This window comes from Chelonia mydas, chromosome 5 (assembly GCF_015237465.2).
Source record: "Chelonia mydas isolate rCheMyd1 chromosome 5, rCheMyd1.pri.v2, whole genome shotgun sequence".
In the NCBI taxonomy this organism is placed as follows: Eukaryota; Metazoa; Chordata; order Testudines; family Cheloniidae; genus Chelonia; species Chelonia mydas.
In genome coordinates this window covers 33,477,298-33,549,386 of record NC_051245.2, presented here as the reverse complement: position 1 = coordinate 33,549,386, position 72,089 = coordinate 33,477,298, and the positions used below count along the sequence as shown (strand labels likewise).

Genomic DNA, 72,089 nt, shown 5'->3' with positions numbered 1-72,089 from the left:
GACTGATCTGTAGTTCCCCGGGTTCGTTCTTCCCCTTTTAAAAAACGGGCACTATATTTGCCTTTTTCCAATCATCCGGGACCTCCCCCGATCACCATGAGTTTTCAAAGATAATGGCCAATGGCTCTGCAATCACATCTACCAGCTCCTTTAGCACTCTCGGATGCAACGCATCCGGCCCCATGGACTTGTGCTCATCCAGCTTTTCTAAATAGTCCTTAACCCGTTCTTTCTCCACTGAGGGCTGCTCACCTCCTCCCCATACTGTGTTGCACAGAACATCAGTGTGGGAGCTGACCTTGTCTGTGAAGACCGAGGCAAAAAAAGCATTAAGTACTTCAGCTTTTTCCACATCATCTGTCACTAGGTTGCCTCCTTCATTCGTTAAGGGTCCTACACTTTCCCTGACCTTTTTCTTGTTGGTAACATACCTGTAGAAACCCTTCTTTGTTACTTTTCACATCCCTTGCTAGCTGCAACTCCAGTTTTGTTTTGGCCTTCCTGATTACACCCCTGCATGCTCAAGCAATATTTTTATACTCCTCACTAGTCATCTGTCCAAGTTTCCACTTCTTGTAAACTTCTTTTTTGTGTTTAAGCTCACTGAAGATTTCACTGTTAAGCTAAGCTGGTCGCCTGCCATATTTGCTATTCTTTCTGTACATTGGCATGGTTTGTGCCTATGCCCTCAGTAAGGCTTCTTTAAAGTACAGCCAGCTATCCTGGACTCCTTTCCCCCTCATATTAGCCTCCCAGGGGACCCTGCCCATCAGTTCCCTAAGGGAGTCAAAGTCTGCTTTTCTGAAGTCCAGGGTCCGTATTTTTGGTACTCTTTTCTTCCTTTCGTCAGGATCCTGAACTCAACCATCTCATGGTCATTGCTGCCCAGGTTGCCACCCACTTCTACTTCTCCTACCAATTCTTCCCTGTTTGTAAGCAGCAGGTCAAGAGGATAACAGCCCCGGTTGGTTCCTCCAGTAGTTGCACCAAGAAGTGGTCCACAACACTCTCCAAAAACTTCCTGGATTGTCTGTGCACTGCTGCATTGCTCTCCCAGCAGATGTCAGGGTGATTGAAGTCCCCCATTTGAACCAGGGCCAGTATTCTGGAAACTTCAGTTAATTGTCTGAAGAAAGCTTCATCTATCTCATCTTCCTGGTTCAGAGTCACTGCAGGACAGCTTGACACAAATGATCCCCCATTTTATTTATTTATTTAATTTTCTTTCACAGGGAATTTAAAATTTTCCATTGTTCACTCCAATTTGGAACATAGCCACCATATTTTTAAATCTTGAAATCTTTGCAAATGGGAACTTCTGTCCTTCACACAGTTCCAGTTATATTGCCCATGTTCACCGCTTGAGATGGAAAAAGGAGGCAATCATAGATGAGATGAAAAGTTCTCTGGTGTCACAGTCAGATCCCAAATGAATTTATTTTTCTATCTTTGCAAATGTGCTGAAGCCCTCTTTTTTTTTAAAAAAAAATCAACTGCTGAGGAATTTTCTACATTCTTCTTGTTGGCAGGGAAATTCCTCTTTAAAATGCTGGAAAGAGAAGAGCAATATTGGAAACCCAATGTCTGAGTGAGAAAGATCATTGATGTCTTGCCAGCCTCATGAAATGTGGAGAAGATGTAGAATTCTTATAAAAGGCAGCCTGGCGAGACACTGCGTCTCAAGCTTTTCCTTTAGGATTACACACATTCATAATGGTTATTCCTCTATGATCTGTATATGATTTTATCTCATTCTTTCACTAAAAACGCAATAATACCTGGTTGCATTTTTCTTTACAGATGTGCTGCATTAATTTAGATGAAATATACAGGTCCAAAGAGTTAAAGGTGTTAACATGCCGATGTAACTGATCAGTGTTTAAACAGTTTTAAACATGGTTCAGGCTACAGAGATCTCAGCCTGGTTAGTATCATGACAAACACCATTAAACATTATTTTAACCTTTTATTTAAGTTATAGTAAAAAAAAAGGGGAAACAGTTTTAAAGCCTTTGAAATTAAAATATTAAGTAAGGCTTTCTTTTTAACAACATCCTTTGTTCCTTTTCCATCTAGCTATAGAGTTTTAAAAAGGAAAATCTCCCTCTTTGACAGTTTTCTAGATGGTATTAAAGCTAGTAATAACTGTACATTTGGGGGAAAAGAGAAGAATTTGGTTGGGATGGGCTGGAACTGTCATTGGTTGCTCTTGTTGTTGAAATCCAATCCCATTTCCTTACCTAGAAGACAAACCAAGACAAACACACACACTAGAAGGGAGAGAAAAGAACAGCAAAGAGAGAAAATCCAGCTTCTGTCACTGGCGTTGACTCTTACTTGCAACTTCACTGTTGGAGAAGCACAGGCCCAGCATAGGGTCTGATCATCCACGCCAAGAGAGACCTGGCAACCTTGTACCAGTATCTAAAGTCAGTGGATAACAGTGGCTTTCTGTGACACTATACTGGATGACCAAAGATGGTTCAAAGAAAGAATACACTCACACGCAAAGTGCCAAGTGAAGGCTTGTAATGTCCTAGTTAATGATAGTGTTCTATGGGAGAGTTCACTAAAAATTCCTCTGCTTTGGGCCTGATCCCTTGCTTCCTTAACTAACTTATTTCTCCTCTTTTCACTTCTTTTCTAATTTATCTTCTTAAATATTTAAAATATACCCTATAGAATAATGGACATATAAATATAAAACAATACTCATACATAGGTGTCAGGGTTCCCTCCCCACTCTGAACTCTAGGGTACAGATGCAGGGACCCACATGAAAGACCCCCTAAGCTTATTTCTACCAGCTTAGGTTAAAACTTCCCTAAGGCACAAATTCTTTGCCCTTGGACAGTACGCTGCCACCACCAAGTGATTTAACAAAGAATCAGGGAAAGGACCACTTGGAGTTCCTATTCCCCCAGAATATCCCCCCAAGCCCTTACACCCCCTTTCCTCAGGAGGCTTGAGAATACTATCCTAACCAATTGGTTACAAAGTGACCCCAGACCTAAACACCTGGGTCTTAGGACAATAGATAAATCAGTCAGATTCTTAAAAGAAGGATTTTATTTAAAAAAAAAAAAAAAGGTAAAAATCTTTTGTTACCTCTGTAAAATGAGGATGGAAAATAACTTTACAGGGTAACAAAAGATTCAAAAACACAGCAGAACTTCCTCTAGGCTTAGTTTCAAAGTTACAACAAACAAGAATAAACCTCCCTCCAGCAAAGGAAAAATTCACAGGAAGAACAAAAGATAATCTAACACGCCCTGCCTGGCTTTTATTTACAATTTTTGTAATATGAGAGACTTTTAGGATGGTTTGTAGGAGAAGGAGTTTTCTGACCTGATGCTTCTCTGCTTCCTAAGAGAACATACACACAAAGCCTTCCCCCCCACCCCCAAAAGATTTGAAAGTATCTTCTTTCCCCATTGGTCCTTTTGGTCAGGTGCCAACCAGGTTATTTGAGCTTCTTAACCCCTTACAGGTAAGGAAGAATTCTAGGCTACCCTTAGCTGTATGGTTATGACAGTAGGTAAATCAAAAATGAAAACACTTAGGAAGAACTGCTCCATAAATACTGTGGGTCAGATCCTAGGCTGCATTAGGGCAGTTGTGCATCATTCCTCCCACACAACATTGCTCTGAAGCCAGTGTAATCAGCCACTTAAGTATCCCTGCACAATATAGGGGGAAACTCCGCTACCTTACGGTTACCATACTGGCTCTTATGTCTTTCCCTCTCACTTGAGACCACAGGCAGCCATGCAATTTACATATGCTGGGCAGAATTCAAATTGTATAATTTTGATGGATAATATTGATATTTATTTTCAAGCATTTTTAGATTTTTATCAATTTAAATGTTCAAAGTTGCAGGAAACTGGGGAGAGCCAGAAAACTATTTAAAGACAATAGACATTGAGATCCAAAAAGTTAGTGTTATAAACCATTAAAACACAAATGGTCAACATCACATGTCCAAATATACAAAATAAATATCCTTAAATCAAATCTGTTTTTACCGTCCATTTGTTAACAAGACTAATTCAAAAGTCAAAAACACTAGAATTTGACTCTAATAGATTCTCAAGCAACACTTTTCTTACTTTGCCTATCTGTAAATTTTTATTATTATTGATGGAAATATTTTTTCATTGGTTTATTTGTATATGGTGAAATTTTTACCGACATTTACTGATAAAAATCTCATCTTTCCATGCCTAAATTTACAGCAACCTTGAGGATGCAAATTATGTAGAATTAACCCTCCTCACTGCTCATCTATAAATAAGATATTGTAAACTAGATAATTCCTGATATTTATGTGAATGCATTGACTGTCTGCAGTATTTATAATCATGTTACTTTCTGAAACATATCCTGCATGGAGGATAAGGAATGACCATGCCATTTTTAATATTATTTCCTGTGCATTACATAATCTCCCATAATAACTACTGTATATTTCCATTTTTTTCAGACTTTATGGACCAGGTGAAATTGGTGTAAATTGACATAGGACCAATTGAGGATCTGGCCCCAGATTTTCAAATTTCAGTGTTTGCCATCATGAACATCTGAGTGAGGGTGCCCAATTTATAAATATTAATATAGGTGCATTGATGCTAATCAGGTGGATATGAATACAAATGGCCAGATGGGTGTCCAACTGGCCCTATTTGAATGCTACATCCTAGCTGTTTACAGACATTTGGTATTTGCTTGTGTATATTAGTGTGTGCAGCTGCAGGCATGTAATTGCTCTTGTCTATGTTTGAAAATCTGGCCATATATGCTTTTCAAGTTACACACAATACCATTTTCCAGGTATTAAATTCCACACCCCATGTTCCAAAAAGCAAATGAGATAGATGTAAAAATTTTCATATTTTTATAACTTTCAGAGACAAATAAAGCATGACTAAAACAGATGCACCGCACTATTAACTCATAGCTACAGAACTCTTTGCCTGATGAGTCCCGATCAATGAAAGCTTTCCTGTGTTACTGTGAATTAGTTTATTGCAGTTGTGATGCACTGAAAGATAATAACATTAGCGCCTAACATTTCAGGAAAATAAAAAAGAATGAACTATTGCTTTTATTTCCTTGGGGTATGTAATAGAATACATAATGAGAATCTGTACTCTGTAGCTCTAACTACACTGAAAGTGAAAGGCTTCTGTTACTTAGCGGTGGATTGATTGTGAGTTGGAAAACCTTGACCTAACTTATGCAGAGGTTCTATTTCCTAGGTAGATCTTTATGTCACTGCCACAAAAATTCTTAGATAAAGAATTTTCACATGCACTTCACTTTAATTACAAACCTACCCTGAAGAAATAGTCTCAACAATTGCCTTTTTTTGTGTTTGTGACCCTAAGAGGACCCCATGCCAGATGGCTAGGGGGTCCCTCATGTGTAACAGTAAAACTCAGCTGACCTGACCAGCTCAATATACTTCACACACTGTTGTCATTATTTTTATTTAAAAGGTGTCTTGTAATGTATCATTTGAAAACTACCAACATGATGGTCATTAATATCACTCTGAAATGTATGTAACGACGCTGTATGAAAATTATGGATACTCTCTGATATTAGGTTTTGGAGTCTGTAAACAGACCAAGGAGGCAAAACAGGGTTTTACCAGGCAAAGGAGAATAGTGGACACCCCTTTGGCTCAATGGCAAATCATACCAGGTGTGGCCAAGAACAATTGGCTATTCATTTGCATCGGTGATCACAGGAAGGTCATTTGCATGGTAAAATCACAGGAGACTGCAAAAATTAACATTGCATCAGTTCCCTGTGGACACAGAGAGCTGAGCCCCAGGACTGAAAACAAAGGCTATAAGGAATTGCGGAAAGACTTATGGGTATCCATCACCCAACTGTAGGGTGACCAGATGTGGCAATTTTATAGGGACTGTCCCGATATATGGGGCTTTGTCTTATATAGGCACCTGTTACCCCCCTCCACCACCACTCCCATCCCAATTTTTCATACTTGCTCTATGGCCACCCTACATAGGGGAGCAGCACCCTCTGAGTTCATGAAAAGTGGATCTTCTTGGCCCAAGGAGCAAGAGTAGCTGGAAACTGACGATCAGTGAGAAAACCTGCTTAGATGAAGATTGTAACTTGTTGAAATTAAGTTTTAGTCACTAGAAAGCGTGATTTGTTTTGTTTTACTTGCAGCCCTATCTGTCTCTTCTATGGTTATTTATTATCACTTACAACTCTCTTCTTTGTTAATAAACTTGCTCTTGATTGGTTACAAAACCATCTCACTGCTGTGTATGAAACCAAAGAGCAAAATCCTCTGTTGAGCGAATATGTTGGTGTGTGCTCTGTCTCTTTGGAGGCAGCGAACTTGATAAAGTCCATGAGGGGTGAGTGAGAGGGACTGGACGCTGCAGGGAGATGGTTCTGAGGAGGCTCTGGACTGGAAGCGCTGTTGGTATCACTCTGCAAGGACTAACCAGGCTGGTGGAAGCCAGTGGGTTGGGAGAGGCCATTGTGCTGTGAGCAGGCTGCTGGTGTCAGAACTCTGAGACAAAGCTGCAAAGCACAGACACCCAGGCTTACAGAGCAGCTGGTGATGCAACCCCTTACTGGTCTGGGTGAACCCCCAAAGTGTCATAGTGTTGTAGATAAATTCTCAGGTTTTCTCTCTGAAAGATACTATAGGGACAGATTCTATAAATGACATAGGGCCATGAGTAAGGGACACTCAGAATAATACCCTCAGAGGGAATATGGGAAGGACTGTGTCTCGGTAAGGCACAGTTCCACCCCTGGCCTCCCAGCATGCAGGGGGTACATGCGTGCTTCTCACACCTACACCCATACACTTTGGTGCACTGTATTCCCCACTTAGCAGCCTCTGTGGGCTCATAGTCTTGTGGGGTACATGGAAAGAGCCGTGCCAGTGCTCTTCTGAACATAGAGACTGCTACTGCCCCTGGCAGTTGCATATAGCATACAAGGGGCGAAAGCCTTGCCCCTATCACTGGTGCAGTGTATCTACATTAAAGGTCCGCAGCAGTGCAGTTCCATCAGTGTAGCTGTCTTGGTGCTAAAAGCCCAGCTTACAGCCTAGCTAGCTATGGTGTTTTAGTCTAGCTGGGTTTATTTTTTCCTTAATGTTTATTTCGTTTGGACATTTCTCTTAATTTTTCAAATAAATGTCACTTTTATTTAAGCTCACTGGAAGTGACAGAATAGAAGACTGACTTGGAGCAACCACAGTATTGAAGGAGCCTGAGTTCTAAAGGAGGCAGAACAAAGTCAAAGGCATGGAGTTGGTTGTTATCCTATTGTCCTCCACCCACGAACGGTGCTATGAAGAAGCTGGCACAAGAAGAACTAAAGGACCTAAGGGGCCTGGTTACACATGACTGGATAAATGAAAGATGCACTTTTGGGCAGCAGCTCTTGCGATATCGCAGGCTGAGCTGCCCAGCTGAGAGGTGGTCAATGCAACTTCTGTCCCTCCATATCTGGCTATATGCCCTTAATAATGGTTTATCATTTTCTATTCTACAAGTTACACCTCTGCTGCTATTGTTCCCATATCTGACCTTCATATTCTGGAAAAATGTCTGATGATGAACCTGGCATTACAAGATGAATCTAATACCAAACAATAGAACAGGGTGCTCCAGAGAGAGATGTAGGTCTCTGTCTAGAATAATATATAATAATATATAAGGGAGTTCAAGCTAATTATGCAACAAGAAAACTAGTAGTGAAAGAAAGAAATTTTCCCTTGTAACACTGGGAGCTATGGTATGCCAAATACAGGACTGAAACACTGGGGGGGAATTATTACTGTATATAAGCCACTGTCTAGGAACAATGCACTACACCTGGCTGAAAGAGAGAACTCAAAGATCAAGGAAGATTCTCCTATAAATCTTTCCTCCTTTATATTCCCTCTCCTTTCCTACATTTGTGTCTTCCTTCCCTCTCTGCTCCTTCCTTTTCTGTATCCTTGTGTGTGGTAGGTGTGATGGTTTTATGTTTTGTATGTATTGTATCTTTCAATTTCTGGGAAATTTTCACATCTGCAGACTTCATTGCCTGTTTTGTTCCCAGAGTTGCTCAGTGAACATAAACCAGGGAACATACACAGACTTTGTTCTCTCATGGAGATTTTATTTTTGTTCTTTTTGTTGTTTTCATTTGTCAAAAATAAAACTCATTTGAGGTTGAAAAATGTATGCTTTGTTCTTTGTATATGGAAGCATAACATCCCCTTTTATTATAGTGGAAATAGAGTGAGATTTGAACACAAGATCCAATAGATGAAAAAATCAGTTGCATTTTGTAGCTTGTCTCAGGGTGTTTAAGCATCTGCTCTGGGTTTCATATTAAAGCAGGTTTCCATCCAGAGATCAGAGAAAAATAACTGCTACAGCCTCCAAAATCACACCGCTAGTATTTCTTGACTTTAAATCTATGCCAGGGGTTGCTCTAGCACCACATATTGTTTGTTGGGCAGCAATGTATAACAATTCAGTAAGCAGAGAAAAATGGCCCATCTGACACATCATGGACTGTTCCTCTAAACTGTGCCAGTTACGAGCACTCTTGGAAATCCATTTGACTTCAGCTTGGTGTTCTTGGACTCTTTCAAACATATTTTTAGTAGCAGTTAATGGGCCCAGGATAGTCAATTAACAAGTGCATAATCTTCATAGAACTAAACAGGCATATTTATGGTACAGACTTAAGCAATCAGATTGTAGATTGCATGCTCTTTTTCAGATCAGCTTCTTGTATGCATATCAGAGGCTTTGGTGTCCCCCACATGTCAGAGCCTTTGGTGTCCCACACTCAGAGCACCATAATCCCACCCCTCAACACAATAAATCATCCTTGAAAAGCCTGTGGGCTGGAAGGAATGCTGCTAAATGATGTGAGGCATTTCCTTTAGAGTATGTTTCTCTACAGCTTAGTTGCCATCGGTCTGCAAAGTGAGAGCTGAGGAATGACAATCAAACCTGGATCTCCACATGGCAGGGCAAAGATGTTGCATTTAGCACAATGTTTTTATTTCCATATGAAATGGCCACAAATATTTCCACACACACCAGCAAATGATTCCATCTAATGCAGTCCATAAGCTCTGTTGAAACTGTTTTGACTTAATAATATCCCCAAGTTATACACATCAAATGGTTTGGCTTGCTAATAGCAACATCAGTACCAGCAATTTTATAGAGCAAATGTCAGGCCTTAATATCCTACAATGAATGTATCTGTAAAAATTTATAAAAATTAGATCACCATAGTGATTATAATGCCAAGCTTAAATAGTAGAAGTTAGCCAAAAAGACTTACCTATGCCTTATACAGATAACGCTGACCTCAGGGAAGACAGAAGATCAAAGGTAAGCATCCCTAAGACAAGAGAAAATTAAAAGCTGACTACTATAAGGAGTCATATAAAGTTATATGTCCCATAGGAAATGATTTCTCCAGCCAACTTGATTGCTGCAAAGTGCAATTGACTGGGTGTATGTTATACTATTCTATGAAATTTATAAGTGTATTGTAAAGTGTTTGTGAACCAAACTGAGATCTGGGGCTCTGTTCAGCCCTTTAACAAGACAGGGGCTAGCTGTGAAATTTGTGTTCAAATTCTTAGCTTCCCCAAGTTCAAGGGAGTTTGGATTATTAGTTTTGGAAATCTTGCCATTAGTTTTAATAGGAGCAGATCAGCCCTTTTGATAAAAAGTGACCAGCTACCATTTAGAAGTAGAGGTGGTTGAAAATTTTCTGTTTTAACTGGGCTTTTTTTCAGTTGAAAATGATTATTCAGCATTTTTTGGTGAAAATTTTCAATTTTATAGAAATTGTTTGGCTTTTAATCAAAAAACTGAAAAATATTCACCCCTTGAAGTTTTCAATTAAAACTCAAAAAACATGAAGAAAAAATTAGTGAAAACAGAAAAACAATTTTTGTCAAAACTTTTCACAGGAAAGAACACAATTTCCCAACCAGTTCTGTAGGAATAAATGTATTCATCATGATGTTAGGATTTGGCCACACAGTGTTGCTAAGTCCCTGAATGCAATGTTGAATATTTTACCCCTAAATCTCATTATTTTCCCATCTGAAAGATGCAGCATTTCCCAGTAAAGTCTCAAGATGCTGGGTCAAATCAATAGGTATATGTTAGTGCAAGTCTTTAGAGTTTTCTCTTTATTTTGGTCCAGGAATGAGGGTACTGAAGCGGTCTGAAGTAACCACAGAAATTTCCATGAGCTTACTTTTACAATTGGTGTGATGTCTAGGATTATCATTCTGTAATGCAGCATTAACACTGCACAGCACTGAAACTGTATTTCTTGATTTGATTGCTTGCAACATTGCTAACCACTGAGCAATGTGCTAAAAAAGTGCCCATATTTTTCACATGGAAGGTTCAGTTTGGACAGTAGCCAACCCAGGAAACCAGTCAGAATGTTGTAAATAAGATTTGCTAGTCACTTCAAGATTCAGGCTTCACTAAAATGTTCTTTAGTACATTAATTGCAATACAAGAAAAATCCTTGTGTTTCTTTTTGCTTACTCATGAAAAAGACACATTTCAGTTGTCAGCATGGTTTGAACTAAAAACATCACATACCTTAAGTATTAGTAAGTTGTATCTAGTTATGCTAGAGTTCTAAGACATTTGTTCTTCTACTTACAACAATTGCATAGGTTTCTAAAAGACTTTCAATACTGAATGAAGAATAAACAAAATATAAACAACCTTTCTTGTCAGCCAAAGATTTTACATAGCAAAATATAATTGAATTTGTCTTGTGTCTTTCTTCCAATTATCTCAATATGGTTTACAGAGGTAGGTGATAGCATATTTCCATTGTGTAAATGGGGAAAGTGAGTCATGGGCAGGCAAACTGCTTTGCTTGAGGTCATATAGAGAGTCAGTCCCCTGCTGTAACCGCTAGCCTATACTTCATGTAATAACAGTAGCATATAAAGAGGTCACCTATTTCAAGAATTTAATATACTTCAGAGATAGAAGGTGTGACCCATGGCCGGAAAGGGTTAAACATCCTGCAGGATGAATGACTCAAATTTGACCCTTAAAGACATATGGGGAGATAAGGTTTGTGTTTTTGTGTATTTACATATATATATGGGTAGTGGTCAACAATGTAATCAACAGTCCCTGTCTATGCTGTATTCTGATAATTCAGAGATCAAAAGAACTTCCTAGCATTTAAATTAATTGTAAACATGGGATATCCTCTCTTTGAAATGTATAGCAAATCATCTGTGAGTGGTGGAGAAACAGGCCATTGCCTTATGTTAATCTGTGTGAATAATTAACAATCATGCTTAGTAAATGAGGGCCTATTGTTCCCCGAGGGACTCCAGCTTGTCAAAGAAGGCCTGAAATTGTATAAAAGATCCTTGGTCCCAATCCTTGATATCTCAGATCTGCTTAAGCTTCATCAGGGGAAGTTTGAGTCACAATATTGAGGTCCCTGTTCAGCGGGAAACACCCTGACTATGATATTGGACATTGGATTATAACCTATGGACTAAATTCTAAAAGAACTCTTTGCAACTACAAAGCCCACCATCTCTGCTAAGTATCTGAACCTCAAGAATTTAACTCATGTCTGTACGTATATTGATCTTTTAACTGTATTCTCTCTCTTTTTAATAAATTTTAGTTTAATTAATAAGAATTGGCTGTATGTGTATATTTGGGTAAGATCTGGAATATTCATTAACCTGGGAGATAATGTATCTGATCCTTTGGGATTGGTAGAACCTTTTCTTTTATATGATGAAATAAGATTTTCATAAATCTTCATCATATCGACTTTGGTACCTGGGTGAAGGGCTGAGGCTGGGTTACTTTAAGGGACTGTGTTGTTGGCTTCTAGGCAACCAGTAAGGTAATAAAGAAGCTGTTTTGTGCTGGCTTGGTAAATCTAAGTATTGAAAAATCCACCAGCCTGGGGATTGTCTGCCCCATTCTTTGCAGTTCACTTTAATTAAGTGACCTCAGCTGGCCCCCACTGGGATCCAGGTCACAGAAGGTTAAGTAGTTATACCCTTAGCTGTACTGTCAGAACATGTAATGAGGTAGGTGCTATGTAAATCTGGTGAAATCATTCATTGCAAATTACTATTTGCATTTTCCCATCAGCTCTAATGCTATGCTGCATCTGCAACTACTTCAGCTGAGCTAAACGGCCTCCTTAAAACAATGAGTCTGCTCTCACCTGTGTTTTACACTAATTTGACTCCCTCAGCCTCGAAATTACTCTTGATTTACTCTGAAAGTGAAAGTGAGAGCAGGCTCATGGAGCGGGAGTCAAGCTTTTCCTGCTCTGTATCAGAAAGAGGATCCAGAATGTTTTGGCCTCTACACAATCAAAAACACACTCTGCAACTGCTGACCCAGGAGTATTTGCCATCTTTAGAGAAACATCTGAATCTATGTGAGTTGTTACTGTTAAAAACTTCTTTCCTAAATGCCTGCTCATATATATTTGTTCAATATGTATCGTAATGAATTTAATTGATGTCCAATGTTAGCTCAAAGTGATGCAAACTTCGTGGCCAGTCTCCAACTGAAAACAAGGGGAAATGCTTTGGCTGTAATTAAAATACTTGTCTGTTTGTTCCATCTAGTATGGCCCGACAGTTCCAATCCTAACAGACTTACCTTGGTACTTTGCCTCCAGGAGCTGCACCAGATGTGAACTCCTTTCAAATACAATGCCTTCAGGTTCTGATGCAGAGCCCATTGAAACCAATGGAAAGATTACCATTAATTTCAGTGGACTTTGAAAGAGGTAGTCAAAGAGCAAATAGGATGAGTTATTGATCTCAGTTACACCTTTCCTCAGTTAAAATATAGTTTTCAACTCAATAGCAGTCTTATCCTCCTGTCTATATTAGGAAATCACTAATGGACTGTAGTGAGGCAGAGTAGCCTCCGTCCGCACTCAAGAGCGAGGGACCACTACACTTCCCCTGGTGGGTGGAGCCAAACCCGCCATGCCAAAAGTACCAGGGCAGGACAGGAAATATAAAAAGAGAGCCCTGGAACTCAACTGGTCCTGGACCACTGGAGGGACCAGATATCTCTTCCAGGGAGCTGAGCCCTCTGCAGGATCCTGGACTAGCCCCCAGGATCCTGGACCAGTGCTCTGTTGACTGAGGGGACCGGAGGCCCTGAGAAGGACACTGGCCAACTATGAATCAGCCCTGCTGAGCCCAGTGTCAATGGAGCAATGCCGCCTGAGTAGGTTAGAAAGTAGCCCAGGAGAACCAAACATTGATCTGGTTGTGCTGCCAGAAAGCAAGGCAGTGTGGTTTATTAGTTTCTCCCCCAACCCAGTAGCGGAATCACCTGCCACTGTGAGGGCCCTGGGCTGGGACCCAGTGAAGTAGGGTGGGACCAGATCCCCCTCCCTCTGCTGCCAGCTCCACCCCTGTGGTTGGCATCCTACGCACCCAAGGCCAGAGGTCCTTGTCATAGACTGTTTATTGTTGTCTGTCTCAGCCTAAGAGACTCTGGGCTACAGACTGTTTGTGCTCTGCTCTGACCGGAGGGCTAGAGCATCCTGTAGATTGTTAATTGCTGTTTGCCCCCTCCAGGAGGCTGCAGGTCATAGACTACTTGTTGCTCTGCCCTGGCCAGTGGCCCAGGTTTGAATACTGTTGCCCACCTCAGTGAGGTGGAGTGGCCTCCCTACTCACTCAAGAGAGAGGGACCACTACATGGACCACCCAGAAAGACAGGGGGATTTGGATTATGTTAGCAACAAGAAGAAAGTCAAGGAAAGTGTGGGCCCCTTACCAAATGAGGGAGGCAACCTAGTGACAGATGATGCGGAAAAATCTAATGTACTCAATGCTTTTTTTGCCTGTGTCTTCACGAACAAGGTCAGCTCCCAGACTACGGCACTGGGCAGCACAGCATGGGGAGGAGGTGACCAGCCCTCTGTGGAGAAAGAAGTGGTTCAAGACTATTTAGAAAAGCTGGACGAGCACAAGTCCATGGGGCCGGATGCGCTGCATCCGAGAGTGCTAAAGGAGTTGGCGGATGTGATTGCAGAGCCATTGGCCATTATCTTTGAAAACTCATGGTGATCGGGGGAGGTCCCGGACTACTGGAAAAAGGCTAATGCAGTGCCCATCTTTAAAAAAGGGAAGAAGGAGGACCTGGGGAACTACAGGCCAATCAGCCTCACCTCAGTCCCTGGAAAAATCATGGAGCAGGTCCTCAAGGAATCAATTCTGAAGCACTTGGAGGAGAGGAAGGTGATCAGGAACAGTCAGCATGGATTCACCAAGGGCAAGTCATGCCTGGCTAATCTAATTGCTTTCTATGACGAAATAACTGGCTCTGTGGATGAGGGGAAAGCAGTGGATGTGTTATTCCTTGACTTTAGCAAAGCTTTTGATACGGTCTCTCACAGTATTCTTGCAAGCAAGTTAAAGAAGTATGGGCTGGATGAATGGACGATAAGGTGGATAGAAAGCTGGCTAGATCATTGGGCTCAGTGGGTAGTGATCAATGGTTCCATGTCTAGTTGGCAGCCAGTATCAAGCAGAGTGCCCCAAAGGTCGGTCCTGGAGCCAGTTTTGTTCAATATCTTCATTAATGATCTGGAGGATGGCGTGGACTGCACCCTCAGAAAGTTTGCAGATGACACTAAACTGGCAGGAGTGGTAGACATGCTGGAAGGTAGGGAGACGATACAGAGGGACCTAGACAAATGAGAGGATTGGGCCAAAAGAAATCTGATGGGGTTCAACAGGGACAAGTGCAGAGTCCTGCACTTAGGATGGAAGAATCCCATGCACTGCTACAGACTAGGGACCAAATGGCTAGGCAGCAGTTCTGCAGAAAAGGACCTAGGGGTTACAGTGGACGAGAAGCTGGATATGAGTCAACAGTGTGCCCTTGTTGCCAGGAAGGCTAACGGCATTTTGGGCTGTATAAGTAGGGGCATTGCAAGCAGATCGAGGGACGTGATCATTCCCCTCTATTCGACATTGGTGAGGCCTTATCTGGAGTGCTGTGTCCAGTTTTGGGCCCCACACTACAAGAAGGATGTGGAAAAATTGGAAGGAGTCCAGCGGAGGGCAACAAAAATGATTAGGGGACTAGAACACATGACTTATGAGGAGGGGTTGGGGGAACTGGGATTGTTTAGTCTGCAGAAGAGTAGAATGAGGGGGGATTTGATAGCTGCTTTCAACTACGTGAAAGGGGGTTCCAAAGAGGATGGATCTCGACTGTTCTCAGTGGTAGTAGATGATAGAACAAGGAGTAATGGTCTCAAGTTGCAGTGGGGGAGGTTTAGGTTGGATATTAAGAAAAACATTTTCACTAGGAGGGTTGTGAAGCACTGGAATGCGTTACCTAAGGAGGTGGTGGAATCTCCTTCCTTTGAGGTTTTTAAGGTAAAGCTTGAGAAAGCCCTGGCTGGAATGATTTAGTTGGGGATTGGTCCTGCTTTGAGCAGGGGGTTGGACTAGATGACCTCCTGAGGTCCCTTCCAACTCTGATAGTCTATGATTCTATGACTTTTTGGATAAAGGATGAAATAAGTGTGTGTCCAGGTTGGACCCAATCCAAGAGATTTTTTATAAAAGGAATGGTGAAGAAAAATACCTCTAGATTAATCTGCTCATTTAAATACACGACAAAGATAACATGGCATTTAATATTGTATTTCTTAATCCTGGTGCACTTATCTGACATTATATCGCCTAACCATTTATTTACTATTTATTTATGTAAACCATTTATTCTTAGTTATTTATGGACTGTGATGGATTGACTTCAGATGTTCAAATCTCCTTTGCATTAAAGGGAAAAAATAGCATAACTATCTATTTTTAAAGTTACAATGAACACTGAGCTATGCAAACTTACTTAATTTCATATGCACATCCAAAATATTATCTAAATAAAGATTTATGTAAACATTACAGTTTTGGTACTTTCTCAAAATGATGTATTTTGTATCCATATATACAAATAAAATACTGTGACTAAAACTCAGAATCAAAGAGACACCAAATCAGCACAGAGTTTAAGTTGCACGCACATTTGGGACAGGTGTTCAAAAGCTTCAGTTGTGCAAAATCAACATGTTGCTGACATAGCTAGGCTAGTAAAGCCTCCATAGGGTAGATATACCTGTAGACAGCCTCTGCCTAGAATCTTCACCCATGTGGCGCCACCTCTGATATGTTCCCCACTCCCCTTAGCCATACCACCGGCTTGCCCCCTATGCCAGTTCTGGGGCTTATGTAGTAGCCCCTTTATATTGCTCTAGCTCTCTTACCCAGAGAAAATGTGGGGCCCAAATCTCATCCTTGGGGGACAGATATAGGGTCTGCAGGATTGGGGCCTTAAATTGTACTATTCCTAGAGACTCTTATGGTCCTTTCTGATGTCAGATAACTATGGCTTTAATAATCTAGGTGGTCAAACAAGATTGGACCCTTTGAAGTCTATGGATGTTTTGCCATTAACTTCAATGGGAGCAAGATAGGGTCCTTCTCATTTCAAATCTCCACATGCCTCTGATAATTTGTATTGATTTTTTCTTGTCTTGTTTTGGCTTTTTGGGGGCAAGATGACCTACTGAAGAAGGATGTATCACTGATTGCTATACTACTCTTCATCCTCTTGTTAATCAAGCCTAACATGTTGTTCCCTTCTTTGACAGCCATAGCACAGTGAGTCTTCAGTGAGCTATCTACAAAGTTGCCTCAATTTTTTCCAGAGACGTGACAATACATTCAGAACCCACTTGTGCGTAGAGTTTACTTAAATTGTTCTTTCATATCAAATGCATTGCTCAGAGCCTGTATTATATTACATAGCACTGACATTTCGAGTTGGCTCAACTTGTTCTGATATTATTCTATAGCTTGGGCTATATTATATACATGTTTCAGACAGGTAAAATTCTGCTCTTCCTTGATGAAAAGACCCATATGATCAGCAATAGGAGGAAAAAAAACCATACAAAAATATTTTAAAGTATTTTTGAAATTAATATATTAACTGAAGGTTTTTTTAACATGTCAACTGAAAAATAATAAATCTGATGGTATTCTTTTAATTCAACTCACTTATGCGTTGAAAGGATTACTGGGATGTTATAGTTACCATATGACTATTTTCTGGGGGGGAAAAGAATTCAGGGGAGCAAATATAGTTTATTACCCCACAGTAAGAGGCAATGTGATGATTCATTTCATCCAGAAGCAGCTGCTTTCTTTGTCATCTTGGAAAGCAGTATTCATTTTTCTGGCATGAACACAATTTACAAATTCATCCCATCTCTCCTGAGATTCAGATATCCTCATTAGCATATACTTTGAGATAGAAGATAATGAGCTGCAGGTACAAATGGCTGATAAACTAACTCTTCAGGCACTCTTCCAGCCTCTGTGATAGGAGACAAGATTGACACTATGAGGTCTGTCAGTCACAAACTGATTAACAGAAAGGAATAATAAAATAGGTTTGATGTGGGGTTCTGCACACATTCAGGGATATGAGTACCTAGGCAGGCAGCCAGCCTATAGGTAGAATTCTAGATAAAACAAATCTTTGCCACCTGAATCATGAGATCTATCTTTCTTTGCATTGCATCTTTTATGTTTTGTTTTGTTGCAGTGAGTTGCCAGTAACACAAATGTACTGTACATCTGTTGCCTGCTGGCAACTTGGCAATAAATATTCAGCAAGCCATAGCTGTCAGATCATGCTGTCAGCCTGAATTGGGTGTTTTCACTCTATCTGGTGCTATCGAGTGGGTATCACTCTTCTAACATATGTTGCTATATAAATGGGCAAAGGTACCAATCAAGCCTGTCCTGGCTCTCTTGTTTAATCCAGTGTTAGAATGTATATACTGTCTGTTACTGTAAGTGTCAATGCTTTTTCACAAACTGGGCTGAAGCAAGTAGCGCTGAAAGCCAAAATGAGCAGAATCACAGAGAAAAGAGAGGAACAATGCAATCCGAAAGTTTATTAGGAATTAAAGCTCTAGCATCCCAAAAGGAAAGACTCACATCCTGAAGGCGAAGGAAGGCTGGTTTTGCACAGGTGACGTTTTCACGTTTCACCTAGTCTCATTTTTGTAATGGTTGTGACGCTGGCCAATGAGACATGTAACCCTTCTAAGGATTTGCTTTCCTTGTGAATTTCCATGTCTGCTGCTAATGATTAGTAGCATCAGAAGTAAAAGCACATGAAGAACAGAATATTGACATTTTGTTTAATGTCTGTTGTTTGTCTTTAATAACAGCGACAGCTGAGCAGCGACACGGTTTTGTTGTGTAACTGTTTGGTCCAAACCGTTTGGAGCATCTATGATAATCACAGTGAGCTCAGGAGATGATCTTTATGCTTTGCATTTAAAAGAAAAAAAAGATCTTTTGCAGCGGAGACTCCCTATTGAACATACACAAGCCTGTGGCCACTGAAGTTCTTAGATATGCAGCTGGTGCTGTACTCCAAGGACGTGAGTAGTAAACTCAGTAAATGGATTAATGGATTTTAAGGCTAGAAAGGGCCATTATAATTATCTAGTCTGGCCTCCTGCTTAACAGAGGCCATAGCATTTCACCTAGCAATTCCTGTTACTTGATTTAAAAACTTCAAGTGACAAAAAAGCCTCCACTTCCCTTAGTTTTCCTCACTGTTAAAAGATTTGCTCCTTATTTCCAGTCCAAATTTATCTAGCTTCCACTTCCAGACATTGTATCTTGTTTATGCTACATTAAAAAATAAACCTTTATTGGAAATCTCTTTCCAGTGAGCTACTCAGACCATGATCAAGTCATTTTGTTTAACTTTCTCTTCGATAAGCTAAATAGATTGAGCTTTAAGTCTCTCACTCTGAGAGGTTTCCCAGATCTCAAATCATTCCTGGGGCTTTTACTGGAAAGAATCCTTTTCATTATCTTAACATCCTTTTGAAAGTGTGGACACTAAAACGAGACAGAGTACACCAGGAATGGTGTCACCATGCCACTTACAGTGGTGGAGCTAACAGCAGGGCAAAAAGGGTGAACGTTCACCCTCATGGCCTTTAGGTGTATGTGTGGCACCTTTTCAAGCATTTGACATACAGAAGCCACTCTACACATATGCAAGCTAGGCTGTTGGCTGCCTGCGGCAAGTTGCGGGTGGGTGTTAACCTCCCTGCCTTAGCCTTCCTGTCCCCCATGTCCTAGCCCATCTGCCAGCTGGGTTCTTGCCTTTTCATATAACTCCCATACCATCTGACCCTTGATGCCCCAGGGTCTGCCCCCTTCTCCAGTCCTCCTACTGCACAGGGTCTTGCCCCCCACCCTATCTGCCCCCCAATGCCAATATCCTCCTTCTCTTGAGTTCTGCCTCATCTCCCATGTCCTATCCCCCCACCCAATCTACCTCATGGGCTGCCCCTGTTTTCCTATCCCCCCATCTCTCTGCCCCCATATCTTAGTCCCCCCCCCATGCCATTTCTCCCCAACTGCTTCCTGAACCCCACCACATCTGTGCCCTGGCCTCCCTCACCCGAGGACTTGGCTCCCACCCCAACTCTCTGTCCAAACTCCAATCCCACTGTATTATCGCCTCACTGTTCCACCCATGTATTACATACCCCCAATTCCCCAGCATTATGTCAGGGACCTCCCCGCCAAAAGCTGGCTCACTGCAGCTCCTCCTTGCACCCTAGAGTACCCTTCAGACTGACACCCAGAGAAGTTCAGTGAGAGCCCAACTGAGGGGAAGGAAGATGGAACCCCACATTGTGAATTTCAGCCCACGGCACTGTTGGGGATTCCTAATGTAGGGCTGGGCAGGGGGCTGCTGGCTCCTCACGGTGGATGACCCTAGTGTAGGTTTTTCCAGGGAAGCTTGTGTATGGAGAATGCAGCTATATTTGCCACTCTGTCACCTCAAAGGGGATCAGCATGAAGGAGGGAAGCCAGATAAGCTGAGTGCAGTCAAACAACATGTGATTTAATATTGCCAGTTCCAAGGTCATACATCTAGGAACAAAGAATGCAGGCAGGATGGTGGACTTTATCCTGGAAAATAGTGACTATGAAAAGGATTTATGGGTCATGGTGGATAACCAGCTAAATCTGAGATCCCAGTATATTGCTATGACTAAATAGGTGTACACGAGCCTTGGATGCATAAACTGCAATTTCCAGTAGAAGTATGGAGGGGATATAATGGCTGTATGTCGCCAGAGGCAGAGCCAGGTTTTGCAGCCAGTGTGGATAATGGGTCATTGGTGGTGCCACCCTCAATCATAACGATGGGCTTGCTAATTTCACATCTTTTCCTTCCTGTAGCAGGGTAGCTGGCCCATTTTAAGGACCACAGGCCTGGGCCCAGCGAACCCTAGTTACTAAAGAGGCACACCTGAGCAGATGTCAGTTGATTCTCTATAAAGAGTAGCAGGAAGCAGAAAGGGGTGGGGGTAGTGCTAGAGAATTGCATGATCTGTGTAGAAAGGAAGGAACTACAGAGGCTGAAAGAGACAGAAGGCCTGGAGTAGCCTTGGATGAAAAACCCTAAAGTTGAGACTGAGGTCAGCAGGGTAATTGCATAATCTTCTTACTAGCATTTTGGTTTGTTCTTTGAAACCCTTCTGGAAGGGCTGGCAAGACTGATCTGTGTGGAGTTTAGTTAGGGAGCTAAGTGGGGCGAGATTAATGGTGACCTCTGGGCATGAGGGGATGCTCTGGAGGAGACCACCCTACAACAGGCCCATTGCTCACCCCTGTTTTCTGCAGTAGGTTAATTTCTTAGTGTAGGCAAGGCTAGCAAGGTAAATATACAAAGGTTTCAAAGAACAAGCAGGCAAGAGTTACATGCCCCCAATTTTTAAACTCTGTTTCTCAGAGCAGGGACCCAACCTTCCAAGTTTCTAGTCTGGAGCCATGTTGATAATGTTCCTTGCTGCTATAACAGTGTGCATGATTGTTCTAATTATTAATCTCTTTCACTTTGACAGTAATGCATATTTTAATTGTATATTTTTTTAGCATTAAAAACAGATGACTTGGGGAAAATACTTCACTAAGAACTGTCTTTAGGGTGATCAGCTGAGAAAGAAAATGGATAATGGTATGTATTTGCCACCTTAGAATTGAAAAAGTGGAAGTCATCTGAGAATATTGCACTAGATGAAGCCTCATACTCTACAAAGCTCAAGTGCCCAAAAGGTAAGTCAGGAAAATTTTGCTTTCCAAATGAATCCAAATCTTCAAGCATGTGTGAATTTAATACACTATAGCATTGCCCTAAATAACCTGTAAGGATCAATTTCTCTGCAGACCCATTCAGTCCTTTGTAGCTATGATGAGTAACTGCCCTGTAGAAACTGGATTGAGACCACTAATCTCAAATCAGCCATCACAGAGAAACACTTTTTGGTTACTTGTGACCCACAATAGAGTCAAACCAGTAACCTAGGAGTAATAGGTTCTTTCTTCCATTAGAAAACCTCTTAGCCACATAGTCCCTGTCAAATTTGCTTTTTGTGGAAACTGAAATCAGAATCTCTCATTGTGCTTTACTCAGATCTAGGAAACCCTGTCAGTTTGGGTCATAAAGATGAAATTTATTGAATCACACAAATGACAATATGGACAGTGCTGATTTCAGTAGTTAGAGCTAAACCTATAGTTGGCATTTAAAATAATAAAAGAATATGGAAAATATTTGAATAATTGTCTCTATTTTCTCATGGTACCATGGTGTTTGACATAAAGCCCAGCTTTGCCTGGGAGTGGGTGGAATGATCAAGTGGCCTTGATCTACAGCACTTTATTCTAGCATCTGGGATATAGGCATGCTGTGCGTACACTACATGGTAACTTGGACCCTGTGTGTGAGAGAGAGAGAGATAGATAGATCTATCTGTGTGTGTGTGTGTCTGTTATTAATGCACTGGAAATGTCAGTCTATAGGTGTAGTGGAGGAGTTAGTTTGATCCAAATACTAGAACTATGAGATAAGCAAAAGGTTTAGCAACTCTGTTATCTTCTTGCATATTGTTGCAGGCTAGTTTCAGTTAATATACAAACTGCTATCAGTTACAAGTATCCACTGAGATTTGACTAAGCCTGAACAATAATATAAAAATGTATAATGAGGGAGTCCAGAAGGCCATGCATTTGCAGCTACGAGGCATTGAAACAACACTTCACCTATTAATATTCACACTAGAATTCGGGGGCGGGGTGGAAGGGGGATGGAATCAAAGAAGGCAAACCTGAAAAATCCCTTGAATATTTATTCAGATATAAAAATGAAGCCTAATGAAGTAAAGAATCAGAAAAGTGTAAAAATGATACCATCTTATCCAACAGATTTGCTCCTTGTATTTCTTCCACACCATATCTGCTTAATGACCCAAAATGTGTTGCTACTCCCCCCTAACACCACCGTTTAACATAAAATGATGCGGATGGGTTGGATGCTTCTGACTCTGGCACCTTCTGCAGAATTTTAATTAAGTATCAATTGAAAAAAAGCTTTAGCTTGATGTGTTTTCTTCAATAGCATCATAACTAGCCCTGTGTTGGGCCAGAATTATTAATGACACACGAACCAGGAGGAGGACAGCTTTATTTTCAGATTGTTTGCAGTACTCACAGTTGGAAAACCATTTTTCTGCTGATCACAGGCCACATTCTGCCACTATTACGCAAACTGAGCAATATCTTATCCTATGATAAATCCCACTGAAGTCAATGGGAGGGGATCCTTAAGGCATCCTGAATAAGTATAACTCCTATAGTGCATATTCTCTATTTTGTTATATTTTCATGTCTACAAAGCTATGTTTAACATTACTGATCTCAATGAGACTATTGCAGCATAAGATGCTATGCAATGTAAGGATGACAGAATCTGACCGGGTGATCTAATGCTTTTCTTTAGGTTGCTGTCTCCTTTCAAGATGTGATCTGATATCTCAGTGGTCCTCAAACTTTTGTGGTGGTAACTCCTTTCACATAGCAAGCCTCTGAGTGCAACCCCCACCTTCAAACTTTTTTTTTTTATGTTTAACACTATTATAAATGATGGAGGGTGAAGCGGGGCTTGGGGGTGGAGGCTGACAGCTCGCAACTTCCCACGTAATAACCTCATGACCCTGAGGGGTCATGATCCCTAGTTTGAGAACTCCTCTGATATCTCACTCCCAGTACTGGCCTGGTTTTCTCATCTATATGGTAGTACTTAGATATCATGATAGATTAGACAGGTGTCCTGAAGGCTAATGACCAGATATTCTCCACTCCTGCACACATTGGACCATAACTGCTGCACACCAGACTGTGTGCTACAACCTTAACTCTGCCTCCTTTTTGCCTTCTACACACACACTCTCATTCATTAGTAGTTGTCCGTGTACAGTGTAGTAGTTGGTTATGTTGGGAGATGGTAATTTGGTCAAGGGTTGCATGCAGAAGGATGACCTCCGTAGAGGGAGGACAGAGCTAATGTTGTAGTGCGCGCACTTGCAGTGCGTGGTAGTTGCAGTGCGTGGTAGCTGTGGTAATGGTAAAGAATGTGCCTGTGGTGCGTATTGGTAGGCAGCTTAACTTTTCTTTGCTTTGTGGCAGGTGTGTTGTGTGTAGCAACACTAACTGTTTCATAATAAAGTACTTCTAGTGAATCAATAATTGTTGTTGTTTCAATATAGGGGCAAAGACATGGACCTGCGAGAGAGAGGAGTGCAGCAAATTGTACTCTCAAACTAGTGAGTAACTGCACTGATGTGTAAAACTCCGCTGTGTACTTGCCATCACAGCCAGTGTGTTTCCTGGGTACAGGTTCTATTGGAGATGGGACTTGGACTGCCATAGGGGCAAGAGAAAATGCTACCACTAGTTGTAAAAGATGCTCAAAGTACAGGCTACAAAATCCACCAGAATGTGTGGGGAAACTAGTATTTGTTAACACCATGAGTCCCATTGTAATGAGAGACACACCTGCATGAGGGTGGCCAGGGACTGCAGCAACGTGCACACTTGGCCATATTTTTGCTATCTGGAGGGAGCTTCTTCACTCAGGAGTACATTTAATGAGAGTAAAGACCAAGGGCTTTTCTCAGCCTGTTACCAAGGCAGAGGCAACCGATAAACAAAGGCCAACTTGTTTCAGTGCAGGAGTGAAGACTAACAGTGAAATAAACAGATTTAACCAAAGTGCCAAGTAAGGACTCCCGTCCTCCTGAGTACAATAGTTTGTTTCATCTGCCCTTGATCAGAGAACTGCTAACCTGTTGCTTCCTTAGTGTCCAGGGGAAGGGGGGGACATTTTCCAGCTGGCAGGTTAAGCAGTTTTTCTGGGGTAGATCAGGCCCTCTGCCTGGTAGCCTTAGTGGACAGTTAAACTGCTTCCTCATTAGCACAGGATATGTATTCCTCACCATTCTGTGCAAATGTGCTCTTTAGGGCATGGTTTCAGCAGCGTGTGAGTAATCTCCTCTTAATCAATGGCATCTGTTCTTCCATCACTGTGTATGTGTGTGCGTAGGGGAGGTAATCAGCTAACCATGGAAAGTTACACATTTCTCTCTATATATCAACATGAGAAAACAGCTGAGTATTTGAGTTGCTTGTGTCAATCTGGAAAGATGAAGAATTCTTTTGAAGATAGTTAAGACTGGGCTATCAACTGCAAACAAATGAACTGCTGCAAGCCAGTGAATAACCCTCATTTCTTCCACAGGTTTAATTTGTACCATTTCACCCACTTCTTCAGTCTCACTCTCATACCACCCAAAATTCACTTCAAAAGTCCAATGACACATTGTTTATCTAAATGGAGGCATTTAGCTAGCCACATTTTTGGCAAATAATTTGTGTATATGTAACCTATGGAACAGTTTAAACTGCTTGCACAATGTATTTGCTTATGCCTTTATCGTAAGCCTAGCTGAAGAGGGAGAGCTGAAAGGACGGAGCATTTGACAAAACTAAAAGCAACCAAAAGGAGAAATTGTTTAACATTAGATAGTGAGATTAAAGACTCTATCATACAATGTAGTTAACCAAGGATGGGTATCCTTTTTCCAGTCTCTTGGCAATATTCCAGTAAGTTTTATTCATCCGACCCCCCACAGCCCTTCTGTGTTGTAACTATCTACAGACCACATGGACACAGTATGGAAATGGTACATAGTATATATATTCCATTCCCTTCATTTTCAACCTTTCTCCTTTAATACTACTACTTCTACAGCCACCCAGCAGGATGCTTGGCAAAAGTAATGCACACAGAAAACTAGTACTCTTTATAATCATTGTATATAGTGATATCTAATTGTCACATATTGGGAGGAACTGAAATTGTAGTAAGGAATCTCATCCCTCTCATTTAGTAATGGTCTCGTAGATTTCTTCAGTTTTTAATGATGTAGCTTGCTGGCCAAGACAAGGTGAGAAATGAACCCAACATATTCAGTCTCTATCACCACTTTTTAGAAGTCTAACATTATTTCTTTTCTAGAAGAGTATATACTAAAGTTGAAGTTCAAAACATAGCTACTGTGGCCCATCAGAATGCACTTTAAAAACCAAAACAGACATTTACAACATCAGTGCATAAACTGGTGTGGAAGAAAAGTTACAATCAAAGACCAGTAAATTTCTTGGCATCTTTTACTCAAATCTGTTAAATGTCTTCCCAGAGAACAGACTGTTGGAATAGTCATGTGACATCCCATCAGTATCCAGATTGTTTCCTAGGCACCCTCTATGAATGGATACCTTGTCCACAGGGCTGCCTCTACCACCCTTTCCTTTGGTCCCTAAAGAGAGCCCTCCATGGGGTAGGATTGCATGCTTGGGGATAGGGCAGCCTGGGATGGGATGTGCATTGTTCCCCCCACTTACATGCAGGGTTACCTTGGAAATATTAACACAATTTTCCTGTGGCGCTCCTCTGTACTGTGGAAGTATCCAGGGAGGTGTAGTGGTGGGTGGAGGGATCTCCAAGAACATAATCCATTGCAGCAGAAGGGCCAGGCAGCCAGAGGTTCCTGCAGCAGGTGCATAGTCCTAGCATGTCTACACTGCAGCTGGAAGTGAGCCTCCCAGCCCAAGTAGACCGACTGTCACTAGTGGGGCTCGAGCTATCATGCTAAATATAGGGATGTATATCTAAATAGAGGGATGATGTGGCTCGTGTTCTCAAGCTTCCAGCTGCAGCATAGACCTACCCTTAGGGCCCCCACTCACATGGCCCTGTGGCCCAGGCCCTATTATAGGAACTGGTAACTGAAGCCCCTACCGGTTCTTGAGGTAGATGCAGGTACAACTGCCGCTGTCTCCCTGAGAACAGAATGACTGGGGTAAACCCCATGACAGGAACCTTCACCCACTGTGAGCAATGCAGCTATTTTGAATCATGCCAGTCGACACTTATACCACCCCACGCTCACACGTTGTCCATATTATTCATACGCAGTCTTTCCCCCTCCCCCATGTGTGCAGATCGATTGTGGGGGTTTGTTTGTTTTTTAAAAAAAGCTTTAGACTCTGTGTCAACTGTGCAAGTAAAAAAAAAAAAAGCAGGAGTTGTCCCTACTTGTATCTGTCTTTGAACACACGGTGCTTTTGTGTTCCTTAAAAATCAGGACACGTTCTTGGAAAATGATATTTAAAACTAAAAAAAAAAAAAAAAATTGATAAAAATATGTTTTCCTGGAGTTTTACTTCAAACAGTAACTTTAGATTTCCTGAGAATTAATCTACTTCTGCAATTCTTAATACAGTTACAGAAGGAAGCAGAGGGAGGCGGGGGAAGGGATTTAATACTGTTTCCAATTAGGAGAGGAAGAGGATGTTGTGGAGCAAAGTCTGTCCTGACCGACATGGTGATGTAAGTTAGACAACTGTGGCCCATTGGAGGCAGAGGGGAAACGGCCATTTACAAAATCTTGTTCCTATGTGAAGTAATATTCAGAAAATGGGTACAAGTGGCAAAATACTGTAAATTGTTTAAAAATGATACTTTGCAGTAGCGCAGAAGAATCACTCTACTTACACTTCTCCATCTACCTATCCCAGCATTTGACATGTAACCAAAGAAAGGGCCTGGCTGAAAGGAGGGAAGAGTCCCACCAAAATCTGTCCTGGGGTAGTGTGCGCTCCCAAAAATCAGCTCATGGGATCTGTAAAATAAAGCAGCCCCCATGTGCCCCAAAACATTTTCTGCATGCCAGTAGCCATCCTCAACCCTCCAAGAATCTCATATAAAGGTAGGGTGACCATATTTCCCAAAGGGAAAACGGGACACCGCACAGGGCTGGCCTGAGCCCCTCCGCCCCGCCCCACACGGGGCTGGCCCGAGTTGTCTGGCTGAGCCCTGCCTGCCCCCGGCATGGGACTGGCCAGAACACTGCCTGCATTCTCCATGGGGCTGGCATCACTGTTTGCTCCCGACACATTCCTGCACTGCACCCCACTTTTTTGACACAAGAGGACATTTGTACTGTTTGCTCTTGCCAACTGCTCAAGTTGGCAACAGTAAATGGAGACAAATGCCCACCTTTGCCAAAAAAGTCAGGACGGCCAGGACAGGGCTTAAAAAAGGTCCTGTCCCAACTAAAACAGGACATGTGGTTGCCATACATAAAGATCTCACAGAGGTCCCTAAATGTTGTAGGAAAGTCTATAAGATTTTTTAACATGAGAACTTTTTCATCATACCTAAATATAGTATATACTGAAAATAAATGATTTTGCATGAGTTTTGTACTAACTACAATGGGAGTCAAGTATATTTATAACAAATATACCTGATTTTTTATTTTCTTGAAATTACTAAGTTAATAAATTGATTTATTACATTATCTGTATCAGATATTTTACATCAGGTTTCTATCTGTGTAATATTTTACCCTACTATATTGTATTAATACAAAAGCAAATTTAAAAGAGCGTTAATTGCAAAGCCACACACTCAAAAGTCAGGAAATGTCCTAATTCAGGTTCCCTGTGAATTTTTAATTCAGCCCCACTATGCATATGCATCCTTTAATGACATGATCACACACTATTTTTTTCCACAGGACCCTGCCTCATTCTATGCACAGACTGGACGGTGCTTAATTAATGAGCAGCTACGTAATATTTCGTTTTATTGTCACCAAAGTGTGGCTCTGTGATTTATTTACTACACATCATTCAAACCCTGGTCTGAAGACAATTACTGATTTCCTCCCAGGCTTCTCTCTGGTGCTCATCACTCATATCTGAGGTCTTCACAAACATCATTTTATCTTCACAACCAACACCCCTGAGATATAAGAGGGTATTATCCCTGTTTTACAGATGGGATAGCTGAGGCGCAGAAGGACTAAAGGTCAAGTGTCCACTAATTTTGGTGGCCCAATTTGCGGTGCCTAAGTCCTGAGTTTTCAGAGAACTTTGCATTATACAGAAGTTTCTGTTGAAAGCAGAGCTCCCATTGACGTCAGTTGCCACTGTGACTGCTCAGCACTTCCGCAAATCAGACCCCAAATCTCGGTTTATGCACATAAAAAATGAGGAACGCATAGTTCGTGGTCAACTGTGAAAAGTCTGGTTTAGGTGATTTGCTTAGCATCATGTAGGCCTTCTTTGGAAGAGACAGGGATAAAATCCAGTTGTTCAGTGACATTAATCTGCCAGAGATGAGACCATCTTTTCTCTTCTGTTAATCTCCTGCTTCATTTACTATAAACCTTCCACCTTCTGCAACAAATGATGCAGAAGTTCTACTGGTAGAAGTCTAACTACACAACCCTAATTAATTCAGAGCACAGTCCATCCTGTGCATTGAATGCGGGAGGGGCTCCGGAAAAAATAGTGTGCGATAATGTAATTAAAGACTGTCTCATAGCATGTGTACAAGGGGAGAAATTAAAATTGAAACCTTTATTCTGGCATTCCTAACTTTGTGTGCCTGATTTGACCTTAACATTATTTTAATGTAAGGTTTTTTTCTGTATGTACTTTCCTAGGTTTTTAAGAAAAGCAAACTGAAAAAGCAGAAATTCCATGATGTGGAACTATACTGACGCATACCTAGTTAAATTCTATAGCACGTTGCCAGTAGTTTCATACTATGCGGACAGCAGAAGAATGCTGAGACTCAGAAATCCTGATTTCAGGCTCTGAGGAGTGTGTTCTAATGGTTACAGCCTTTCTGCCCCTTGTCTCTCCCTGCTATCCTCTTTCCCATCTTCTGCCCCATCAGCTCCTCATCCCAGTCCTCCACACCCCCAAGCTCCTCATTCCAGGATCGTACCTTGCTACCACCCCCTAGGTATGGCACTTACTAGTGTTCCCTCTAATTTTTCCCACATATGTGCGGAATGAATTTTATGTGCACCAATATAGAGGTGATATGTGACACATCACCTTCATACTGATACACATGTGGTGGGGGCGGGGCCGAGGGGTTTGGAGTGTGGGAGGGGGTGGGGCAGAAGGTTGGGGTACAGGGGTATGAGGGCTCCAGCTGGTGGTGCAGGCTCTGGGATGGGGCTGGGGATGAGGAGTTTGGGGTTCAAGAGGGTGCTCGGAGGCTTTGGTGGGGAGAAAGGACTATACCCAGCTCCCTCTCCCAGCAGCAGCACCTGGGCTAGGGGGGGAGCGGCACCTCTCCCCACCACAGCAGCTCCAGAGCTGGGGCAGTTGGATATGCGCCCCTCCCCACAGCCGCAGCAGGTCTGAGCCGGGGCTGGGTTTGGGCGGGGGAGGGGTGCCCTTGCCTCGGCAGGTCCAGGCTGGGGCTGGGTTTGGGCTGCCCCTCCCCCGGCAGGTCCAGGGCTGAGTTGGGGCTGGGGGAGGGGCCACCCTTCCCCCAGCAGGTCCCAGCTGGGCGGGTTTCCTGAGTGCCTGCATGGCGCTAAATGGGCTGCTGCGTGGCCATGCAGCTTACAGGGAACTTAGGCGCTCACTCCTCAATATTCCACACTACTTACACACTCACTGCCTGGGCACCAGTGTGGGGACACTGAGGGCACAGGAGAGTCTGTGCCTGGTGCCATGTCACAGCACTGCCTGGCCACTGGGAGAAGCAATTGCAGGAGTCTTGCTCAGCCCAGGCCATCCTCGGTTGGAAAATGCTCAGTGCAGATGGAATCTTCAGGGAAATTTAGCTGCCAAACTCTTAACAAGTCTGTACTGAGCAAGTGCAAGCTGGGATTTACAGAGGCTTATAACTTGGCCAAATGTGGGGGGATTTTTGCTGGAACAGCAAGAGGCACATCCGACTCCCTGCCAGATTTCAAGTTCTTGCTTCAAAGAGTTGAGGCACTGGAGCTTGTGAACAAAACTATTTACAGAATTTTTTTAACATGGGCAAAACCACACATTTTCCCCTAACCTCATTGTGATAAACAGCTGAACCAATTATCTTGAAGTTTTCCAAAAGAATTCAGGCCGAGGGAGAGCTTGGAAACTTTCAACATGAACAGTTAAAGCTTGGTAAAGTTATAAGCTATTGCAAATACGGTCTTAGACTAGAAAGTCAGGCTATGTCAGCATCGCCTACAAAAAAGGATTTATATATTTTCAATGTATTTAACAGTTTAAAAATAATCCAGTTTTATATGTAATACTTCAGTTTTGGCAATGTTTTCTGAAATGTTTCTGCTGTACCAGAAATCCAGGAGTAGCTATGGACTGAACCCCTCTTGAGTATCTTTTTAGTGGCCTGAGAAGCTGCAAAGGTTACTCATTCTTCTTTCATGCTTCATTCCTCTAGGTTTAAATACTTATCTGAAGTATTGTCATTGAGTGCTTTCCTACGGGTCTCTGCAGGCTGGATTGTGCAACACTCCTAAGTCTGTCAAACAGATTGTCCTGTATGACCCTAAAGGTTGTAAAGAAACCTAAAAATGTGCAGAGAATATAAACTGAAGAGGTTGTCTCGAATTTGCAAGCATCCCTGAGATTCAAATGGCCCAACTTGTTTTAACAGGTTGTTAACTCCTGAGGATGACAATTAAAATGGCAACAGTGTTCAACATTTCACTGTTGGTAATTTTTGAACGGATACATAGCACTCACACTTATCCACAATCCCACATTGCCCCCAACACCTTCATAGAAGCCAAAAGTCCTATTTGTCCCCTATCTAGCTGCCAAACCCCCACCATAAAATTCTACAATAGTTAGGTATTGTTGATAAAAATATCTGACACCTCAAAAACTGAAAATGCAGAGACACTGTAAAACAACTGTAATTTAACATTAAACAGAGGCTCCTGTCCTGGTTTGTTCTATTCCATATTTAATTGCATTATTTCGTTTTAAAAAGCTGCTGCAAGATTTCCAGTTTGCTGCACCAGAGTGCACAGAATCCAGGGCCCCTACCAAAGAATATAGATCCAGCTTGAGTACAATTGGCCCTTGGACCACATCCTTCAGTGTTCAGAGATTCATTGACAGTTATTCACTGTGATACTTCTTCACTAAGAGGGTATTTTAAATTAAACTGAGTTTGGACTCCTCATGATAAGAAGTAAAAATTAAGTGTATTCTTGTTTCCCTTTTTCCAATGTAAGGATACTTAACCAAAAAAAAAAAAAAAAAAAGGCTTGTCACTGAGTTTAGTCAACCAAGGTAGTCAAGCAACCTTTTTTCTCACCTAAGACCAACTAACTAAAAAGTTACAAAAGGTTTACCACAAAAATGGGCCAAAACCACAGAGTTTTGACCTGGATTTGAATCTTTCCAAAGTCTGAAGAGATTCAGATCCAGGGTTCAGTTCAGTCTTATTTATAGTGTCAAATTTTAAAATGTCCCCCTTCCAAAAAACATAACAAAACTAACAATGAGAGAATGAGAGGAAGGGCATGACAGTTTATTTGTGGAAACTGTACCATTCTGATAATGTTGTACTGTATATAGTACAACAGCTTCATTTTCTCTTGGATATGAACATTTCAGTACTGTTAAGTTCCTAAAATCTTTAACTGGACCAAGGTAATTTTCTGAAAAGTCTTTTAACTGCTCAAGCGGAATGAATTTGATTACAGCCTCATATAATTACCACATAGATATTTATTAAAACAGCATCTGGCTTAATCAAGCACAGGCTGAAACTCCAAACCTAACCCACCACTGTCTTAAGTACGTAGTAAACCATATCTGGGAATAAGATCAGCTATTGTTCAGAGATCACTACCCTGACAATGAGGTATTATGAGGAAGGTTAAGGATGGTGAGTCAGCATTATGACCATGTCAAATACTTTTTATTTCCTCAACATTGTTTGCAATTCTCTTAGAAGCTTGTAAACAGTTTCTTTCCTTATTGGTTGTCCTTTTATTTTAGCAAACAGTGATTTTTTTTCTTTGTTTATCAGTATCACTACATCAGCAAAGTTCTTCCTGAAATAACTTTTTGTTAACCATCAGTGCAGGGCAATCCAAAAGCATTTTGCAATAGATCTTGTGACAACGTGGCTGCTTGCTTTTTTATTTTTTGTTTCTCCATCTAACAGCAGTGGGGTTTTTAACCTATAAAAGTTGGCATGATCCAGTCAGATAACTGCTAGATTTCTAAGATACGGGTGGTTAATATTTTGTACTCCATCTGAACGATATCCCCTGACTGCCTAGTTTCCTGGCTTTTGTTTGGTTTCAGGTGGGTGGGTGGGTGGGTGTGGGTGTGTGTGTGTGTGTGTGTGTGTGTGTAAATTAAATTCAGGTTTCTTGGTTTTTGTTTATAGCAAGGAGACAAGATAAAGGAAAAACTTTCTCGTAGTGACCTTCATAAAGTGAACTGGTAGGTTAAGGATAAAGTTTAGACTGATTTTCTAGGTTTAGATCAGCATCTAAATCTAACTGTTGTTTTGAGACCGTGTTTGTGTGTATACACACACACACGCACGCACGCACTCTCAACTTTGCAAAAATCCTTAACTAAACTATTGTCTTACTATTTTGTATAATTGCTAAATGGGTGTTATAAATATAAGAAATGCTTCCTGTTTCCTAGTCAGTTCAGCCAAGACTGCTTTCAAACCATTTATACCATTGAACATCCCTGCAAATCTGTGACTTCGTAAACCAGTGAATCACAGTGGAGTCTCAATTGACCACATAGGTCTGTATTTGAATTTACACTGAAACAATGAGCAAATCATCTCCAGCTATCAAGTACACAAACAAGTGCTAGTCACTTAGCCTGTATACACAGTCCCTTGATACATTTCAATCCTCTGCTTCTATTAGATTAGTTCTCCAAGTGTCTACTCACAATAATGTATTCTAACATAAAACCCCTCACTATCTAATCATGGTAAGAAAGGGAATACAGTGGTGCTGTACTCTTCACTTGTATGTTTAAGGTTCTGGCAAACAGAATTGAAAATGAAGACTATTTATTACAAGAAAGTGTGAATTGATTTTAAATCCTGCTTTTTCAGCCAACATTTGTCACAGGGCAATACTTGCTGTGCCAATTAGATGGTGGCAGCTGATTATTTCAGTCAATATGAGATTTCATAATCCATTCCTGTCACAGGCACCAACCCTTCATTCAGTCATAAAAATGTGGCTTACTAGAAAAGGAAAAATCAAAAGTCTAAAGGCACAAAGTCGCATAGCTGCTCTAGTAGGAGTTTGTAAACAGAGAATTGGTTGAATTTAGGAAATCCAAATCTAGGAGAATAAAAAGGCATCTGAAGCAGGCTTTTATCTAGCCAGCTTCCTTAAAGACCCAAACGGTTTTGAGGTCTACAAAGTATGCACTAAAATACCATACTTCAAAAAGCAATAAGGCAATAGTATAATCATTATTTCAAAAAAGTTACAATGGTAGTGTAGGCATAAACAGTATAACTTAGTTACAATGTGTGGTACTGTTTCTATTACATAGCCATATTAACCATTTCCTTCTTACTTAATTAGAGATTCAGCTGGGACTCCAGATGAACACAAAACCATTCTTGTACCACCAACAGTTGGCAACTGTTCCTCCATAACAGCGATTGTTACTCTGCTGCTTAAATCACTCTCATACTCTGAACAGTCCACAATTCAAAGTTAGGAGATTAAACACTGTCATACTTGTGAAGAGCTTCTTCTAACTTTTGCGTCACTTTTTGGAAAAAAAGTATTTGCTGTTTTAAGAAATGTTGCATTTGTGACTTAAAGTCCCTCACTCGAATTTGGTGGAAATGATGAATTTCTGCCAAGGTGGCAAAAGAAATAATGTTACAGCGATCTTGAATACCATCAGCCTTCTGGACCTCCATCTTCCCTTCTTCCACATGCCGCTTACTCTCCTTTACTTTGGTAAGGGCTCCTGTACAAAGAACAAAAAAGGAATATTGAACTAAATAGAGTGTCTATAGATTTAGCTACTGTACTTCACCAATATATTCAAATTCTCTGGCATACAAAAAGTCCTTTCTCTCTCACTCACTCTCTGTTACACAATGGCAACTGTGTACTTAAATCTGCAGTGTAGCTATTACCTATCTCTCAGGCATTTCTCACCTCTAGAAACTTGTATTTAGGATAACTTAAAACTCATTACTTGTAAAGATACACAGCTGTAAACACAGTAATATTGTGCCATATATTCTCTCTCTCAAAAATATGTAGACAAACTGTTATCAGTGCTTTCTTACAAAAGTTTAACTAAAGAAAAGAGGAACTGATGTCAGTGACAAAGGTTTAATACATTTAAACAAATTCGTGAAAGAGATCACTGAAACCGAACTATTATGCTATAGAACAGTGGTTTTCAAACTATGGGTCATGACACATTCCATGACCCAGTACTGGAAGGCACTGGGTCACGGTGGCTCTGGTCAGCACCACCAACCAGGCCATTAAAAGTCCCATTGGTGATGCTGCCCAGCTAAGGCTGGCTAGTCCCTACTTGTTCTGACACCGCACTGCGCCCCAGAAGCATCCAGCAGCAGGTCCGGCTCCTAGGCAGGGGGGCCACGGGGCTCTGTGCACAGCCCCCACCCTGAGCACCGGATCTGAACTCCCATTCATCGGTTTGGGCGGTGCCTGCGGGCGAGAGCCACGCGGAGCTGCTTGTGTACCTCCGCCTAGGAGCTCGACCTGCTGCTGGCCGCTTCCGAGGCACAGTGCTGTCCGTGGTGCCAGGACAGGCAGAAAGCCTGCCTTAGCACCCCCACTGTGCCTCTGACTTGGAGCCACCCGAGGTAACCCCGCGCCCCGACCCTGCACCCCAACCCCCTGCCCCAGTACTTAGCCCCCCCCAAACCCATAACCCCTTCCTGCACCCTAAACCCTTTACTCTCAGCCCAGAGCCCTGACCCCCTCCCATGCCCCAATCCCCTGCCCCAGCACTGAGACCCCCCCGAAACCCGGAGCCCCTTCCTACATCCCAAACCCCTCAGCCCCTCCCAAACCCAAACCCCTCTCCTGCACCCCAAACCCTTCATCCCTGGCCCCAGCCCAGAGCCTGCACTCAGAGCCCTGGCCCCCTCCCGCACCCCGACCCCCTGCCCCAGCCCAGAGCCCCCTCCCACACCCTGAACCTCTCATTCCCGGCCTCACCCCGCAGCCCTCACCCAAACCCTCTGCCCCAGCCCTGAGCCCCTCCCACACTCCGAACCCCTCAGCCCCAGCTCCGTTGGGTCACAGGCATCAACAATTTTCTTCAACTAGGTTTCCAGAAAAAAAAATTTGAAAACCACTGCTATAGAAGGTAAAGGAGAGATTCCAAAAAATCAATTGTAGAGATGTCAGACCCACAGTTTTAGTAATCCCTGCAGTAGGAGCAGGGCCTTTGAGATCTATATCTAAAGACTGGCCTACAATGAAAAATTAGATCAACATAGCTACATTGCTCAGGGCTGGGATAAATTTTGTGCCCTGTGCAGCATAGTTAGGTTGACCTTGCCCCCACTACAGATGCAGATAGGTAGATGGAAGAATGCTTCTGTTGACCTATCTATCCCCTCTCAGAGAGGTAGATTAAATACACCAATTGAAAAACCCCTTCTGTCAATACAGGAAGTGTCTACACTATGGTGCTACAGCAGTACAGCTGCAGTGCCATAACTCTGCTGCTGTAGCCAATGTAGTGTAGACATACCATAAGTAGCCGTAGTCATAGGATTTTACCAATACAGAGTTGCTCTAAATACCTCAAATTAATTATGGGAAGCAGCTTTTTCTGACTGGATTAACAGATAATGAAGAAAGTAGCTAAAAATAAGCAATGTATTTTTTTTTATAAAGGCTCTAAGATTTTATTTTGCTGAAGTTGGGTTCTGTGCCCTATCAAAGCCAGAGCGGCTATAAATACTGTATTTATATTTCAATATCTTAAAAATCAGTCAGTATACTTTTTAGAGAAAGATAGAGAACACCTCCATTAACAGTGGGGAAAACAAAATATTGCAAGACACTAGACACATGAATCTTAAGCCCACAAGAATGCTGTTAGAATAGTCTTGAGCATACAGAAGTCAGTGTTCAAATACACCATTCAGCTCTTATGTTCTGTATAGTGGAGTTAAATACTTAACACACAAAGAACCTGAAAAGTTTATTGCAATATAGCCCTTTAACAGCTAAGAAATACAGAAGTAGATATTAATATCTTTAAAAAGAAAAGGAGTACTTGTGGCACCTTAGAGACTAACAAATTTATTTGAGCATAAGCTTTGAGCTGTAGCTCACGAAAGCTTATGCTCAAATAAATGTATTAGTCTCTAAGGTGCCACAGTCCTCCTTTTCTTTTTGCGAATACAAACTAACATGGCTGCTACTCTGAAACCTGTCATTAATATCTTTCTCCCTCACCCAGGTGAATACAGGACAAGGTACACCGAACCAGTTCAGGCTAATTATCAATAAAAACAGATTAAAATACTGTTCCTGGAACTGGAAAACTTCCGCTAGACATACTTGGATATGGTCTACACTGCAGACTTACTTATATCAGTATAATTATGTTGCTCAGGAGTGTGAAAAGTCCACACCATACGCAACACAGTTATACCAGAAGTAGTACTATAGCTGCTCTGCACCAACTCCTACAACTTCAGAGCTGTAGTAGTTCACACAGATAATGCATACTAATGAAGAGGTAGGTATTGGCCCACAAATCAGCTACAAAAACAACCCACTGGTCTCATACCCACTCTACCCTGGTCCACCTAAAAAACTAAACCAAACGCCTTGTATGTGAGGCACAGCAAGCTATGGAGCACACGCCTATGCCTATAGACTGTCCCCTTCCAAGAGTCAGGTAGAATATACTCCTAACTCTTCATTGATTTCAGCATTCTTTGCAAGCAAGGACACTTTTTTCAGTGGGGGAAAAAAAATGTAATTTGGGGCTTGTGCAAAAAGAAGCCAGATGGAATTGTTTAATGAAATCTGATCATACTATAGTTGCAATTTGAGAAATATTGTTATGTGAGAGACATAATATCCAAATAATTATCTTCCAATTTGATTTTAAACCTTACACACCAAGAGCCATAAGTATTGTAGTTTTTTAAAACTCACTGTATAGCACATACTCTCCTCAAACCATTCCACATTAATACAATTTCTCTATATCTATAGTTAACACATAAACCAGAAAATATTACAAATGTAAAGAGTTTTAAAGTCCTATTGATTATTAAAAACAAAATACAATTAGAAAAAGGAACCTAAGTAAAAATTTTAGCATAATTGATATTGTTGACCTAATGCAGCAGGATTCATGCAGGTACTATAACAGAATTCTCCATTAACATCTAGAATAGATTATAGCCCTAGGTCAGCAATATATGTAATGAGTGCATATCCTTACACACAAACTTGCTTGCTTTTTAAAAATTCATGGATTTAGAGTAATATACTAAGAAAGCAATTAGCCTTCAACTAACCTAAAAAGAATAAAAGGGAAAAAAGTCAGTCTGATCTCTATTTGATTACCAAAAACAAAGGTTCTATTTATTTTTGAACAGCATTAAGCATAAAGCAAACTGACATTCACCCTATAACATAATTTTGTAATTTGTTAAAACTGAGCTTAGTGAAATTAATCCTAACAAAAATTGATTTGCTTTTGCATTCTCAGTAATAATACCTTGCAATTATGTAGGACATTTCAGCCCAAGGGATCTCAAAACACTTCACTATAGCCCCATTTGGATCCACAGAGGTGGACCCATGAGCCTGAGAAGAGCCTAACTGATTACAACGAGGCTTTGCACAAGGATGCGATGGTCCACTCATGCAGATGAAACTGCAGAACTGATTGGGGCCTATAACACTGATATATAGCCACATTTGGGGCTGATGGCAAAGCAAAGAACATCATCAGGCACATTTAGCAATCCAGCAGGGCTGCAACACACCTTTAAAAAAAAAAAAAAAAAGTCTGGAAGAAGTCATTGAGCTAAGGTGCATCAGGACATGAAGACTTCTGCTTAGTGTACAGGGAGAGGGGGAAAGAATCAAGATGTTAGGATCCTTAAGGTATGGCATAGAGAATAATATGAAATATATCCATAGCAGTACAATATCATAGCAGTATTAGTATATTAGCAAGAGGGACATTACAATGGGGCTGATTTAAAATTGTGCAAACTGATGCCTGTGCAGATATTAATTTTGGCATTTCCTAATTTTTGAGTGCTTAATTTTACAACCATAACATTCTTTTAATGTATATTTGTATGTGTAATAGAATATGCAATCCATTTCATTTCTATGTAAAGTACCATTGATCCAAAGTATAGGATTATTAGCAGGAGAGATGGACTAGATGACCAAAATGTTTTTTCTACTTCCAACTATTACAAATCTATAAAAACTTGCTCATGCTTCTAAAGCCTCTAGTTCAGTGAACTGAGCTTTTGTTATCCAGCTTTGAATTCAAGTTCTAGGTGATTAGGATCATCCCTCAAATAGCAAAGAAGGCATGGATCAAAAGCACAAGAAAAAACTGCATCACCGAACTTGAAAAAGGAGGGGAAAAATGATGGAAAGATGCAAATGATATTTTTTGTAATCCTCAATCCAAGGTCCAGTGCTAAATAGTTGGATGCTCAATGGATACTCGATAGAGCAGGGATCTCAAACTAAAATCACCACGAGGGCCACATGAGGACAAGTACATTGGCCCGAGGGCCGCATCACTGACACCTTTACATATAAAGATGCAAAAGCCGCCACCCCTGCCCCAGGCCCTGCCCCCACTCCACCCCTTCCATGAGGCCCTGCTCCTGCCCCACCTCTTCCCACCCCTTCCCTGCCCCCTTTCTAACTCCTTCCCCAAAGTCTCCACCCCCTCCCTGCCCCTATTCCAAACCCTTCCCCAAATCTCCGCCCCTGCCCCGCCTCTTCTCCACCTCCTCCCCTGAGCGCGCGGCTCCCCGCTCCTCCCCTCCGGAAAGCGCTAACAGCTGTTTGGTGGCGGGAAGCGCCTGGAAGTAGACAGAGGAGCAGGGATTCGGTGCGCTGTGGGGGAGGGGCGAAGCGGGTGAGGGGAGCTTGGCGGCAGCAGGAAATAACTCTGGGGGGCGGGGGGCTTGGCGGGCCGCAGCATGGCCCGCAGGCTGCATGTTTGAGACCCCTGCCTTAGAGGCTTAAGGACCAGAGGTTCCAGTAACAAAACCTCATATTCTGATGTTTTATTGTAATGTAAGAGGAGACTAGAGAATGCAATGATATAATAGGATTTAATAAGGAAGATTTATAATTATGTTACTAGCAGCCAAGAAGACTGACAATTTAAAATTCCTTCCAGAAATAAATGCTTCCAGCTGTGAAACATATAACAAAAAGTTGCAACATCTGGTCCATATAGTAGCTCTGAGACAGCAAAAGAAAGTGGAATGAGACAGTAAAAGGGCTTGCAGTGCAAACGTCTATGGCTGTGAGCAGAAGGGGAAGAGACAATATAATTCTCAAAGCAAAGAAAACCTTTGTGAACATTGTTCACATCAGGACAAAAATAAGTATTTTTCCTTTTACATGGAGGGTCCTTATCACATTAGAAATGCCGTTGGGTGCACAAGCTATACAGAGACTGTATCATTCACCACTGAAACAGTCACCTATAAGGTAAAACGATAATGCATTAACAGCATACAGCAACAATACAAACTGTTCAGGATCATGGGATTAACGGTAAGTGAGTGGGTATACATCTCCTCCGAAAGATAGCACTTGAAGCAGCAGTGAATATCTTCGGACAGCGTGATGGATCTTTGGTTCACTACCAACTTACAGGAAAGTGTACCTACTATCAAATCACCAACAGCTGGTATTCCTAAACTTTCCCACCAAACTCTGGTCGTAAGAACTGACCAGGTCACACACTAAGGTCCCCTGACCAAAATATTTCTGTCTTATATTGGCAACTGAGCTGTGATTCTGCTAATATAGATAAAGACAGATAATTTGAACAAGATCTATTTCAACATGAGCCAGAGATAAGTGACAAATTAAAACTGGTCAGCTTGCTTATTGTAACCCTGTTTGTTTTCAGCAAATATCAAATCTTTATCAATCAAGTGAAGTCCTTACTTTACTCTTCAAATTAGAGATTCCTTTCAAAACAACTGTACAAAAGGTATGTAACATGAGAAGTAGGGGCAGAGTTCCAACAAGGAATATCATCCTCCGCATTATGGTACCACTATTGCTATTTTATGCAATACCATTTTTTTTTAACTGGAATCAGAGAAAAAAGTAAGTGAGGAAAAGAAACAATAGTTGAGTGTTGCATGTTTTGCCTCTCATGCAAGACCACAGATCTTTCACTAACCAGGCCTATGGAGAACAGCACTGTCACAAGTGATATCTTAGCTGTTCCTAAAGAAACTATCAGTGTGGCATCCAAGCCAGGCAACTTGGGAAGAGGACCAACCAATCACTCACTCAGTGCTCTTTTCTGAACAAGATAATACATCAGCTTCAAACAACCAATGGACACATTTTGAGTGACTAGGAAAAAGGCAGTGGCCACAGAATGACAGAGCTGGGAAAATCAGGGGAGTTTGAATGTTCTGGCCTTTGTATCAGTGAAAAGTATGGCAAAAACAAGGAATACTACATTCTTGAATGCCTCCTTTGAGAAGTCCACCAGCCAATGAGTTTCAATAGGAAATCCTCCCTGATGAGTCTGTGCAGAAGTACAAAGGTTCCTCAGAAATACTGCTCTCTCAAAAGCAAACTAAATGAGAGTCAGAAAACATGATGGTCTTTGAAGAAACTCTAAATTTAACAAAGAATATCTTTCAGTGGTTACAACTATGAAATCTTGTGAAAATAAAAAGGTCTGTGTAATGATCCCTTATCCCTATCTAATAAGTAAACTATGCAAGACAACTTGGAGGATTATTTATTAGAGTAAAATAATGTAACTTTTTGCTGACATCAAACTGACCCTTATTTTAAATCTGCAGGGCTACCAGTAGGCTTCCCGGATTCCTCTTTGAATACGGAATAGTGTGCTTTTAAAGTGGTAACCTTGAACTCTAATCTCTTCTTTCCCTTGCCTTCCTTATATTATAACAAGCCATTTAAAATAAGGCCATTTCAACCATGTAGGGAGAACATAGATATCCATTCGCTTACCATATCACGTTTACAATATTATATACAAGCCTGCAAAAATGCAGTTTGAAACAGGCTCATTTTTTTCTTATCAAGGATCCAAACCCTCAGACTATTTTACTGCAATGCCTGGCCTAGCGTTCTGAAAAGACAAACACTTGGTAGCCCATGAATGCATACATGAAGTTTGATTTACCTTTCACTCTGAGGGACAACTGAGTGGGGTTTTTTATGTAAGGTATTCATTCCAATCACTAGAAGAATCTGAGAGCAGAAGCGACCTCTCAGCAAAGGCTGAGAGCAAATTAACCTTAAACTGCCTGCTCATTCTTTGCAGAAGAGCTACCTGAATCTGCATATTAAGTTTCCTCAGTAACAGCAGCCATGATATCCACCCCAAATTCACAGTCCATTGTTCATTGTAAAGGATTTAAAATCCCTTCTCCACTGGAAAGTGCACAGCTTCCTTGGTGAGCATAAGGTCCGAATTAAGCAATTACTGCAAAAGTGAAGACATTATACAGATATAAGAATTCTAGTCCTTACAGTTGCAAAAAAAGCCCACTGAAACAGACCAATAAATCCAAGCATTGTTTTCTTCCTGAGTCTACAGAGAGCTCCAGTTCCTCTGTTACACAGGTTTGCCAACCAACAGAGCCCAAAACTAATCCAATTCTAGACAATGTTTGTAGTGCTGTTGTAACTCAGTTAGTCCCAGGATATTGGAGAGTACTTCACCCACTTTGTATATCTTTTACTGGACCAATTTCTGTTGGAGAAACAGACAAGCTTCTGAGTTACACAGAGCTCTTGTGATCTGAACAAGGGCTAGGTGTGGCTTGAACGCTTGTCTTTCACCAATCCAATAAGATTACCACACCCACCTTGTCTCTCTAATTCTAGACAGTTTCACTGCACCCCTGCAGTACTCCAACAGCAGTAAAACCATCAAGAATTATGTCAATTTCATGTTGTGCCTCACACTGCTCAGTGCTTTGGGATACTGTACATGGGTTTACAATAATCAAGTTTTAGTCTCCACTGTAGTCAGCTTCCCCATATTAAAAGGGGATTATTAGCCATTCACACGGCTATTGTGAGGATTCACATTCATTAACATCTGTACAGTACTTTGAGATCCCTCAGACAATGCAGTGGAAGCTAAATATCATCAAAGGGCCTTTTACGGTTCCCATTTAGTTTCTTAAAATGGAATTTAAAAAAAAAAGGAATATTCCCCTCTTGCACTTCAAAATGAAGGTATGAAGTGGTACAAGGGATTTCACTGTTGACAGACTATTTGCTTAATGTCATCAGCACAGATCAGAGAAATTTGCTCATAGTAAATGAACATCTTACATATTCTGTACATTAACTAGGTTATTATATGACAGAAAATGCTTAATAGGTTTTTTTGCCTTAAGTTAAAAACAGAAAATCTCTCTCAGCCTTCAGTGTTGAATATACAGCAAAGATGTCATAATGAAAAACTGACAGCACAGTTACTAAGAAGGAACCAGTTACTACTCTAACCTAGAATCAGGCTTTGGTATCAAAGGGTTTGTCTACATTGCAGTTAAGACACCCAGGGCTGGCCCATGCCAGCTGACTTAGGCTCATGGGGCTTGGTCTAAGGGGCTGGTTAGCTTCAGTGTAGCTGTTTGGGCTTGCGCTGTAGCCTGGGCTCTAAGACCCTCCCACCATACAGACATCTATGCCACAATTAAACAGCCCGAGTCAGCTAGCACAGGCCAGCCACAGGCATCTAGATGCAGTGTACACATACCCAAAGAGAAGGAAGCAAGTTGTCTTCAACACCACAGGGTGAAAAAAGTGACTTACCTCTTCAGATCTAGCCAACAAAATATATAGACCCAGACTTATTAAACTGAAGATGATGCTTTTCTCCATGAAGGTGGAAAATATAAGAGGAGTTCTATCTTTCACCAAAGGAATGTGGCCTGCACTTCAAAGGGCAGTTTTACGAAAGTTACAATTGCTTGCAAAATATCTGGCAGACACTGGTTTAAAAAATAAATAAATAAATAACCACCCACCTCAAAAACTTGGTCCTGCATGAGGATACTTAATTTGTTGTTTGTTTTTTAAACCCCCAGTCTTCTTGTTGGAAAAATAACTCTTACAATGTTAGGCCCAGACACTGCAAAGGCTTTTGTGGGAAAAGTTACTCACATATGTAAATGTCTGCAAGACTGGGGACCCAATTCAGCATACTGACATCACAGAGTCTGCAGTGACATAATAGTTAAGAAGTGTGACTTCTTTCTTTTTGATGCCTGCTTGTTCATCCACTGCTCACAATGATATTGGAAGAAAACAGTTACACTCAAAAATTCAGACTCATAAGCTGAAAGGGCTAATGTACTGACCATTTAAATTAGCATAACGCTTTGATTCATTACTGAATGATCAGATTAGGTAGGGGATTGCTTACATTGGGTGCACTTCCAGTCACAGCAGGCTGGTGTGATGTTCATAGGAAACTGCTACACATACTTCAGTGCAAAAGGTTAGTAAAATCAGCTTCGCGCCTAGATCCAATTTGGATACCATGCAAATAATAAAAGGTGATGATGAAGGGGTTTAAAAGTTCTGTGGTTTCTATTTTTTTTTCTAGATTTAATGGTTACATTAATTCAGTTTATATGTAGCCAGTTAATGATGTAGAGAACAGATGTGTTAAAGGACAGTCTATTTTTAAAATGCCTAATATAAATAAAAATTGTACATATGTAATTGTAATCTCGTCTTTCCCACACTCCCACTCTTCAAATGTCACGTGTCTTCTTAGGATGTAAACTCTTTGGGGCCAGGGCAGTGTCTTTATAGCCCGTAATACAATGGACTCTGAATCACAGCTGTGGTCCTTTGGTGTGACTGTGATGTAAGTATTAAAGACAGATTTAAGAGACCTCTGCAGATATATTTAGTATCACTGATTACCTTGTGATGACTGATCTCCCTTCTGCCACTAGGCCTCATTTTTATTAAAAGTACACTTGACAATGTACATTATCAATGGAAACAGCTAATTAGAGAAGAAATATTTCAAAGTCCACAAAGGTAAATATACCACATTTGACAAGTACCATCGCCAGTAAGAATGTTTAATTACTCTAAGCTGCAGTATAAGGCTAAACAAGTACCTCAAATCAGCTATGATGACTGCAAGTGAGAGCAGGATAGCAAGATAAATGAAAGGAACTCTTGAGAAATATCAGCCTATTGAACATTTTACCTCCACCTACAAAAGGGGGAAAATAAACTGCTGTGCAACAACCATGTGTAACAAGCTAGATTGGTCTGCTTTTCAGTTTCATTCAAAGTTCAACTTCAGTAATTTTAAAATAAATGTATATACTATCCTAAGATATGCTAGACCTACGTGTCATTTTCAGCAAAGGTCCTTGTCCTGCAAACATTTAAGCACATGCTTACATTTTACTCACAAGTAGTACTATTGACTTTATATGCAATATGCCTGGACTGGCATCTGTCATAATATCATCATACAATAACTTAGTCCTTACATAGCGCTTATCGGCAGCTCTCAAAGCACTTTACAACGGAGAGCAGTATCATCACCCCATTTTTCAGATGGGGAAACTGAAGCATAAAGAGGCAAAGTGACTTGCCCAAGTGTCAAGCACCCAGCAGGACAGTAGCAGAGCCGGAAACAGAATCCAGGTCTCCCGAGTTCTAGTCCAGTGCTATATCCACTAGGCCAGTGCTTCTCAAGCTATCTGACGTGGGGGGCTGGCAATTTTTTTTCCCAATGTGCACGCAGACCGGCAGCCGATGGCTCACAGACCAGCACCGGTCTGTGGACCACCACTTTGAGTAGCACTGCACTAGGCCACATTTTAGATGGCAGTGTGCTAATGGCATAACAAAAGCTCCAGTTAGTTGATGCTGTTTCTATTTTCCTTTCTTACTCACATTCCCTGTACTGAGTTTCCCTTGAAGCGTGTACCACACCCTACTACGTTGGCATTGCTTAAGTGTCCAGTTCTAAGATTGGCTGCCTTTTCAAGGGCCTGTATACAGTGTGAGATTTTGTCTTTGACACCATTTCAGAAAATGACCTACATTTTCAGAAGTGACTAAGGATTTTGGGTGCCCCAGTTTGAGTACACAACTTGAGACACCTTAAATGGGCCTGAACTTCAGCAATGTTCAGCACCCACCCTCTGAAAATCAGACTCTAAGTGGTCTCAAATTAGGCAACCAAACCCACTAATCACTCTTGAAAATATAAGCCACTATGTCTTGCAGAAGGTCTACAGTTTATGCATAATCTGCAATACAGTATCCGTATACGAGTTCATAATTCTGAGGCAGCACTTGAACACACTGATAGTCTCAAATTCAGGTATATAGTTCTTAGCTTCTCATGTCTCTTGTGACATGAGGACTTTGTGTTTGACAGTGTCTATGAAACCACAGTACATGACTGATTATACTGGGATTGACTGGCTTTTTTCATGATCAATTGGCTATGATTAGGGCCCTACCAAAGTCAGCCGTAAAAAACGTGTCATGGACCAGGAAATAAGCCCTCCCCCGTGAAATCTAGCTAGTGGAGGAGAGGCAGAAGTGCAGGGCTGGAGGTACCTCAGCCTGGGGCTCCTGGGCTCCAGCTGCTAGTCTCCGGGCTGGGGAGGGATGGGACTTATTCTTTCCCTGCACAGCCACTCTCTGGGGGAGGTCAGACCCACCTCCGGGTACCTCCCCCTGCTGCAGGAAGTTCCACAACTGGGCAGCAGCCCCAGAGCTTCCTGAAGCTGCAGGAGATTCATGGAGGTATATCTGACCTCTCCCATGTTTCTGGGAGCGCCCCAGATAGGAATTCCTAGCTGTTACTTCTCTCCCTCCCCAGCCCGGGCGGGACTAGCAGCTAGGAGTCCCCAGCTGGAGCACTCCCAGCAGCACAGGGGAGATCAGACATCTCTCCATCTCAGGGAACCTCCTACAGTTGCAGGAAATTCTAAAGGCAGCACAAAAGTGAGGGTGGCAATCCCGATACAACAGCTTTGCGATCCCCCTCCCACAACTAGCTTTTGGGTCAGGACCCTCCTGGTTACACCACCATGAAATTTCAGTTATAAACATCTGAAAACATGAAACGGACTAATTTTCAAATCCTATAGCTGTGAAATTTACCAGAATAGATGCTGAATTTGGTAGGGCCCTAGCTATGAAAAATCTACGTTCTTCCAGGGTCTGAAATGGCAAGTGTCTGTTACTGGTTTTTTTTCCCCTCTGGAAAGAGCTGATCACTACTTAGACTGTGAGGGCTTGAGGGCAGAGACTGTCTTTTTGTTCTGTTTTGTACAGTGCCTAACCCAATGGGGTGCCAGTCTATGATTGGGACTCCTAGATGCTATGATAATACAAACAACCAGGTCCTACAAGAAGGGATAGACATAGCTCCCTTCCTATCAGAGTGATGCCACTAAGTCTACCAGCACTTTTGTAAATGCTCTGACTAACTCAAAAGACAGCTACCTCTATTGAAAATGCTTCACCTATGGATGGCAGCAAAGGAATTTTCTGAGAGATAGAATAATAGGGATGTGCAGATACGCCCCCTTCAAATCTATGGACGATCTATAGTAAATGTTGCTTTTATTGATGGCTACAATGGTGAGTGTCTCCGTCTTGAATGCTGGTTTCCTCAGAAATTTATTGAAGGTCATCAGATCAGGGTGGACTGGTGAAGGCAGCAGAAGGAGGTAGTAAGATCATGCTACAGTCAATAGCAGTGACTTGATACAGGTGGTACCTGCTTTGCTACATCTTTTAATTGTACTGCTCCCTGCAGAGGTCTGGGGGAGGACAGGGACATGTCTCATGCCACCTGTTTGACCCCTACCATTTGCCTGCCACTATTTGGCTCTGTTGCTGCCCTCAGGAGGAAGACTAGGTGTGCCCTGCATAGGAATGGCTGTTGAGAAATCCCTGGAGCTGGTCCACAAAAAAGACTGAGATCCCCCTCAGATGATGAGATGGAGGAAGGTGCACAGGAAGCACACCTTAGTATTCTTGCTCTTTTTAGACCACGTCTCCCCTAACGAGCTTACAGCGGCACAGCTGTACCGATGCAGATACGCCGCTGTAAGACCGCTTGTGTAGCCAGTCTATGCCAACAGGAGAGCTCTCCCGTCAACACAGCACTGTGCATGCTACCACTTATGCTAGCGAAACTATGTTGCTCGGGGAGGTATTTTTTTCACATCCCTGAATGACATAAGTTTTGCCGAAATAAGTGCTAGTGTAGACAGGGCCTTAGTTTCCCTCACTATGACTGCTCTCCGCTACAGCTCTGAGTGCTGCAGCTTCTCAGGGGACCACTTGGGAGGCTGGTTATAGAGAGGCCTTCTTTCAGAGCTTAGGCTTCAGGCTGTGTGGTGCAAAAGGACAACTGAAAGGTGTTCAAACACGACACCTGTTTGTACCATGCACTTATTTCTGCACCATATGAACACTTGTGAGCCAGCTTGTGTATTCCCCCACATTTTCACCCGATCATGTAAAGAGGGAGCAGTGAGAGGAGTTCTTGCACTAAGCCTTGGCCCCCAAACTTCAGTGTGCAGCTGTCTATCGAGCAAATAGCAAAAGGGAGGAGAGCCTGCTCAGGTGTGTGTCAAGTACAGCAGACCCCATTTTTTGCTCTTTGTCAGGATTGTTTTTGGAGACTGTGGAGGGGGAGAACAGGGTCATGAGTTTTCCACCCCACTCGAGTGATGCATTTTGGATTATGTGGAGATTAGATTATAGAAGTAGTAAGCCCATCTTTATGAATCCTGCCCACTCTTCTAGGATGTCAACTGGGTAGTCTTTTCGGGGTTTATTGCAAAATGTGTAGCATGTTGCTTAAGGCAGAAGACTAAACACAGAAAGACACTTTATGTTTTTCAGCCAATCCAATAGCTCTGCCAGAAACACCTATGATTTTGTTGAAGTAGGCAGGGTGTCATAGCCCCTTATCATAGAATCACAGAAGATTAGGGTTGGAAGAGACCTCAGGAGGTCATCTAGTTCAACCCCCTGCTCAAAGCATGACCAACACCAACTAAATCATCCCAGCCAGGGCTTTGTCAAGCTGGGCCTTAAAAACCTCTACAGATGGAGATTCCACCACCTCCCTAGGTAACCCATTCCAGTGTTTCACCACCCTCCTAGTGAAATAGTGTTTCCTAATATCGAACCTAGACCTCCCCCACTGCAGCTTGAGACCATTGCTCCTTCTTCTGTCATCTGCCACCACTGAGAATAGCTGAGCTCCTCTTTGGAAACCCCTTCAGGTAGCTGAAGGCCGCCAGTAAATCCCCCCAACTCTTCTCTTCTGCAGACTAAACAAGCCCACTTCCCTCAGCCTCTCCTCGTAAGTCATGTGCCCCAGCCCCCAGATCATTTTGGTTGCCCTCCACTGGACACTCTCCAATTTGTCCACATCCTTTCTGTAGTGGGGGGCCCAAAACTGGACGCAATACTCCAGATGTGGCCTCACCAGTGCCGAATAGAAGGTAATAATCACTTCCCTCGATCTGCTGGCTATGCTCCTACTAATGCAGCCCAATATGCCATTAGCCTTCTTGGCAACAAGAGCACACTGCTGACTCGTATCCAGCTTCTCATCCACTGAAATCCCTGGGTCCTTTTCTGCAGAACTGCTGCTTGGCCAGTCAGTCCCCAGCCTGTGGAGGTGCATGGGATTCTTCCATCCTAAGTGCAGGACTCTGCACTTGTCCTTGTTGAACCTCATCAGATTCCTTTTGGCCAAATCATCCAATTTGTCTAGGTCACTCTGGACCCTATCCTCCAGTGTATCTACCTCTCCCCCCACCTTAATGTCATCTGCGAACTTGCTGAGGGTGCAATCCACCCCATCATCCAGATCATTAATAAAGATGTTGAACAAAACCAGCCCCAGGACCTTCTTTAATACTGGCAGCTTTCTTTATTTCACTGATTATGACTTTAAAGGGCCACTGTCAGCCTTAAAACAAAACCAAAAAAATCACCTTAATCTAAAATTACACTTTGTAATTAAAAAGTTACACCTTGCTATAAACAACCCAACAGTATCAGAGCAAAAAGACTGGAGAAAAAAAATCTCCCTTTTTATTTTCCAGTTCATTTACTCAGTAATCAGTTATAGTCCCCAACCCTACAACTGGATCTATGTAGACATCACAGAGCTCCTCTGTGGCTCTGACTGTAGAATGAGGGCCTTGTTTATGGTCACCCATATGGTTCCCATGCAATATTCTGGTAGAAGCTCATTTGCTTGAACTTCCCCAAGTTCAACAAGAGGCTGAATTTACCCACACCGCTCCCAGAAGTGGCCAGCATGCCCTAGGTGCACGCTCCTGCTCTCAAACACCCTCCCAGAGCTTGCACCCCTCACCCTCTCCTGCATCCCAACCCCCTGCCCCAGGCCCAGCCTGGCGCCCCCTCCTACAATGCGAACCCCTCAGCCCCAGCCCAGAGCCCGCACCCACTCCCGAACTCCAACCCCCTGCCCCAGCCCGGTTAACATGAGTGAGGGTGGAGGAGAGCGAGCGACAGAGACGGGGGGATGGAGTGAGCAGGGCGGCGCTTTGGGGAACGGGTAGGGTAGAGCCTGGGTTGCCCTTAAATTCAACCAGTAATCTAGGGCGTAAAAAGATTGGAGATCACTAATGTGTGGTGTTGCCTTTGGGCCTTGCCCCATGAGCGTCCCAAAAAACCACTAACACAGCAAAAAATCCCTCTATTAAAAAAAAAAAAAAAAAAAAAGGAAAGCTGCAGTACATACTACTTAAACAGTGTTCTACTGGAAAACTGATGACATATTTAGCTGATTTTAAAAAATCATACTGATGGTATTCCTTTAAGTTAGTTATAGAATTCCTCACTTTAAAATTCTCCATTCGCAAAACAAACGCACTTTACCAGGCTCAAGCACTTTTTTGACTTTAAAACATTTGGTGTCAGCCAGGGGTTCTCAGATTTCATTGCACCAGGACCCCCTTCTGAAAACAAAAAGTACTTCACAACCCCAGGAGGGGGGACCGAAACCTGAGCCTGCCTGAGCCCCACTGCCCCAGGTGGGGGGGGCCAAAACTGAAACTCAAGGGCTTCTGCCCCAGAGGCAGGGGGCCTGTAACCTGAGCCCTGCCACCCAGGGCTGAAGCCCTCGGGCTTTGGTTACGGTCCTGGGCCCCAGCAAGTCTAAGCCAGCCCTGGCGACCCCATTCAAAAGAGGTCGCAAACCACTTTGGAGTCCCGACCCACAGTTTAAGAACCGCTGGTGTAAGTTAATCAGAGGGTAATGCCAACAAGGGGAATTTTCCAAAACAAAAAGATTAGCATAAATTTCCTCCTCTCTTTCTTGAAATAATGTTGTCACTCTCCAAAATTTTACAGTGAAACAAATCTGATTTAGATGAGTCATAAAAGATACATAACAAAAATTGCCCTTGTACCAAAGCTGGAAGTGTATTACAGTGATACCTGTGAACTCTGGCTCCTCAGATTTTACCAGAAATAGGTGATTCCAACATGGACTTTATAAATACCTATCTCTTTCAAATCAAACTCCTTTGCCTTTGATCTGAGGCGTTGTTCTAGAAAGCAAAAACTTGAAGGCATGTCATTAGGGGCAAAATAAAAGAACTTTTCTACCATTGTGGATGGAAATTCATGCCCTGCATCTTACTGTACAGAATGCATTAGTGATTAGAATACATTAGGAACTGACCTATCAGGTCTGTACTGTAAAGTTAAGGTTATCTAAATAAGCATAACATAACAAAGTTTTATGTATGTGAAAAATGTTACAAGTTACACACTTCTTTTACAGTATATGATAGGGGTGACCAAACTTACTGACCCTCCGAGCCACATATGATAATTTTCAGAAGTTCGAGAGCCATAGGACATGCCTGCCAGGGTTGAGACTTTTGCCCCATGAGGTGCCCCTGCCTGGGCTCCCTGCTCCTGATTAAGTCCCTACCCCCGATGTGGTAGGCGGAGAATGGTGAAGGGTGGGGGCGCTCCACAAGCCACAATTCAACTGTAACAGAGCCCGGTTTGGCCACGCCTTCTATTGAAGGGCAGTTTCTTTCCCACCAATGAATCCCAGCATCTTACAAACATTCAGAAATACTGTTACATCTCAGGGTAAAGGTGGTAGCTAGGAGGACAACGGTGAACAGAACCTGCTGAGACAGCAAGAGGAAGAATACGAAATTTTAACTTAGAACACCGCAGCAAACTATTACGCTCACCAAAGTAGATCCTTAGGCTATGTCTACACTACAATTGCTACAGCTCCATAGCTACAGCAACATCGTAGTTTAGACATCTACTACAGCCATCAAAGGGGTTTTTCCATCACTGTAGTAAATCCACCCGCTGAAGAGGCGGTAACTAGACTGACAGTGCTGTTTATGGGGGTGGGAGGTGCGGGAATTTTTCACACCTCTGAATGATGTATCTACGTTGACCTAGAGTTTTAGGTGTAGACCAGGCCTAAGTGTCCAGCCATAACAGACAAGACACCAGCTGCTTTCAATATCTAACTCAAAACCTTGCACTGTAAAGTGCACATAATACAAGGTTATGCTGTGACACCTTACGCAAGTCATTCTCGGTCTATGGCTCAGTTTCACCATTTGAAAATGGGAATATTTCTAAATGGGTTCTTGTAAATACTGTTTGTAAAGTGCCTTGACAGGTTGCGGTGAAAGGAATTATAACTGTATTATGTTCTCAGGTAACTTCAGATTAAATATTTAAAAAGCGGTTAGACTATTTTAAGATATTAATTATATTAATAGATGCTTTTACACCACTTCATTTGCAGGATGTTTTATAAACAAACTGAATGATCTTCAACATATCCGTAGTATAGGCAGGTATTAATTCCCATTTTATAGATGAAGATGACTGGCTTAGGGCCCAGACCTGTGGCTTTTAGCCAGGCAGAATTCCCACTAAAGTCTGGGCCTGTGGTATGGAATGAAACTTTTGTATTATTGCATTTAAGCTCAGTGACAGTTCTGCCTGAGTAAATGCAGCAGGCTTTAACTGAAAACCACTGACACTGACTGAGCTAGGATTAACACTCGGGAGTTCCTGGTTCCCACATCTGACCACAGAGAGAGAGATTGAATGGCATATTAAAGATAGACACAGGGATATTACCTTTCTGGACATGGATGATGTCTGGGAAGTTGGCCAGATGCCCCTGATATAGTGCTAACAAATCCATCACAGGGTCAAGGTCCTGTCGGGGCTGCTCTGCAAAGAATTCCCCAATGGTGTCATAGGCTTCCCCGGTGAAGGCAAGGGCTTGGTTGAGGTTGGCAGAAAAGGCCTGCTGGTCCAGCTCGAAGGCCTGGCTGAGGCCCTTGAAGGAGTGCCCCACTTTCTGGTACTCCTTCTTGAAACCAGTGACCTGCTTACGGGCAAACTCATTGGCGGTGTGGGTGAGCTGCATGGTGCTCTCATCCATCTTCTTGGTGAAGCTCTTGAAGCCATCCACCCGGCTCTCCACCTCCTGTAGATCCAGGGCAGCGGCAGGGCCGGTGGGGACGCTGATGGTCAGGAAGAAGTTGGCACCCACCATCTCGTCCCTCTCAGCCTTCCGCTTGCCCTGCTTCCAGGCCTTCTCGTCGGTGCTGGGGCAGGTGAGGAAGTGTCGGAAGGCATCGCACTGAGCCAGCACTGGGTGGCTGCACATGTGGTCCATCCACCAAGCCAGGCCCTTGCGACGCTTGGAGATAAAGTCCTCCTCGAAGCGGCCCGTGGCCTGCTTCTCGGGCAGGTGGGGCACAGAGATGACAGGAAACTTCTCGGCCAGGCGCCCGTAGAGCCAGTCGAAGTGCTTGTAGCGGCGGTGTACCTGCTGCCCCGTGTGGCTGGGTACCAGCTTGTAGGCAATGTAGCTCTTCATGCCCTTGAACTTGGTCTGCTTGGTGGGGTCCTCGATGGAGCACTGGAAGGGGTAGGGGTTCTCCTGCCACTCGGGCCCCCAGGGGCCCAGCACCACGCACAGCTTGTCCCCGTCCTTCACGAAGCCCGAAGCCTCGCCCAGCACGAAGGCCTCCCCGCCCGACTTCACGAAGGTGGAGAAGCGGTTGAGGTTGCGGCTCACCGTGGCCGAGCTCTTGGCCCCGCCGCCGGGGTGGTGGTGGGGGTGGCCGGGCTGCTGGCTGTTGCGGGAGGCCAGCGAGAGGTCCGAGCGGGTGGAGAGGCGGTACCGGGCCGAGGTGGGGCCGCCGCCCCCCGCCGCGTCGTAGTCCGGGTAGGAGCTGCCCAGCACGCCCGGCTCGTCCGCCACCGTGGAGGTGTCGTCCCAGTCATCGTCCCAGTCGTCGTCGCTGCCCTGGCTGGGCTGGTAGGAGCCGCTGTAGGGCGCGGGCGGGAAGGCGGGCGGCAGCGGGAAGGGCTCGGCCGCCGCCGGAGGGGGGAGCTGCTGGACCGGGGGGCTGAAGGCAGCCGGGGGCACCAGGGGCTCGAAGCCGCCGGGGGGCAGGTTGGCGTAGCGGGCCCCGCCGGCGGGGGCGGGCGGCTCCGCGGCCGGAGCCCGGATCACTTGCACGTAAGAGGCCGGGAAGAGGCCGCGGTCGCCGTGGCTGTTGACCCCCTCGAGCCAGCCCTCGATGTCCTGCTCGCTGCAGAGACTCAGCACCTCGTGCTCCCGCAGCGAGATCTCGCCCGGGTTCTCCGACCTGAAGTCATAGAGCGCCCGGGCCCGCAGCGCCATGGCCCCGCCGGGCAGGGGCCGGAGCCAGCCCTCCCCTCCCGGGCAGCCCGGCCGCTTCCCCGTGCTGCCTGCGGCGGCGGCGCCGCCGCCTCCTGCTCCTCCTCGCGCCCGGGGCCGCCCCTGCTGCTGCCCCGGCTCCCGCTGCTCCCCCCGGCGGTGGGGGCGGGCGGCTGGCGCTGCGGGGCGCCCGGGCTGCGCTCACAGCGGCGTCTGCCGCCCGCTCGGTGCCCAGCTGGAAGCCGCCCGCCCGCCCGCGGAGCCTTGCAGCGCGGCTGCGGCTCGCTCCGCTATGCGCGGCGGCTCCGAGACCCCGCTTCACCCCAGCGGGGGGAGCAGGGGGGCCGGGCCGGGGACTCTCCCACGTAACCAGTTTCGCTAGCTAATCCAGAGCCGAGAGGCAGGGCCGAGGAGCCGAACGCAGAGCTGCCGCCCCCATCGATGGGCCGCTTCCCTTCGCCGCCTGCCCCCTGGTGTCCGGCCGGGCGCCGGCGCGGGGGCCGCTGCGGGCGGAGGGGACGGCCGCCCTCGTCGCTAGGATGGGGAGGGATGCCGGGGCAGCCCCGGCTCGCCAAACCCGGCAGCGACACGCGCATTTCCAGCCATTGACAGCGGAACAAGCGTTCGGGTCTACAGGCCTGCGGCGCCTGCGTTTGTCTATTGACTCGTTTGTTTCATCAGTATACGAAATGACAAAAATACAGCTCACATCCTACACGCCGGGCCTCTCTTTCTTCAGCTACACTCCACAAACGTATGTAATACCACAGCCACCGCCTGCTGCCATCTATACCCGCCAGACAGTAGAACCCCTATTTTATGAACAAATAATGCAGGATTGAGGAGTTCCTAAAAACAAAAAGTTCGTGAAACTGACCACCTAAAATTACTGTCGATATGGGGCATGTATTGGGATAGGGTGGACTTCATTGCTGTCTTGTCTTTCAGAGTGATGCAATGTGACTTTCAATGCATCAGAATGTGAAGGGATGTCCAGTTGTTCTTCACTGACATCACCTTATGTTATTTTTCTTTCATGGGGAAAAATGGTTCATGTGATCATAAAAAATCAAGATTATGTTGTCCTTGCAATCTTTAGCCTCCTCCCTCCATAATAGCTTGCAAAAAGAAAGAATAAAGGATTTGTTTTGCAGCATATCTGGAAGATTAACAAATCCAGGCTCTGGTGGGCCCAATGAGAAAATAACACATTTCAGTGAGGTTCTAGCTGGAGCCGGTCTGCTGATTTCAACTCTCCCACTATGTCTTGTGGAGAGAGAGACAATCTTTCAGGTAATCAGGTCACAAACAATTTGGTCCATCAGTCAGACTCTGCTGAACTCATGGGTCCACCAGCTCACGGCTCATCACAGGAGCAGGGCTTTAGGGCATGAGAACCAGAAGTTAAACTGCCTGCTCTAGTTTTAATTTTATGTTGAGTGAATCACTGAAAATACACAACCAGCATAAATGGCTGAACAGGTATTTTATATTTTTTAAGGTTCCAGAGTAACAGCCGTGTTAGTCTGTATTCGCAAAAAGAAAAGGAGTACTTGTGGCAAGTTAGAGACTAATCAATTTATTTGAGCATAAGCTTTCGTGAGCTACAGCTCACTTCATCGGATGTATACTGTGGAAAGTGTAGAACATCTTTTTATACACACAAGGCATTTTAAATTCTTCCAATTGTAACAATCTAGGGTGTTATAAATAAAGGTAAACAAGATTTTTAAAAATATGATTTCTACCTAGACGGTGTCTCTTTTATAACTCTTTCTAATGAATCCTCCTGATCATCTTTGTGTAAAAAGAGTCTTTTCTGACTTTGGCCAGTATTTCCTTTTCTCATCAGAGTAATAAGAACCTAAACTGAATGAACAGAACTTCAGTAAAATTGTTTTTAAATGAAGTTAGGATACAGTTATAACTTTTGTAACATCTCATTATTGTAAAACAGCGTTGCAGTAGTTTGAATATTTTACGTCACTTTTACATTCTCAAATGTTTAAAAATTCAGCCACTCTAAGTGTATCCAATTGTTGCTAGTAGTTCTTCACATGCATGTACATCAGGGGTCGGCAACCTTTCAGGAGTGGTGTGCTGAGTCTTCATTTATTCACTCCAATTTAAGGTTTTGCATGCCCGTCATACATTTTAACATTTTTAGAAGGTCTTTTTCTATAACTCTATACTATATAACTAAACTATTGTGGTATGTAAAGTAAATCAGGTTTTTAAAATGTTTAAGAAGCTTCATTTAAAATTAAATTAAAATGCAGAGCCCCCCAGACCGGTGGCCAGAATCCGGGCAGTGTGAGTGCCACTGAAAATCAGCTCGCTTGTCGCCTTTGGCACGCGTGCCATAGGTTGCCTTCCCCTGCTCTACATGCTACTGTTTCTTTAGGCTTATTTTCCATAGCTAGCAGTAGCACTTTGTTTACATTTTCACTTATGTTTGTTACTTTACCACTTTTTGCCTTTTATTTTTTTATTAATTTGCCAGCTGTGTGTGTCTCATTTGCTTTAACAAGTCTCTTGAGATGGGCAGAACAAAAAAGACAACTTTATATTACATTTGTTTGGGTTTTTTTAAAAAAGTTGTTATGCTCTTTTTACTTAAAATTAACTGCTGGATCTATCTGATTAGAAACAGTTTGAAATTATTATTTGCACCGTGCCAAAAATTTGCTGGGCTCTTTACAGAACAAACTACATTGTCTTTGCCTTGTACAATTCACAGTCTCATTTACACATGACACAATGAGAGGTAGTAATCAGTAGGTGGAGGGGACTTGAGGACATGGGTCACAATAATAAGAGCAGCAAGGTTACTCATTTATGGATATGATGATTATTACATAAAAGTCTGTTTGGTTTTTAGTTTTCATTTCTGGGGGGATAAATTCACTTCTTGTAGTTCAGTATGCAACAAGTAGGTTTCTAGGAGAGAGACGACAGGAAGGGAGGTGGTGTCATGAATAACTGAGGTAAATTATCAGGTAGGGTATCTGGAATCAGCATAATTGTTTGGCTGTATCTAGCAAATACCGGCTGATCTATTTACCATTTGTGCAAAACAAAACACAACCTAATCATTCGTGCCCTAAGAGGTATCTATGGCTGCCTAGATAGCATTCACATATTGTACTTTATCTCTTCTTAGGTCTCAAAGGTTCTATCTGGTTCTTTACTCCTGCCTTCTTGCTAGCTGTTTTAACTAGAAACTTCTTCAGGCTCACCAGCTGAATTGACAAGACAATATTGTCTAAATCCTAAACCACTATGGGTTCATTCCTATCTCATTCCCGTTAGCTACGATCCTCCTACCTTTTTTGGACTGCCCTGGATACTTCAGTTTTTATTAAGATTCCATCTGCGCAGGACTCTGATTTCTAGTTCTTATCTGCTTAACAGAAGACTGATGAAATGCACGTGACTCTTAAGGACTTTTTACCTTTGAGGGCAGTGGAAGCAACGTGTGGGACATGAACACCCCCCTCGATCATCATGAGCCACTCCCTTTATGAGTATAAAACCTGCCCTATGAATATTCCAGTCAATATTCTTGACTATGGTTAGCTAAAAAGCTCTGTACAAGAAACCATGCCTCTTTGGGTTCCAGCTGTTCACCAGATCCCAGTCACACCTTCTCAGGTTTCAGAGTAGCAGCCGTATTAGTCTGTATTCGCAAAAAGAAAAGGAGTACTAGTGGCACCTTAGAGACTAACCAATTTATTTGAGCATAAGCTTTCATGAGCTACAGCTCACTTCATCGGATGCAACCTTCTCAGGCATCCTTTTCTTGCTTACAAGTCTGACTCCAGTCAAGTTGGTTACATTTCAGAGCTCTTTTTCTCAAATGCTTCAGTATAAAATTGTGGTGCTTTATTTTTGCAGCAATCCAGTGCCTGCCTCAGTGCACTACCCCTGGTTTCTGGTGCTTGATACTCTTTTGGTGCTAAGTTATCTTTTTTTTTTCCAGAGCATCTTTTTTCTTTGAATATTGATGTCCCTGCTATTGGTTCCCCAGTGCTATCACAGGTTTCAGAGTAACAGCCGTGTTAGTCTGTATTCGCAAAAAGAAAAGGAGTACTTGTGGCACCTTAGCGACTAACCAATTTATTTGAGCATGAGCTTTCGTGAGCTACAGCTCACTTCATCGGATGTGACAGTACTTTCCTGTCAGTATTGTTTAAGGGGTCCAATATCAGCATTTCCTTGGCATATCGTTGCTGAGTCATCCCAGGGGGTCTCCATCCAACATGAGGCTAGCCAGAGTGCTTGAAGCATCTTTACCATCATCCACGGGCTCCACTTAGAACCTCAGTATTTGAAGACAGTGGTACTAAGCACTGGCCTTCACATGAGAGACTAGGGAAAGAGGCACCAAGAGGATCCAGTAGCTCTCCAATATTATTCTGTTGAAGTCCCTGACTTGAGACAGCTCTGTATCCATGCCTCTGGATTTTCCCCTCCAGCTTCCATGTGTTTGAAGTGGATACAAGGATGATAATTCCAGATATCAGTATATGCTTGGTGATCTGGCCCAGCCACTATTCTTCCTCTATGCGGCTGTCACAAAGCCCTCCTGTACTGGCTTTGAGACATTCCTTTAGCAGTGTGTGTCAGCAGTTGTCAGAGCTCTTAGCACACTTTGAGCACAATTCTCACCAAGACCAATGACCACAGCCTTTGAGTAAATGCTTTCAGCACAAGAAGCTCTGGCTTCAACACACACAACACTACTCTTCTGCCAAACGTAGAAACATGGGAACTGCCTAATGGATCAGACCCATGGTCCATCTAATCCAGTATCCCGTCTCTGACAGTGGACAGCACCAGACGTTCCAGAGGAAACTGTAAGAACCCTGCAGTAAGCAGATGTGGGATAATGTACCACTGTGATGGGATCCCCGGGGTACTACCTGGAACTGGGGTACCCTTGTGCCCCCTTAACTCTCCAGCTTGGGCTGTCTCTCATAATCCTTTGCTAGTGGTAAGCAGCAAATCCCTCCAGGCACTGCTATCACTCAGCACAGCAGCATGTGGAGCCCCACACCCATCTAGGTTGCATGAATGCTCTGAAAGCCACTCATGAATCACGCAGAGAAATGCACCAGCCAATTCCCCCCCAGCTTCCCAGCCTTGCACCCTAGTGCTGTACCGTCCTGTCCTGGTCAGAAGTCTTATCAGTGTACATTTATTACCCAATCCAGACCTCCCTCAATGTGAACCAGCCTTTGTACCTGAGCTGAGATTTCCGAAGCACTTCAACCAAACCACATTGTTTTAGATAAAATATAAAATAGATTTATTAACTCAGGAAAGATAGATTTTAAGTGATTATAAGTGGTAGGCATAAGAGGTCAGAAATAGTTACCAAAGAAAATAGAAGATAAGCACACAGTCTAAATCTTAGACCTTATTACACTAGGGAGTATTTAGATCAAGTAATTTTCTCACCCCACTGGATATTCCCAATCTACCTTCTCTAAACCATTCATTATTTTATATACTTTTATCACTTTTACTCATATTTATCTCCCTTTAAAGTAAACAATCCCAATTTTGTTTCTCCCGATATGAGTTTTCCATGATCTTGATTATTCTTGTCTCAATTCTCTGTACCCATTTTACTTCAGCCAGGTCCTTTTTGAGATCGGTGACCTGTACTGCACATAGTATTCCAGATGAGGCCACCCCATTGATTGAGGTAAAGTCATTATAATATTATTCCTATTATTAATCATCCCATCTCTTATGCATCCTAACATCTTGTTAGCTTTTTTGACTGCACAGATTTAATCATTTTATTAAGATAATGTTGAAATAAGCAACGGTACAGAGTTCAAGCATAGAAGTTTCTGGTTGTCAGGGGATAAGGTACAGATTATCAAGGGGTACAAAATGCGATTTAGGAGCTGGTGGAACAAGGATCACATAATAATCTGCAATCTCCCCGACTGGGGGGAAAGTTTAACCGGTCAGAGTACAGACATCGAGATATGGGGTAAGTTATCCACACAACGGCTATGTTCAGTATGCTGGGTACAGTGAGTGAATATGGGGGTGGGGATGGGTCTACCCTCATTGGAGGGGTTTAATGTTCAGTGGGATTACGTTTCCAGTTCATATGGTCCGGTGGGGAAGGCCTCTCAGTCTCTTTCCCACAGTGTGTGCACAGTGTTCCGATGGGGAAGGCCTCTCAGTCTCTTTCCCACAGTGTTCCGATGGGGAAGGCCTCTCAGTCTCTTTCCCACAGTGTGTGCACAAGGTCGTACCGGCTCACTCCTCCTGGTACTGTCGGTGGCCGGTGATGTGCTCGATGTAGATGTCCCTGGACCATCGGATGGTGTCCGAGACCATGAGGCGCCGCATGAGCCGTGCGTAGCGTTTACTGATCGCACAGCTCCGCAGCACACGCTCGTTGCAGGGGTCCCAAGCGCCCAGGGCTCCGACGATCAGGGCGTCCAGCTGCACCTCGTAGCCCTTCACTCTCAGGGTGTCGGCCAGAGGGGCGTATTTTTCCAGTTTCCGAGCTCGGGCTTCTCGGAAGGCCGGGGACCTGTTCTCGAAGGGGACCGTATTAATCATCCCATCTCTTATGCATCCTAACATCTTGTTAGCTTTTTTGACTGCACAGATACTACAGTGATGCCCAGGTTCCTTTCTTGAGCTTATGCAGTAAATGTAGACCCTGTAAGGCAAATGCATAGTTTACATTTTCCCTTAATGTGCATTTATTTGTATTTGTTGACATTGAATTTCATTTGCCATTGTGCTGCCCATTCACTTAGCTTTTTTAGGTCTCTCTGAAGTTCCTCACAGTCTTCTCTGGTAATGACTAATCTAAATAACTCTGGTTTCAGAGTAGCAGCCGTGTTAGTCTGTATTCACAAAAAGAAAAGGAGTACTTGTGGCACCTTAGAGACTAACCAATTTATTTGAGCATAAGCTTTCGTGAGCTACAGCTCACTTCATCGGATGCATAAAGATGAAGTAAGCTGTAGCTCATGAAAGCTTATGCTCAAATAAATTGGTTAGTCTCTAAGGTGCCACAAGTACTCCTTTTCTTTTTGCTAAATAACTCTGTGGCATCTGCACATTTTGCCACCTTACTGCTTATCCCACCCTTTGCAGAACATTCATAAATATATTGAACAACACAGGACCCACTAAGGAACCCCATGGTTAATCTTTTGGTATATCAGTGTTTCCTAACACACACTCAGGCCGTCCATCACCTAGAAAAGTCCTGCAGTTTGTATAGGGGCCGCTATGTAGATGTAAACAAGCTGAAGTACTCCTCTGATGCTCAGTACACCTCCACGATCGAGCAGCAACAGTATGCATCCAATGAAGTGAGCTGTAGCTCACGAAAGCTCATGCTCAAATAAATTGGTTAGTCTCTAAGGTGCCACAAGTCCTCCTTTTCTTTTAGCAACAAAACAGTGACTCTGCAGGGGAGCACCTGACTTTGCCTAGGTCCTAGAGAAGCTGCCTAAGACTTTCAGTTGAAATAGGTCCAGGAATCTACAAGAGCTAAACTTGAGACGGCCAAGTGTACTGCTATCTAATAGGATTTCCATGCCCTTGTATCTTATTTTGGACTGTCTGGTGAAGAAGTATCAGAGGGGTAGCCCTGTTAGTCTGTATCCACAAAAACAACAAGGAGTCTGGTGGCACCTTAAAGACTAACAGATTTATTTGGGCATAAGCTTTTGTGGGTAAAAGAAGAAGAATCTGAAGAAATGGGTTTTTTACCCACGAAAGCTTATGCCCAAATAAATCTGTTAGTTTTTAAGGTGTCACCAGACTCCTCATTGTTTTGGTGAAGAAGGTGTGCCAAAGCCTGTTGAGAAATAGGATATCCTCTTTAAGGATGCTGCTGGCTGTATCTCCCACCCTCCCAGCAAGGGGTTGGTGTTGGAAGCAGGCCCAACTACTGCCTCCATCACTGACATACTGACTGTACCTGTAGTATATTCAAATAATTCTCACTGGCTACTGCCTGGTCCAGGGGAACAAGGGAAGGTGTTGGGCAACTTTTTTGTGGGGGTTCTTAAACAGTATTAGATGGAATCTTGTGGGTGAATGGGATGTAAAAGGCAGTGAAGAACTTGTACATTTCAGCAACTGTGGGGTTGGCAGAATAAAGGTATGTGTGTTAATGGGGTGTATTGGGGCATTGCTGAAAGAGCAGAATTAAGGCTGCCTGGGAAACCTTAACTGTACATTTCCTTGTTCTCAGAAGTTTGAGATTTGCTCAACGTGGCTGTCTGCAAAGGGGCAAAATACCACAAAGTAACCTTAACTCTGCGTAAACAAAGGTTTTGTCATTGAATTTCCATATTTTTTGAACAGGAAAAGATATATTGTTGATAACAGTTAGTAGTCATTTAGGCAGTTATACATGTCATGTCCCACAATTTGCATAGCAAGCCAAAACAGCTTGTACTCATAAATCTGCATGTCATGCTGTACTCCTTGCTCTCCTTGCAAACTTGAGATCCAGGAATCACCCAGAATCCACACTTGGCAACCCTGACAGCAGATGTATAACTTTTGCCTCAGCAGTCAAGGTACCTGCACTGTGAGTTCCAAACTCTGTGCTATGTGTTTTTAGAAACACCACACTAATCTGCCCTCACATCAGGAATGGGCCACTTTGCACCCCTGTAAAATACAGATTTTCTCAAACAACCAACTCAAGGTTTGCTTACTATGATCATTGTCCAACCCTGACCCACTCCCACACACAAAATCCTCTGTCTCCATTCTTCCCCACCCGATATAACAAACATTTTGATTAGACCAGCTTCTGACTACTCTTCTGTGTTCACACTAAATTTCCCCATAAAATAAAAAACCACTGTATTATAACAGAGGCAATGTGTAGCAAGCAACGTGAGTTATTACATCTTTATTGCACAGATGTACAAAAGTTCAAACTAGAAACATCAGTGGGGGGGTGTTCACTGGGGAATGGTGTCGGCATATTCCCTTCAACTACGCAGGCACGCGTAAAGTGGCTGCACAGAAACACTGTTCTTTAATTTATTGGTGTATGTGCACAGCAGTCCTTCCAGAGTGCATATCTATGCAAGTGAAGAGTGATCATATTTTTAAATACCGTTCACAGTTTGGGTCCCTAAAGACATATGGGGTGCCCCGCACTGCCATGCGTAAAAATTGACTAGTTGAGATCATTTTGGTCTACATCACAGGAATAATTTGATCTCTAGCTCTGCCTCTACCCCTAAAAAAGCCCCAACCTAGAAACTTTTTGAAAATCAGCTATTTCTTTATCTCTGGAACCCCTGGCTCAAATGACCCCACATGTGGCTCACTAATTATTCTGCACTCACAGAAGGCATAGCCAATTTAAAGAAAATCCATGCAAGCATTCAGACTTTAGAGCAGTTAAAACTGTCATCCTTATAGGGGAAGGATAGATAGAGAGAAATATTCCTCTGCACATCCATCTGCAGTACTGGAAGCTCTGAAAGGTGCAAAGTGGCCTATTCATCTCAATGTGATGTTCTCAGCTGAAAGAGGACACCCCATGGGGATGAATACAACCTGAAACAATAGCTCTGAGACGTGTGAACTGCTCTGTTCATCTCAGTGGGTGTTCCCACCCCCTTCCTGAGTGCTTTAGACTAGAGCCTGTGATATGCATGAAGTATGCCTGTTCTCAAGCTTGTGGGGGTGGGGGGGAGGGGTAAGACTTTCCCAAAAAGTCAACCCCACCCCACCAGGATGCTTGTCTACACTGGCAAGTTTCTGTGCAGTAAAGCAGCTTTTTGTGCTCAAACTGCAGACATGTACACACTGCCAAGCCACTTTGTGCGCAGAAACTCCTCAGTTGCAAAGGTGCAAAAAAAACACCTCAACGAGAGTCGTAAGGCTATTTGTGCAGAGGCTCCAGCACTCTATTGCCAGTGTAGACTTTTGATTGCTTTCTGTGCTGTAATTGGCCTCCGGAGCTGCCCCATAATGCCTCAAGTGACTGCTCTGCTCATTGTTTTGAACTCGGCTGCCCCAGAGACATGCGTCCCTCCCCTTTCAAAGCACCATTTCTGACATCCCTTGGGTGCTGTGCTGATCTGCTCCAGGGCACAAAGCAAACCATTCATGTGGAGTGCTCACGCTGTTGAACACAGAGGCAGGTGTCTGAGCCCAGGGAGGGAGGTGGGTGCTGATATCCAGGTTTCCCCCTCCTCCTGCCTCAAGACTGGTTGCTTCCTGCCGCTGTCTGAACTTACAAGACAGCATGCTGACACACTGTCTGTCCCTCAAAACACACTGTCTCTCCCCTGCCTTCATACGCACACACACACTCCCTGTCACACACTCTTCCCCCCTCAACCCCCCACTTCAGTTGAAAAGCAGCTGGCAATGTAGTAGGATGCCCATGGAACAATGGGATTGGGAAACCTGCATCATGTGACACTGTGCCTGCCCCACGAGGCATTGCAAACCCTTCCCCAAGCATCCTGTGGCCAGTTGCCCAGTAGGATAGCTACCACAATGCACTGTTGTCTTTGCCGTTGCAAGAGCTGCTAATGTGAATGCACCCCAGCGTCACAAGGAGTACAAAAAGAAAAGGAGGACTTGTGGCACCTTAGAGACTAACCAATTTATTTGAGCATGAGCTTTCGTGAGCTACAGCTCACTTCATCGGATGCACGAAAGCTCATGCTCAAATAAATTGGTTAGTCTCTAAGGTGCCACAAGTACTCCTTTTCTTTTTGCGAATACAGACTAACACGGCTGTTACAAGGAGTACAGTGTGGACACACAACAGCCGTTTAATTCCAGCGTTTTAATAAAAGTGATATAACTTGTGGCTCAGAAACTTGCCAGTGTAGACATACCCTTATACTCTAAAAATGTTCTAGCTTTTACTCTGTAATCTAAGAGCAATTATGATGGCTTCCCAGGCAATCACACGAATGCAAAATTATGACAGTAAAAAGAGTTACATTAAACATATATTTTTGGCTTGGTGGACAGAACTGCACTAAGATATTGGACAGAAACAACAAGGTGTCAATTCCAGGAGAGGCAAAGCTGCTTTTGTAATGAGTCAGCCACTCCCAGTCTCTGTTCAGGCCCAAATTAATGGTGTTAAATTTGCAAATGAATTTTAGTTCTGCTGTTTCTCTTTGAAGTCTGGAATTTTAGTTCTCCTGTTTCTCTTTGAAGTCCTGGAATTGATACCTCCTCATTTGTTATTGGGAGTGGACTACATCCACCCTGATCGAATTGGCCCTGTCAACACTGGTTCTCCACTTGTGAGGTAACTCCCTTCTCTTCATGTGTCAGTAAATAATGCCTGAATCTGTAATTTTCACTCCATACATCCGATGAAGTGGGTTCTAGCCCACAAAAGCTTATGCCCAAATAAATTTGTTAGTCTTTAAGGTGCCGCCGGACTCCTTGTTGTTTTTGTGGATACAGACTAACACGGCTACCCCCTGATACTTAAGATATTGGAACAATCCTGATCTGAAACAACCCGTTCTGTCTCTTTTGTTTCCAATGACCCAACTATGATTCTTTGGGTAAGTGTGCAAGCGTTTTGTTCTTGGTTTTAAAATTAGCACTTTTTTCTTTTTCAAAATTACCTCTAACAAAATCAACTCTGTAGACAGTACTGTCAACCTCAAATATCTTGAATCGGAGCCCCCAAAATCATGAGAATTTTAAAAAAGGTGATATTCTGGTTTTTAGGTCAGTCTTTTGATTTTTGAACTACCCCTGCGCATCCCCAGGGTGTGTGCATGTAACAATTTAGTGTTGCCCACTCTCGCACATGTACTGGATGAGGTGATTTTGGCCCCTGCTGCAGGAGCTCTCACCCCCACATCTGCATGTCTCCTGTTCAGCAATTAATCCTGTCCTTCAGTCCCCCATCAGTTCTGTCTCCACCCAACCCCCCCTCAATTCAGTTCCCCCCTCAGTTCAGTCCAGCCCCCATCATCACCACCACATCAGTTCAGCCCCCCTACGCTATCAACCCCCACCACCCTCAGTTCACCCTCCCAGCACTAACCCTTGACACCCCTGTAGTAGGAAGAGGGCTTGAAACATAAGCCTGTGTATCAGAGACCTGGTATGAGGCTGAGGCCTGAACTAAAGTAATGGTCAAAACTTTGCTTATATGAAGCAAAGTCAGGTTGTGAGCAAGAGGCAGGCCCTGCTCACAGAATCTGGCAAGAACATGGCTGATATTGTGGAAACACACATTGCTAAGTAGTGCTAGGCACAAGAATATATACGTAAACATATTCCAGAAAGGTGGTACCAGAACATCTTGATACCAAACACATTCCCCAAAGATAACAGGAACACGCTGACCCATCTTAAGGATAACATCAGGATGACAGCATGATGGATGGAGATGTTTTGATCAAACCAACATGTACAAGGCAAAGGGTGACACCCCCATATGCCGGGGCAGTACGTAACTTGTTTGTATTGGTGTATAAAAATGTATCTTAGAGGGAGTGTCTTTGGCCAGTCTACAGAGCAGTGGAAAGTCCCGCCACTGTCCATTGTCATGAGCATACATGTCTTATCATCTTCGTAGAGTCTGCCAGGTGCTATTACCGTGCTTCATTGACAATAAACCTGGCCGGGTGCCTTCGCTGAAAAGCGAATCAGTGGATTTATTGGGCAGTTTAACTGACGTCTGATATCTCTGCTACCTGCCCCGAGCTGGGACAGCACACTGAATGAACACACACGCAGCCAACATCTGACAACAACCCCATCTGCTCAGAACCCACCAGCAATGCAACCCCTCCGACCCCATGAGACCCCGCTCTCCTTATTTCAGCTCCCCTGAAGCTCCCAAGCCATAGTTCAGTCCTCCCAGCTTCACCTCCTCTTGGGTTCTTCACCTTCCCCAGGCTGGGGGGAGTGAGGGGCAGTGGGGTCCCCTTTCCCACTTCCCAGGGTGGCAGGGGAGCAGCCACCTGGGGCTGACAGCCAGAGCCCGCTAAGGAGGGGCTCCAGCTGTCAGGCTTGCAAGGAGAGGACAGGAGATGTTGACAGCGGGAGCCCCAGCCACTTACAGCTGAAAAAAAGATCCTGACATCTGAGATTTCTGTTGCAAGATCATGAGGGAGGCTTAATTTTACTTGAAAACCACATCTCTCTCAGTAAATTTGCAAGAGATGGCATGTCTGCAGCAAGCCTACAAGACTGGCTTTCCTGAACACATTTTACTCTTTATAATGGATCTCTCCTATCCCATTTGGGAACTGCGTTGACAGAATCCAAAGGGAGTCTAGTTGTTCTTACTTAGAAAGGCCCTGATCCTATAAACAGTTGAGTGTGTGCTTAACTATAAACACAACAGGACTATTCACATGCTAACATTTAAACATGCACTTAAATGTTTGCAAGATCAGGCCCTTGGAGACCAACAGCCTCCTTGAAGGCCATGCTTAGCTGCAGCATCTTAAAACTAAAAGGTGCCATCTTGGAGAACCTAAAGAAAGAAAACTGGAGGGGATTCCAATGACTGCTACTCTAGGGTAATCTTGAACTAGAAAAATGTGAGTGAACAGAGACCTCACTACCAAAAAATAACTGAAGTCAGTATCCATCCCAGTGCAGAGGAAACTTTCCTTTCAGGCCTGAAAAAGGTTTCCAAGATAATTTTGGTAGTTCTTTGTTGGGTTATCATTCTGTTGTCATAGTAGTGCAACAGAAAATGGCTGTCCCATGAGTTTAGATGAGGTTCTGACAACATTTAACTTGCTGATATGGATCAGCCTGATCCACACATCACTTTGCATATGGACTTCAATGGGAGCCAACCATCTGGTAGAACCATTGGATCAGATCCTGATAGGAAATCACACTGAAAGCTTATCTACATGATCTTTTAGTCCACACCAGAGAGGTGTAATTTTTAGTCTGCACTAGTGTGCTGCACACTAACTGGCTCATGTGGACTCTGCTCATGTGGACATGCCATAAAAGTTCTCTACAGCTTGTTAATATAGTCCCATTTCAATGTTAGTAATTCAATGTCCCATTACTATGTTAACATGCACTGGGGAACTTTTAGTGCACACCAGCAGGGTCCACAAGGGCCAGTTAGTGCACAAAGTGCTAGCGAAGACTGAAATTTACACCCCTCAGGTGCAGACTAAAGTACCATGTAGACAAGCCCTGAATTGTGCTTTATCTGGGCATGTGAGCTGTTAGCAAATAAATCAGTTGTTAGTCTATTGTATCTCTGAGAAAAAACTGAGCCTAATGCTCACTAAATATGTGATTTGTACTCACGGTGATTTTTTGGTTAGTCTAAGATGCTAATGATATTTTTTCATCATAATTAGAACTGTTTAGAACATTTAAATGAAATTTTTGCAAAAAAGAGAAAACAGATTTCAAGGAAAAGTTTTGTGAATTGTTTTTTCCCCCCATTTTCCCATCAACTCTAATTCCAGTGTAGTGTTCAGTGCAGAATCACAAAGTTCCCATTGTCTAGAACAGGGGTCGGCAACCTACGGCACGCGTGCCAAAGACGGCATGCAAGCTGATTTTTAATGGCACGCTGCTGCCTGCTGGGTCCCAGCCGTCGGCCCCGCTCAGCCCGCTGCCGAACCCAGGCCGGGAGCCCGGCAGGCAGCAGCGTGCCATTAAAAATCCTGCCCAGCCCACTCTTCCCCGCCCACCCCCCCGCGGGGTCAGAGTGAAGAAGCTTGGTCCTGCTGGCTGCTGCTGCAGGGCAGGCGAGTCCCCCCCCTCCCCACCTCTTCCTGCAGCATGCTGGGTTCCTGCCCCTCCTCCTCTCCCTCCCTGCCACCCATCAGCTGATGGCCCTTGTGAGGGAGGGGGAGAAGTGGAACTGCAGCGCGCTCGCTGCTCCAAGGAGGAGGTGGAGACGGGGCCTTGGGGATGGGGGGTGGAATCAGGGCATATCCCCTCCAGCCCCCTGCTGTGAGCCACTCTGGGCAGAGGGCTGGGGGTGTGGGCTAGGGTCGTGGGGGTGCTCCCAGCCCCCTGCACCCCCCAACACTCACAGCCCTCTGCCCTGACCCCTGCACCCCCCTCACATGCCCCCAGCCCTCTGCCCTGACCCCTGCATCCCCCCACGACCCCAGCCCTGACTCCAGCACCCCCCACACATACCCAGTCCCCCCACACCCAATGCCCTGACTCCTGCACCCCCCTCACATGCCCCCAGCCCCCTGCCCTGACTCCTGCACTCCCCTCACATACCCAGCCCCCCACATCCCATGACCTGACTCCTGCACCCTCCTCACATACCCCCCAGCCCCTTGCCCTGACTCCTGCACCCCCCACAACCCCAGCCCTGACTCCAATACCCCCCACACATACCCAGCCCCGCCCCCACACCATGCCCTGACTCTTGCACCCCCCGCATTCCCACCCCCACCCTGAGCACCAAACAGGAGCTTCTGCACCCCCCCCCCCACATTCCCACCTGCACCCCTCGCACCAAATGGGAGCTGCCCAGGTAAGCACTCCACACCCAAACCTCCTGCCCCAACTCTGAGCCCCCTCCTTCATTCTAGCTCTTGGCCAGACCCTACACCCCAACCCCCAGCCTGCTCCTTCACCCCCAGCCCTGTGCTCAGTGCACTCTCACCCTCAGCTCAGTGCAGAGAGAGAGAAAGAGAATGGGCTAGAACCAGGGAGAAGGTAGGTATCCACTCTATGTGGGCAGGGCTGGGATCCCAGACCGGCAGTGGGCTGAGCCATTCGGCCTACTGCCAGTCTGGCATCCCGGCCGCCAGTCCCGCTCAGCCTACTGCTGGTCTGGGGTTCTGGCTGCCAGCCCCTTGCCAGCCGGGGTCCCGGCCGCAGGCCCCGCTCAGCCTATGCCGGCCTAGGTGAATGGAACCCCAGGCTGGCAGTGGGCTGAGCGGGCCGGCAGCGTAAGATCAACATTTTAATTTAATTTTAAATGAAGCTTCTTAAACATTTTGAAAACCTTGTTTACTTTACATACGACAGTAGTTTAGTTATATAATGTATAGACTTGTAGAGCGAGACCTTCTAAAAAACGTTAAAATGTATTACTGACATGCGAAACCTTAAATTAAAGTGAATAAATGAAGACTTGGCACCCCGCTTCTGAAAGGTTGCTGACCCCTGGTCTAGAAGTTAGCAGTGCACAGCAAATGTCCCACTAGAGGGCACTAAATGGTTTTAAATGTTTAAGCTTCCAGAGTAATAAAAGTAAATGCTATGAATTAAGTAGTAAGTGCTGTGAATGTAACAAGTCTGAGTACATTTTTTTAAAAAAAGTTTTCCATATGTGCTTTTTAAAAGAAGAATGTTTTTGCCCTTGTAAAAATACTAATGATTGTAAAATTCTATTTGAAAATATTTCATTTTCTATAGTAAACTACAGATATCTGAAATGATGACATTTTAAAAATGACAACTAATTTAGGAGAAATCAACAAAATAGTCTTCAAGTTTGAAAAACTATAAAAGTTATTGCATAATTATTAGCAAACTGAAACATGTAAAATTAAAGATAAAATTTATGTCAAAATAGCACTGAAGGTTCTTGTCTTGTGACCTTTGTAAAATAAGTTAATTAGCTTGGTTTAATTCTTAGTGGGTGGATATTCACATCTCAAAAACCATCATTGCTACATAAGTTACTACTTGGAATGCTTGTCACTTTCTGAGCTAAAAATACTAAAGCTTAAGGAAGAAGGAAGTATGATCTTCTGGATAGGGCATTGAACTGTGAGTCAACAATCTAGGTTCAATTCCTGGCTCTTCCATAGACTTTGATGTGAATTTAGGCAACTCAATTATTCTCTCTGTGTCTCAGGTCCTCATCCGAAAATATGGGGTAGATATACTTCCCCACCACACAAGGCTATTGTGCGGATAAATTCATGAATGATTAGGAGTTTTTCTTAGAATCTATGGTGATGAGGGCCTGCAAGGTGCTATATGCCCTCGGCTCCAAGTCCTATTCACTTGCAGGAGCAACTCAGGATCAAGCCTGTTATGGACATGAAGTCTGAACTCTCCTCCTACTCCTACAGATCCTTCCATTAAAGACTGAGGCATGGTAACAAAAGAGTGTGGGGAAGTTTGCTCTGCTTTTGCTTTTTTGCGGGGCCATTTAGACAGGCAGAACTGCAGGGTCTCAATGTGGATGAGATAATGGTATAGGGAGGAGAGGTTTAGATTTTTTAGGAACTGGGGAACCTTTTGGGAAAGTTGGAGCCTATACAGGAAGGATGGGCTTCACCTAAACCGAAATGGAATCAGATTGCTAGAGTGTAAAATGTAATAGGCTGTAGAGGAGTTTTTAAACTAAGGGCTGGGGGGGGAAAGCCGACAGGTGTGGAAGGAGCCCATGGTTCAGACAGAGATATCCCTTAGAGGAAGATCTATTAATGGGTATTCTCTATATCCTAGTGAGAAGGAAAGGATGGAAGTTGATAATGCACAAGTAGGAACTGAAGAGAAACAGTCAAATGAAATGAGTCCCATTCAATTACATCACATAATGACAGACAGCTAAAAAGTGACAAATTTTATAGGTGCTTGTATACAAATGCTAGAAGTCTAAATACTAAGATGAGGGAACTTGAGTACCTGGTATTAAATGAGGATATTGATATAATAGGCATCACGGAAACTTGGTGAAACAATGATAATCAATGGGGACACA

The 72,089-nt window shown here is 43.5% G+C and overlaps 1 protein-coding gene and 1 long non-coding RNA gene across 2 annotated transcripts; one reads left to right on the top strand and one right to left on the bottom strand.

Moving 5' to 3' along the window:
* Window positions 1–31,615: 31,615 nt before the first annotated feature.
* SNX18 (sorting nexin 18) lies at window positions 31,616–54,752 on the bottom strand. Its single transcript, XM_037902795.2, has 2 exons — window positions 52,831–54,752; window positions 31,616–34,363 (listed from the first exon to the last, which is right to left on the bottom strand). Exons 1-2 carry the CDS (start codon window positions 54,392–54,394, stop codon window positions 34,110–34,112), a joined length of 1,818 nt encoding a protein of 605 aa, XP_037758723.1. The 5' UTR covers window positions 54,395–54,752; the 3' UTR covers window positions 31,616–34,109.
* A 10,377-nt stretch (window positions 54,753–65,129) lies between these two features.
* Window positions 65,130–71,851, top strand: LOC122465995. Its single transcript, XR_006291172.1, has 4 exons — window positions 65,130–65,696; window positions 65,858–65,961; window positions 71,393–71,480; window positions 71,834–71,851. It is a non-coding gene; the product is annotated as an uncharacterized LOC122465995 (long non-coding RNA).
* The last annotated feature ends 238 nt before the right edge of the window (window positions 71,852–72,089 follow it).

What these genes read in the sequence shown, in the direction of transcription:
- SNX18 (XM_037902795.2), bottom strand. Translation starts at nt 54,394, where the DNA reads ATGGCGCTGCGGGCCCGGGCGCTCTATGACTTCAGGTCGGAGAACCCG. An exon ending in CATCATCCATGTCCAGAAAG is followed by an intron (nt 34,364 to 52,830) that starts GTAATATCCCTG and finishes TTCTTTGTACAG; the next exon opens with GAGCCCTTACCAAAGTAAAG.